General features: G+C 45.8%; 1 protein-coding gene and 1 pseudogene across 1 annotated transcript; one reads left to right on the forward strand and one right to left on the reverse strand.

Annotated features, from left to right (window-relative positions):
- Positions 1-26,177: 26,177 nt before the first annotated feature.
- On the reverse strand, positions 26,178-58,885 carry Zc3hc1 (zinc finger C3HC-type containing 1). The gene is made up of 10 exons (XM_052720749.1): positions 58,712-58,885; positions 56,022-56,133; positions 49,276-49,426; positions 48,668-48,751; positions 38,189-38,316; positions 36,711-36,865; positions 34,622-34,862; positions 33,944-34,156; positions 31,823-32,029; positions 26,178-26,583 (listed from the first exon to the last, which is right to left on the reverse strand). The coding sequence occupies exons 1-10, from the start codon at positions 58,855-58,857 to the stop codon at positions 26,515-26,517; spliced, it is 1,506 nt and encodes a 501-aa protein (XP_052576709.1). The 5' UTR covers positions 58,858-58,885; the 3' UTR covers positions 26,178-26,514.
- LOC128099086 (40S ribosomal protein S27-like) lies at positions 52,840-56,011 on the forward strand (annotated as a pseudogene).
- Positions 58,886-60,948: the final 2,063 nt, after the last annotated feature.

Here is a 60,948-nt window from a genome sequence, read left to right on the forward strand (position 1 = left end):
GAGTGTGTAGTGTGTATATCATATGTACCTGTCCCAGTGGGTGTGTGTGCATGTGAGTGTACACACGTGGAAGCCAGCAACAGATGCGTGTCTTCCTCTGCTGTCCTCCATCTCGTTTTTAGAGACAGGATGGTTTTCTATTCTGCTGGGTTGGCAGGCCAAGAAGCTCCAGGGATCCACCTGCCTCTGTCCTTCCCCTCCCCCACACCCTGGGATTACAGTCTGTGCAGTCATGTCTGGTTTTTCATTTTCTTTTTTTATGTCTGCAGGTGTTTGGCCTGAATGTATGTCTAGGCATTGGATCACCTGGTACTTGAGTTAAAGATGGTTCTGAGCCACCATGGGATGCTAGGGATTGAATCCGGGTCCTCTGGAGGAGCAGCCAGTGCTTTTAACTGCTGAGCCACCTCTCCAGGCCCTGTTTTGTGTGTTTGTTTGTTTTGTGGTTGTTGGGGGTTTTTTTGAGACAGGGTTTCTCTGTGTAATCCTGACTGTCCTGGAACTTCTCTGTAGACCAGGCTGGCCTCCAACTCGAAGAGATCTGCCTGCCCCTGCTTCCCAAGTGCTGGGGTTAAAGGTGTGTGCCACCACTGCCCAGCTTCCCCTAGGTTTTTTTTTTTAATATATTTGTTTGTTTATATTTATTTATTTGTTCATATTTATTTATATTTTATTTATTCTTTGTGTCTTTCACATCATGCCTTCCAATCCCTCCCATTCTACCCCTTCCCCAAATAAAACAAAATAAAATTTAAGAGAAAGAAAAGGCCAGGCGGTGGTGGCACACACCTTTAATCCCAGCACTTGGGAGGCAGAGCCAGGCGGATCTCTATGAGTTCGAGGCCAGCCTGGGCTACCAAGTGAGTTCCAGGAAAGGCACAAAGCTACACAGAGAAACCCTGTCTCAAAAAATCAAAAAAAAAAAAAAAAAGAGAGAGAGAGAGAGAGAGAGAGAGAGAGAGAGAGAGAGAAGAGAGAGAGAAAGAAAAGAAAAAAGGAAGAAGGGGACAATTTTTGTCATGGAGGCTGCAGTGTGACACAGTGATCACCCATCACCCAGTAAACCCCTTTATCCGTACATCTTTATATGCTGGCATTGAGCTCGAAAAATCATTGGAGGTCCCTGGCCTCTACAGCACCATCGACACTGGGCCCTCACTGGGACTCTTCCTGGACAGCCCATTGTTGCCTCGTGTCACGGAAATCTACAACCTGGGCTCCACAGGACTGACACACACACATTCTCCCCACCCCCACCCTACCACCCCAGCCCCGTGTTCCAGCAGATCACAGATGGCATGGATGTTGGGGCAAGCTAACACATAACCCTGGTTCTGGTCCTGGGTCGTTGCAGGGTTGGTCAGCCCGCCAGTTCTCCCCTGTCTTGGTCACCAGGGTGGACTCTCCAGCACTGCCCTGGCTAGTTCACCCCTTGTAGCCATGAGCAAGGGAGGGGGGCAGTTCTCCACCTCAGGGTCGGTTCTCCCACACCTACACCTTCAGGGCCAGCTCTCCTGTGTTGCCCAGACGGGGTGCAGCGGCCACAGTCCCAAATGCTGCAGCTGATGAGGGACAGTGACAGCTCTCCCGCTCTTAGGACCCCAGGGCCAGCTCTTCCACTTGCCTCAGGCATTAATGGGTGTGCAGGGTGTGTGTGTGTGTGTGTGTGTGTGTGTGTGTGTGTGTGTGTGTTGTGCGTGAGTGCATCTCTCCCCCGCCCATGCCGCCACATGCAGATGAGTAATGTTCCCCTGGCTTTTATGTAGATGCTAGAGAGCAGAACTCAAGCCCTCCTCTCACTCAGCAGGTACTTTGCCAACCGAGCTGTCTGCCCGAGTCAAGCTCTGCTCCTTTGAGAAGCAGCTTGGCCTGGGCCCCTAACCTTTCTTGTGGCTTGTTTTCTGCTCTTCCAGCAGTCCTGAGGAGGAAACAGATATGGCTGTAAAGTCTTGAAAGTCTTGCCGGCAACTTGGGAGTATATTGAGAACAGAAACAACTCAACCTACCGCAGGGCCTAAAAATAGGCCGAGCCAGCAAAAAAGCTAGCAGCCCAGGGTGTTGAGGTTCTCTTCAGTGATGGAGAGACTTCTGAGGAACTGCCCCATTCAGGGAACCACAGTCCTTCTGAACACCACCCCTGGAGCTCCTACACTCAGGCAGCCCTACTGGTGACCCCCACAACAAGGCCACTCAGGGCTGGGCGTCCGGGGCCCCATTGGGTTTGTTAGCTTGCCCTGGTCACCAGAAGGGATCCATCTATTTTAAATGCCTAGAGTACAGTTTTAAAAGAACAGCTGAAGCCAGTGCTTAAAATAGAGAGCCCTCTGTTCCCTCCACTCACCCCACCCCTCACTTACCCCCACTGCCCACACCCCCTGCTGCCTGCCTGCCAGGGAGCAGAGAACTGAGTCCCTGAGCTGTGAAGAGCTAAGGCACTACAGGGAGTGTACCCACAGGAAGAACTGGTGTGTGTGTGTGTGTGTGTGTGTGTGTGTGTGTGTGTGTATGTAGTGTGACTCCCAACACATGTGCTTTATTCACACATTGTGTGTTTTTAAGAGACAGTCTTGCTATGTAGCCCAGACTGGCCTTGAACTCACTAGGTAGTCCCCTGCCTCAGCCAGGAATATGGCTCAGTGGGTAAAGGTGCTTGTCATACAAGCCTGACACATGTGCCCCCACACACAAATAACACACACACACACACACACACACACACACACACACACACACACACAAAATAATAAAAACAATAATATTAACAATAATTATAAAACGAGATAGATAGTACCAGAAGAACAGCACCCAAGACTGACTTCTGGTCTTCAGACATAGGCGAACCCCACACACCTGCACGCACAGAAACTAAGTCACTTGTGTTTGGTTGACTATTGAGGGACAGAACTTGGATCTGGGTCCAGACACGGGCACCCAAAGATGGACTGACTGATACCTTGGCACTACACCATCCTTAAATGTGGTTTGAATATGCAGCCAGGAATTCACAGCCAAGGGCTCTTTTCTCCTCCTGGGAGTTCCTAGCTCTGAAGGATGAGACTGTTTTGTAGACAAAAATAGGATGATACGCTCTCAGGTTTAAAGAGGTCCCTGGCTGTGGACAGTGACCGAGCGGCTAGGCCTCACATGCCCTCGACACTTCTGTTTGCAACTCTGGATGCTGGTGTGCCTCCAAGTTCTTGGCTCTCCAGAGCTGCAGTTGCCCCCAGAAACAGTTTTGCGCAAGACAATAATCCATCCCCAGAGAGGAGCGCTTATGTATTATTCATTTGTCCACAGTGTTACTGTCGAGCTTTATCACACGCATTGTCTACCGGACTTTAACGGGGAACGCCTTTCGGCTGTTTCTGCAAGCCAGAGCCGAAGACAGTCCCTCAGCTCTGCCACCTCTCAGGGTACTCAGAAGACTGCGCCAGAGGCTCTTGAAGAGATTTCAGGAGCTTGGGGAGGGCTAGAGAAACAAAACCTTCTGGGCACAGGGAGTCTTGTTAGGGGGTGGGACGGGTTTTATCTCACGTCACTTTTTGTATATGTGAATGTATATGTATGTGTTCTGTGGGGAGGAACAAGTATGCCTGCAGGTGCATGTCTGTGTAGGAGTATGAAGGTCAAAGGTCAACCCAGGTGTTATTCCTCAGGATTTATCCATCTTGTTTTCTGAGACAGAATCTCTTTTCTGGCCTGGAGCTCGGCCAGTAGGCGAGGCTGGCCAGCCAGTGAGCTGCAGAGATCCTCCTGCCTCCACCTCCCCAGGGGTGGGACTGTCAACGTGTGCCACTATGCCCAGCATTTTTACGTAGGTTCTAAAGATCCAACTCAGGTCTTAAGCATTTTGCTGACTATCTTCCAGGCCTCCTCTGATATCAGGAGGCAAGTACTCCCTTGTAAGCTCCACTTCTTTTCTTTTAAAGACAGATTCTCACATGGCCAAGACTGGCCTCAAACTTGCTCTGTAGCTGAGAAGGAAGCTTCTGAGCCTCCTGACTCCACCTTTCAGTTGCTGGGATTACAGGCCTGTGCCACACCTGTTCGTGCTGCCCGGGGCTCTGGGCTCAGGGCTTTGTGCATACTGAATGAAAAAAAAAGAAAGAAATAGGGCTGGAGGGATGGCTCAGGGGTTAGGAACACTGGCTGCTCTTCCAGAGGACCTGGGTTCGATTCCCAGCACCTACATGGCAGCTCACAACTGTCTAGCTCCAGTTCCAAGAGATCTGACACCTTCACACCAATGCACATAAAATAAAGTTAAATAAATTATTTTTTTTTTAAGAAATAAAAAGGAAAGGACTTGACTGCTCCTAGGTACTGTGGAGGAGAAAGTTTATTATAGATATGTGGGAGAGTCCAGAGTGGACGTGATCAGACTGAGCTGTGCTGAGAGGGAGGGGGAGAAAAGTGATGGGAGGAGTAGGAGTGTGATGGGGGCGGGGAGGAAGAGGTGACGGGGGGGGGGGGGGGGGGGGGGGGGGGGGGCGGGGGACCAAGGGCAGCAACCAGGAGGCCCAAGGAGAGTAGATGAAAACACCAGGTGACTAAAATGGTTTGATTTATACAGGGAAGGGCAGCTGGGGGAAGGACAGCTTAGCCCCTGGGCTGGAGAAGTTTAGGGTAGGGATCAGAGTGTGCCAGCCAGAAGGACCCTCTAACAAGTAGGGGCTGAGGGGTGAGGAGAGCCTGGCAGCCAGATGGGCTTTGTTACGTGAAGTAGGCACCTCAGCTGTTTGTCCGGGCTTGGAAACCTAGCACACACTAGGCAAGCCGGGACAGCTGCAACCCCGCGGCGTTTCGGTTCCCTCCAGTCAGCCTTGTCCACGCAGTCACACGCTACACTCTGAAGACAGAACATCTGTTCCGTTCTCTGCTGTACTCTCAACGCATGACTAACCCAGAGTGGCTGCTGAAATAACGTTTGTTGAGTGAGTGAAGGACGGGACACAATAAGCGGTAATAGTGTCTGTCAGCAGTCACGGGACGCTGTAGCCAGCACTGAGCTATAGGCTGTCCTCACAACTTGGACATGTTGCCTTCCTAGAGAAAGAAAGTAAAAGCCTGTGGGCACAGATTTCCGCCCTGAAATCAGCTGATCACTGTGCTGCCGAAGAAGACTTGGAAAATCTTGAGTTCCAAGGAGGAGAGCTGGATCTCTAGATCTAGAGAGGGTTTAGAAGTGAATAGCAGTTTTAGGATTTGGCTAAGTAATGTCCTAGCAAAGCATGTTGGTGCATGTCTGTAATCCTAGCACTTGGGAAGCTGAGGCAGGAAGATTCTGAGTGCTTGGCTAGCCTGGGCTACAAAATGAGACCCTGTCTCAAAAACAAAACAACAAAAATTCAGAACAAATGCATGAATGTCTTACAAGGATAAAGGCATATGGGGGTTGGAGACCGGGACTATGACTCAGTGGCAGAGCACTTGACTAGCATATAGAAGTCCCAGGGTTTGATTCCTAGGACTGGAAAATTTTAAATAAATGGATAAGGGGTTGGGAAGATCTACCTGCCACGTGGAAAGCCAATGCTAGTCAGCATGGATTCCAGAGTTAGATCTTCCGGGGGTGGGGCCCTGAACAGTACATACTCCTGCAAAAGCCATTCTTACAGAGGGCAAGGGAAGCTGGAGTTACAGCCCAGGGCTACCCGTGGTCAGAGCTCCCTCCCTCCTGCCCTCTGCCACTCCAGGCCATCTTTAGACCACAGTTGTTTTCCACGAAGCTTTCCAAGAACGCACATCTGGAGAACTGACTGACCACCGTGAGGGAACTGGACAGCCACTGTCAATTTTGAAGTATGAGTCACTTCCCCTGGAGCTGGTCCCCCAAAGCTGCTCACACAGGAGCATGCCTCTGGATCTTGAGGTCCAGGCCCTGGATCAAGGTGACTCCATGTGTCATCAGCTGAGCTTGGGCCACAGCAGCAGCGTGAGAGAGGACGTGGTCCACACTGACTTGTCACCTCTCACGGTACTGAGCCAGTTCTTCCTCGGGGAAGGGACTGTTAAATTGTGGTAGAATATACATACATAAATCTCGCCACTTTAACCGTTTTACTTGTAAAAGTAAGTAGTAGTAAATGTACACACGGTGTTGTTCAACCGCTGTCGTCATCGTCATCCGATTTCTAGAAGTTTCATATCACCAACAGAAACTCCTTATTCATTTTCCTTACTTCCTCTTCCCTACATCCCAGGAGTTTCTATTCTCTCTCTCTCTCCCCGCTTCTCTTTCGGCCTATTTCAAATCAATGGAGTCATAGTCCTACATATTAATATTTGTTGGGGCCTGCCCATGGTGTCACACATATATACATACATACATACATATATATATATATATATATATATATATATATATATATATATATTCACACACACGGCTTATTTTGCATGGTATGTTTTCCAGGTCTGCATCAGACTTTCATTTTGTTTCATTTCTTTCTGGGTGGTTTCCAGCAGGTTCTCTCATCACACAGAATAGCCTCCTACTTGCTGTATAGCTGAGGGTGATCTTGAACTGATCCTTCTGCTTCCACCTCCTGAGTCTGAGAGTTGGTGAGGTGTGCCACCACACTTGGGGTGTTCCTAAGAGACAAGGTCTCTCTCCCTCTCTGGTCCAGGCTGGCCTGGAACTCTCCATGTAAGTCAGGCTGTCCTCAAATGTCCTGCAATCGTTCTGACTCAGCCTCCTAAGAACTAGAATCACAGGCATATGCCACCACACCCAGTCCTGCATTCAATTCTTTTGGGCACATACTTGGAAACAGAATTTCTGGGTCATGTGGTAGTGTATGCTTATAAGTACCTTGGTTTTAAAATCATTTAATCTTCACATCAAACTCCAAAAGATGAACAATATTAATCCTCATCTTATGGATGAAGTACAGAGAATTTTAGTAATTCCCTGAAGGTCACAAAGTAACAAATAGCAAAGCCAAAATTTGATGTCAGGGACTCTGACATCAGAGCCCACTTTTTTATTTTTTTAAAGGAAAGGTCTTGGCTAGCCTGATACTTACTATGTATCTCAGGCTGGCCCTGAGCTCATGGCAATCCTCTTGACCCAGCCTCCCGAGCACTGGTATCACAGACTTACACTATAACGCCCAGCCACAGAGCCCACACTTCTTGACCACTGTGGTAGAACTGAATTGTCTGATGATTATGAGAGCGAAAAAACAATTGTGCATGAATCATTGACAGTAAACCCTACAGAGTTCACAGCAGTGAGCTGGTTTGAAGTTGGTAGTGGAGCTGAGTCCCGAAGGGAGCCTCACGAGTGAGGTAGAGAGCGGGGACACAAGGGAGCATTTAAAAGGCACTAGGTGAGGCTCTACTGAATGTGGCTGGTTGGGGAAGAACAGATGTAGCTCTGCAGATCCGTCATCTCACAAAAGCCGCTCAAACCAGACAGGCAATCCCAGTACTAGGGAACGCTGAGGCAGGAGGATTGAGATCTGGCCAGCCACCCCCACACGGTGAGATCCTGCTGGGAAAATGGAAAGAGCGCTGGAGAGAAGGCTCAGTGGTTCTAACAAGGCTGTCCCTGAGGCTTCCGGCCTTTGGGGCTGGGCTAACTATGACACACTGACAGAAAATGGGACGTGACTTCTACTAAGTTTAAGGTGACAACAGGATGTCCAGGTGGACACATCCAGGAATCTGTGAGAAAGGGTAGTGAGCTGGGCAAGTCTGGACTAGAAAAGGGAAAATGGACAGACGTCTTAGGAAGAAAACAAAGAACAGCTTGTCAGAGGGTGGCAGGGTCCCCAGAATCCCCACCCACACTGGGAAGATCCAGTGTGCTCTGGTCCTGTCTGCCAGCAGGTCCTGGGCCCTCGGCCACCAAGAAACCAACAGCTAGTGCTCCCATCCAGGTGGAGGGCCAAGGTCTACCAAGACAGACTTGAGACGCAAAAACTTCCTTTTAGTTCTGCTTTCAAAGGACCAGGCTACATATTTTTCATACCAAACACTTCATAAGGTATGTTGGTGTGAAAGCTTTGGAAACAGGTAAGAGTGGCAACAAAGAACCAACTCAGTACAAACTGATCCAGGCCAGGGATGCTGTCTCAGGGATGGGGCATCGGTGAGAGATGGCACACTCGTGTGCTCTCAATCTATCCTGCCACAAATGATTCATTAATCACAAAAGGGAGAAGAGATTAGGCATCTTTTTTTGTTATTGTTGTTTTGGGGACAGGGTCTCTCTGTGTAGACCTGGCTGTCCTGGAACTCACTCTGTAGACCTCTCTGGCCTCAAACTCAGAGATCCGTCTGCCTCTGCCTCACTTGTGCTGGGATTAAAGGTGTGCACCACTACTGCCTGGCCATTTTGTTATTTTTTTTTTTTTTTCAGATAGAGTCTTGCTGTGTTATCCAGACTGGCCTCAAACTCCACTTCCAGCTGAGGATACTCCTGTTTTGGGAAGTAAGTACATTTGAATAAAAATAGAAAAATACATGAAAAATTGAGGAGAGTACAAAGTATAAAGAGGCATGAGATATTGAAGCTCACTTGTAAAATGGTTCCAAAAAGTGTGTGTTTTTGTAAGTTTCTGGAGGTAAAATTGTTTCCCTTTTGATATGATTTCCTCATAATAAAGTTCCATAAAAGCCGGGCGGTGGTGGCGCACGCCTTTAATCCCAGCACTCAGGAGGCAGAGGCCAGCGGATCTCTGTGAGTTCGAGGCCAGCCTGGGCTACCAAGTGAGTTCCAGGAAAGGCGCAAAGCTACACAGAGAAACCCTGTCTCGAAAAACAAAACAAAACAAAAAAATAAATAAAAATAAAGTTCCATAAAGGGGGCCGCAAAGATGCTTGTTGGTTAAGAGTGCTTGCTGGGCAAGCATGAAAACCCGAGTTCTGATCCCAGCACCCAGAGTGGACGGAGATAGGAGAACCCTGGGGCTTGCTGGCTACCAGATGAACCAAAATACGTGAACTCTAGGTTCAGGGAGAGCTCCCGTCTCAAAGAAACAAAGCAGAAATGAGGGAGGGAACATCTGATCCCTCCTCTGCCCTGGGTCCATGCACTGCATCTGATCATGCATACCTACACATATGCACACCCTTCCATTCTCCCCACACACACTCACAAAACTCCATCAAGTTTAGCTACCCTTAAAAAGAAGCCAAAGTATTTGCTTGTAGCTCTCTCCTTTTCCTACCCATGCTGAGAATATCAAGTGAGGTGGAGAGGAGGTACAGAAATTCATGTAAAATATTTTCTGTTAATGGCTGGGCTGGAGAGACAGTCTTGTTGCTTTTACAGAGGACCTGGATTCGATTCCCAGCACCCACATGGTGACTCGCAACCATCCATAATGCCAGTTCCAGGGGATCCAGTGCCCTCTTCTGGTCTCTGCAGGCGTCAGGCAGGCATGTGGTGCACAGACATATATGCAGGCAAAAAATTTACACATAAAATAAAATTAGTAAGTCTAAAAGAAAAAAACCATCCTGTTAGTAAAGTTGGGCCACACACTTGCTGGGCACACAGCCTTCAGCTTTCATCAGTTCTCTGCCTAAAGTTAGCTCCAGATTGTCCCTTTCCAATCTCATGCTTCCCACTTGGCTTAGATACTTCTTATCTACAGAGGAACAGTCTTCCAGATTACTCCCCCCTTTTTTCATCTCCTCTTTTCTTTCTGTTTTTCCCCCACCAAATGATCTTGAGTTTATAATCCTCCTGCCTCAAACCTTGCAAGTACTGAGGTTACAGGTGAGAGACATTTACCACCATCCCTGGCATCCAGGCCCCTTTCACAGTTTACTGTTGTTTTGGTTGGGTTTGTGTGTGTGTGTGGGGGGGGGTCTGGGGGATCAAACCCAGTACCTCGCACCTTGCACATGGTCAGTACTCAGTGTTCCTCCAGTCCCTCAAAGTAGTTCCTTCAAAAGAGCAGAATGGAGCCTCTCACCCCATGTCAGGGTTGTATCACAAACTCAGCCTTGCAGGTAACTATAAACATATATTTGTTCACATGATCAGCACACACTTTCTGAGGTCCCTCGCTGGGCCAGGCACGTGCTGAGTGCTGGGTACCATCATGGGTAAGAGATGAAGAGGACAGCCTCCAGGCAGCTGAGTTCTGAGAGGTCAAAGGTTATCATGCTCAAGCATTCACCTCTTTCCTCGCTCGATTTGTCTTATTATTCCTTGTACCCTGATGGGACATTGTACCCTAAAGAAACTCTGGGGTCTGGAGAGATGTCTCTGTGGTTAAAGAACATTGACTGCTCTTCTAGAGGACCTGGGTTCAAATCCCAGCACCCACATGGTAGCTCACACCTATCAGTAATTCCAAGATCTGATATCCTCACACAGACATGCAGGCAAAACACCAATGCACATAAAATAATAAAAATTAAAATTAAAAAAAAGAAAGAAAGAAACTCTGTCCTCAGATTCTCAATGTGCCCTGAAGAAGTCGAACAAAAAGAAATCATCAGAATCCTGTTCCAGTACAAACTGTCTTTTACCTCTAGGACCAAGTTCCTTTGTTTCAAGGGAAAAACACTACAATCGATGTTGCTGAGAAGCGAATATGAAGGAACAGTTTATAGGAATAGAGGAGGCAGCAGATATGCCTGTCCTGGCTCCACAGAAGAAAAACTGCCTTCAGGTGTGGTGACATATTGTTTGTAATAAAGCTTTCCTGAAGATCAGAGGACAGAGCCAGCCACAGAGGTCAGGCAGTGGTGGCACACACCTTTAATCCCAGCACTCCGGAGGCAGAGGCAGAGATCCGTCTGGATGTCTGTGAATTCAAGGGCACACTGGGCTACATGAGATTAATCCAGTCTAAAAGAAACAGCCAGGCAGTGGTGGCACACACCTTTAATTCCAGCACTTGGGATCACACACCTTTAATCCCAGCACTAGGAAGGTTGAAACAGGAAGGGATATGGCTGGGCAGAGAAAGGAATATAAGGCAGGAGGAGACAGGAAATTACTCTCTTGCAGAGGCTCTCTCTGTCAGGCTGAGGAGTTGGTGAGTTGAGGTTGACTGTGTGGCTTGTTCTGTTTCTCTGATCTTTCAGCTTTCACCCTGATATGTGGCTCCAGGTTTTTATTATGAGACCGTTTAGGATTTGTGCAACGTTCAGGTGCCAAAGGAAAGAGGCGGAAGGACTTGGGCAGAAAGAAGGAAAGCTGACCGGGTAGGTGCCCCCTCCTCTCCAGATTCTTGGTCTCAGTTCAGTGGACAGGCATCCCAGTGTTTTGACATTGTGACATGACATTGCCATCTACAGAGTTCATGTTCATGAATCAGAAAATTGAGTTGCCAATTTTTAAAAAAAAAATCTCTTATAATGTTTTAAGTAATTTTACGACTCTGTGTTGGGTCTCATTTATAGCTATCCTGCAGTACATGAGACCCTTGCCTGTAGGTTGGACGCACCTTGTAGGGTAAGGATCAGAAGGTAGCCCAACTGCTCATAGTGGCTTTGAGCCAATGGATAAGCTTGGCACTAAATTGAGGAGGGAGTTATCCCCATATAGACAGGGAGCACTGCTTCTTGGATCCTCTGGAAACACAACCAAGTGGCTTAGGGGTGTGCAAGGTCAGCCAGTAGGAGCTAAAATAAGAACTAGGGAGGCTGATGTAAGCTCTCCCACCATGACCAGCCCTGACAGATGGATCTGTTCAAGAACACGTGGAAAACATTCGGTGTTCCTCACAATGTCCAACAGCCGGGGCTAGGTCAGCACAGTGGCTCTTCTCAGCACCTTCTAATGCTGAGGAGGAGGATCAGGAGTGTGAAACCAACCTGGGCTACGTAGTGAGACCCCGTCTCAGCAAACGATTGTAGGCCATCCCCGCCCTCATCTCTAATGGCAGTTTCGGAGGGGCACCACTCAGATTTTTCAAAGGCTTGTCTTTCTTGCTAGAATTGATGACCTGTTTAGCAGAGTTAATGACAGTTCTGGCATTTGTGACAATCTGCAGTCTCTCCTGGTTGCTGCTGGCTCAGTGGTCCAAAGATGGGGCACAGTCCCAAGAGCCTGGAGTTCCTGATCCCAGTGAAAAGGACATCTGCCTGCATCACCTCCTGGTCCATGGCTTGCTTCTCAGCCAGATTTCTGGGGGCTTTTTCTTTTCTTTCTTTTTCTTTTTCTTTCTTTCTTTCTTTCTTTCTTTCTTTCTTTCTTTCTTTCTTTCTTTCTTTCTTTCTTTCTTTCTTTCTTTCTCTTTCTTCCTTTCTTTTTCTTTCTTTCTCTTTTTTTCAAGACAGGGCTTCTCTGGAACTCACTCTGGAGACCAGGCTGGCCTCGAACTCACAGAGATCTACCTGCCTCTGCCTCCCGAGTGCTGGGATTAAAGACGTCTCAGGGCTTTCTTCCCGGGGTTGTTTTCCATGCTCCCCGTCTTCTGCCCTTGACCTAGTCTTTCATTTAGTTTTTTTTTTTTTTTTTTTTTTTTTTTTGGTTTTTCAAGACAGGGTTTCTCTGTGTAGCTTTGCGCCTTTTCCTGGAACTCACTTGGTAGCCCAGGCTGGCCTCGAACTCACAGAGATCCGCCTGGCTCTGCCTCCCGAGTGCTGGGATTAAAGGCGTGCGCCACCACCGCCCGGCTCATTTAGCTTTTGGTTTTGTTGCGACAGTGTGGTGGCTAATCTTGCTTGTCCACTTGACACAGCTGAACTCTCAACTGAGGAAGTGACTCCATCAGACTGGCCTGTGGGCATAGCTGCGGAGCTATTTTCTTGATTGCTAATTGATGGAGGAGGGCCCAGGCCACTGTGAATGGTGCCATCCCTGGGCAGGTGGGCTTAGGTTGTACAATAAAAACAGCTGAGCAAGTCAGTCAGTGGTGTTCGTCCACAGTCTCCTTTGCTTCAGTTCCTGCCTCAAGTTCCTGCCTGACTTCCCTCAGCGATGGAGCTGTAAGATGAAATAAACCCTTTCTTCCCCAAGTTTCTTTCATCAGAATGGCTTATCACAGAAACATCAAAAGGAACTAGACAAAAAAAAAAAAAAAAAAAAAAGGAACTAGACTAAGGTAGAGTGCTCTATGATCCTTATTGTGTTTCTGGGATTAAACTCAGGTCTCCAGGCTTGCAAAGAACTCGAGATCATGCTGCCCCTGAGTGCTGGGATTACTAGTGTGGACCACCACAACCTCCCTGCCAGTCCCATTTTTTTTTGTTGTTGTTGTTTTTTGTTTGTTTTTTGCTTTGTTTTTCGAGACAGGGTTTCTCTGTGTAGCTTTGGTGCCTGTCCTGGCTCTCACTCTGTAGACCAGGCTGGCCTCGAACTCACAGAGATCCGCCTGGCTCTGCCTCCTGAGTGCTGGGATTAGAGGTGTGCGCCCCCACCGCCCAGCACCAGTCCCATTTTTAAATTGTCATATTGTCTTCATGTACACAGTCGAACTTGGACCCAGTGACCTGATTTTTCCCCTCAGATTGTATAGTGATAAAGTCTTCTTGAGTCACAGGTTCCAAGTTCTGTCCTGGGGAGTTCCACTGGGACGGAGCCCTGTTTAATGGAGTACCACTGAGGCTGGCACTTCTCCTGACAGACACCTGCTACGGGAGCCTAACGTCTCTCTGCCAACCAACACAACATCCTGTGTGAAGCCATCTTAAAGGCCAGGGCTGGGAGGCACCCAGGTTGGCAGCTTAGCCAGAAAGCCAGTCATTATGACTCTGAGGTCATCTTTTTAGTCAGCAAGACCAGAAGTAGGTCTTCCTCCACCCTCCTGCCTCTCCCTCCCCGCAGGGGACGGTCTGTGGTCAGGCTCACTTCACCACGAAGTGGAAAGCAGGGGGGTCTGTGGGTGGCAACAGGCCTGCTGGGGCCTGGATGGCAGGGGTGTCACCACCCCTTCTGATGACGTGGGAGCTGCAGGGGGAGGGGCATCAGGGAAGGCAGTGCTCACTGGGGTGCTGGCCCCCGGCACTCCACTCTCCTGGAGAGCAGAGAGCTTCATTCCTAGGCCTGTAGGATGGCTCCCTTCCATCACTGCCTCGGACAGGCATGATGGCACACACCTGTAGTCCCAGTGCTTGCAAGGCAGAGGCAGGAGGATCAAGAGTTTAAAGCTAACCTGGGCTACAAGAGAACTTGTCTCAAAAATCAAAACACAAAGCAGGGTGTGGTGGCACAGGCCTTTAACCCCAGCAGTCAGGAGGTAGAGCAGGCAGAATCTCTGTGAGTTTGAGTCTAGCCTGGTCTACACAGCAAATTGCAGGCCAGCCAGGGTTACCCTGCCCCCCCCAAAAAAAAGTCCAAAAAACAGGGTTAATGAGATGGCTCTCCTCTCGCCATGAAAGCCTGCCAGCCTGATTTGATTCCTGGGACCCACCTAAAGGTGGAAGGGCAGAGTCAACTCCAAAGTTGTCCTCTGTCTCCACACCTGTACCACGATAGACCCCTCTAATCACAATAATAGGACATAAAAGTTTTTTTTTTAATTAATAATCAGGGGCTGGAAAGATGTCTTAGCAGTTAAGAACAAGTATAACTCTTCCAGAGGACCTGAGTTCAATTCCCAGCACCCATGTCAGACAACTCACTGCCTATGACTTCTGCTCCAGGAGACCCATGGCATCTGGCCTCCTCAGATGTGCGTGTGTGTGTGTGTGTGTGTGCATGTGCATGTTTATTTTAAAATAAAAACAGGCGGTGGCGTGGGGTGGGTGCATGCCTTTAATCGCAGCACTTGGGAGGCAGAGGCAGGTGGATCTCTGTGAGTGCGAGGCCAGCCTGGGCTACAGAGTGAGTTCCAGGACAACCTGGACTGTTTCACAGAAAAACCCTGTCTCGAAAAACAAAGATTAAATAAATAAAATAAAAACAGAAGCCAAACAAAACAGCATCCACGTTGTCGCCTGTTTCTTGTCCTACTGCACTCATGGACTCCCTTTGACTTATTTTTTTAGCAGGATCTCATGCCGCCCAGGCTGGCCTTAAACTCACCATTTAGCCAAAGCTGACCTTGAACTCCTGATCTCCCTGCCCCTGCCACTGAAGTCTGAGGTTACAGCTTCCCATTTTGGCTTTCTGAGGTTCCCCCTTGCCAGCAGCGTATAGACGAGTCCTGCCTGCCATGGACATCCCCTCGGGGTGCGTTCTCCTTGCAGACTCAGAGGGTGCCCCATCTCTTCTCCTGTCACAGCCTTGCTTCCTGACTGCACCAAGTCAGAAGGAGCTGAGGACTTGTTATTCAGTCTCTTTTTTTTTTTTTTGGTTTTTCGAGACAGGGTTTCTCTGTGTAGCTTTGCGCCTTTCCTGGGACTCACTTGGTAGCCCAGGCTGGCCTCGAACTCACAGAGATCCGCCTGGCTCTGCCTCCCGAGTGCTGGGATTAAAGGCGTGCGCCACCACTGCCTGGCATCAGTCTCATTTTTAATGCCTTTTGAAAAACTATTTTCTAACCCTCTTGTGATTTTAAGACTGACTTTTGAAACACAGCACCCGTATTTGTCCTCCTTTTACTTTGGAAAGCCCCTGGGCTAAGCTTATGGGAACTGAGCCCAGATCACAGCTGACCATACAGGGTTTGGCAAGAGAGCCTGGGCCCCTTGAGGGCCAGTGAGCTTCAGGGAGTGGATGGGTAGTGTGGCGGCTGTGGGAGAGGAAGGAGTATCGCCTTGTTCACTATCCGCCTTTCAGTCTGATCTGTGACGTGATCTTCCAGAGACTCTAGGCCCTCGGCTCTGGGGTTCACCTCGCGGTGGGCCCTGGGTCTCTCGTCAGGCCCCAGCCAGGCTCCTTGCTCAGTTGGAAGCTCCAGCTGCAGTGCTAATCTTCCTCAGCTGACGTTCTGAGGGGAAAACAGGCAGGAAGTGCTTGCTGCCACCAACCAGGCTGAGCACACCACAGAAGATGCTCCCGACTCCCTGCGGCCTGCTAGCCCAGCTCGAGGCTCAGGTGGCCACAGGATAAGATGACTCAGGTAAGCTGTGCTGGCCAAACAAGCAGTATCCACAGCTCTGTGGGGCGAGCCTATAATTAGGCCTCTTGTCATCCTACCATCTCCTAAGGGTGGCCTTGCTGGGCCCCGAGCCAGCGCTGGCGGAGGCTGGCAAGAATGTGGTTATCTCAGTCTGCGTTTTGTTGCCCAAGGTGCTTCCTGATGCGTCTAAAGCTGGGCATGGCGCTGAAGGCCCGGCACCTCTGCGGATGGCAGAGAGCTGCCGGGCTGAAAGAACTCTACCCAGAGCAAGAGTGGACAAGGAGGAAATCCCGGGGTGTTTTTCCTGAGTCCAACACCCGTTCCTTTCCTCAGCAGAACCAAAAGCCTAGACAGACTGGAGACACTGGACTGGAGAGATGACTGTCCTCAGGCAACAGCGTGGCCAGGAGTAGCTAAGGAGTGCTTAGCTACCCATACCACACATGAGCGCCTCTCATTCTCCAGCACCTCTGTGACGTAGCCACTAACCACTATCGTCCTTTTATATATAAAGAAAGCGGCTCCTCGGAGCCGGGGCAGAAGCACAGACTGATGACGAGTACGTCCAGCATGTGAGTCCAGATGGCCAGATCTAGGATGACTCCAGGCTGCCTGGCCACAACCTCTGTGTGATCTGGGCTGTCACTTCCCACTCTGGCCTTCAGATTCCTCAGTGTGGAATGTAGGAAACTAGGCCACGGTCTCTGCAGCTCTCTCTCTAGTTCTGTGGCTTTACAGGTATGGGAATGGCGCTGAACGGAGGGCCTCCCCTTCTGCCCCCGGACAGCCCTGTTTACTTCTGATTGTCAAGGGCAGTTTAATAGGCATCTGACAGGGTGTTAATGAACTCACGACCTGCTACCACTGACTAATGGGGCAAAGCCGCTTCCCCACTCCATCCCTCAGTTTCCCCACTCAATCAAGGGGGCAATAACAACCTCTTTGTGTTCAGTGCAGCTGTGAATCAGAGTTAATGAGCATTAGTCACGTGTTTGGGAATTCTCACAAGCAAAGGGTCATCTGCCGGGCCTGAGATGCACTGGGGTGGTGATGACGCACTGCTCAGGATTGTGCCCTTGTGGACGTGTCCTCCAGGTTTTGTTACTGGCTTAACTTTGAGGGTTGGCCTTGGGGTGACTCAGCCCAAGGGTTGGTGACACCTTGGGAGGACTGGCCTCAGTGCTGCCCTGTGTACCAAGGTGGCTGCCAATGGCTTATTTCCTCTTGGGTTTTCTTCTTCAGGCTTCCCAGTCCAACTGGTTTTTATCCTTCTCTTCATGGCCTAATGCAGGATACAAGGGATTAACCCTGAATTTAAATTAAGGATCCTCCCCTTCTCTGGCTCTTCATTAAGTTAATTCTCTCTCTGACTACCCACATCAATGCTTTCCATTTTTCTATCAGCTTCCAGCAGTAAACACTGAACTAGAAAAGCAAAGCCAGAAAGATGCCAAGAGGCTAGTATGGTGGTGCCTGCCTTTAATGCTGGCACTGGGGAGGCATATGGAGTGGATCCCTGTGAGTCTGAGGCCAACCTCGTCTACATGGAGTAGTAGTTCTCAACCTGTGGGGTAGAGACCCCTTTGGGGGGAGGAATGACCCTTTCACAGGGGGTCACCTAAAACCATCAGAAAACACAAATATTTACATTACAATTCAAAATTAGAGTTATGAAGTAGCAACAACATAATTTTTTGGTTGGGGGGGGGGTGTCACCAGAACATGGGGAACTATATTAAAGGGTCACAGCATTAGGAAGGTTAAAAACCACTGACAGAGTTTCAGACCAGTCAAGATTACAGAGTAAGACTCTGTCTCAAAACAAAAACCAACAAAAGAATGATACAGAAATGAGGGTGAGCCATTTGGAAAAGGGAGTGTGGCCCAGGACCTGTCTGCCAGTAACTGGGAAGAAGGGGTGTGTGTGTGTGTGTGTGTGTGTGTGTGTGTGTGTGTGTGTGTGTGTGTGTGTGTGGTTTGAAAGTCACGCTGAGGGAGTCCAATGTGAAGCATTGGTGGCACCTAGTGTGTGTGTGTGTGTGTGTGTGTGTGTGTGTGTGTGTGTGTGTGGTTTGAAAGTCACGCTGAGGGCGTCCAATGTGAAGCATTGGTGGCACCTAGTGGCCCTAGTAGGTACTGCTAGCATTACTGCCTGACGCTAAGGCCACAGACGTGACCTTGAATCTGCATTAGGTTACTTACCTAAATTCTTGGAAACTAGGCAGATGCCATGGCCCCCAAGAAGGGCAGTTTTTTTCCCTAGCCGCTTAATGTCTCATAAGTCACATTTTCATGATGTCTAAGTCACCTGGACCCACAGAAGACATATCTCACTCTAGGTTCTCATCTGTTTTCTTCCCATATTGGAACACTGATTAGAAAAGGAATATTTTAAACATGGAGGGCATGGCACAGAGGATCTCAGAGCAAAGGCACAACCAGACATTTCAACAGAAGGGACAGATATGATGAAAGTCTCAACCGGAAGGATGAGGGGACAGAACTCAAGTGGAGACTGTCTAAATTTTTATTTATTTATTTTATTTAAAAAAAAATTTTGGAGGGGGCATTGAGACAGGGTTTCTCTGTGTGGTTTTGGTGCCTGTCCTGGAACTCACTCTGTAGCCCAGGCTGGCCTGGAACTCACAGAGATCCGCCTGGCTCTGCCTCCCCAGTGCTGGGATTAAAGGTGTGTACCACCATTGCCTGACTCTTTTTCTTATTGTAATTAAAAAACTGGCACAGACAACAAAATTGGCCATCTTAGTCACTTTTATGTGTTCAGTTCAATAGGGTTACCATACACATATAATTGTGTAACAGATCTCTAGAACTTTCCAAAGGTCATCTTTCAAAATTAAACTCCAGCCAGATGGCGGTGCCACATGCCTTTATCCCAGTGCTCAGGAGGCAGAGCCAGGTGAATCTCTGTGAGTTCGAGGCCAGCCTGGTTTACAGAACGAGATCCAGGACAGGCATCAAAACTACACGGAGAAACCCTGTCTCGAAAAACCAAAAAATAAAATAAAATAAAAAACCAAACCAAAACTAAACTTCACACACAGGAACTATCTTCTCTTTCCTCCCTTTCCACTTTATGTCCACGATGTATCATTTCATTGGAATCACTCAGGTTATGATTGACTGGCTTATCCCACTAAGCAGCAAATCCTCAAGACTCATCTGTGTTATAGGCTATAACCAGATTTCCCTCGAAGGACAAATATCATTCCTCCATATGAATATAACACATTACAATAATCCTTTTGTTTTGAGATGGTCTCATGTAGCCATGGCCAGCCTGGAACTCACTATGTAGACCAGACTGGCCTCAACACATGCAGACCCACCTGACTCTGCCTACTAAATGTTGAGATTAAATTCATGTGTCATTATAGGTGACTACAATATTTTTTATATTTATTTTCTGTGTATGAGTGTCTCGCCTGCATGTACGTTTATGTTCTATGTGCATGCCTGGTGTGACAGGAGGTCAGAAGAGGGTGTCAGATCCTCTAGAACTGGGTTTATGGACCATGCGGGTGCTGGAAACTGAACCTGGGTCCTCTTTGAGATCAGAAAGTACTCTTAGCCGCTGAACCATTTCCCCAGGCCACACAATAATCATTTTAACAGTTTAAATGATAGTCTTCCAAGTTATACTCTGCAATCAGTTACTAGATTATTTTCAATTTATTAAAAAAAAAAGAAACATTATCATGCATATGTCTTTTCTTCTGTTGAAACTTGGTTGTTAGGCTTTGGAAACAGACAGTCCAAACTTTAATGCCATCCCTTACTCACTACTAGCTGGTGACCTTGAGCAAAGTATGAACTTAGGTTTCAGTATCCTCATATGTAAGAAAGGGACAGTGCTTGTACTCACAGGATTGTAGTGGGGCTCAAATAATGAAAATAGGAAGCTGGGCGGTGGTGGCGCACGTCTTTAATCTCAGCACTCCAGAGGCAGAGGCAGGCAGATCTCTGTGAGTTCGAGGCCAGCCTGGGCTACAGAGTGAGTTCCAGGACAGGCTCCAAAGCTGCACAGAGAAACCCTGTCTTGAAAAAACAAAAACAAAAACAAAAAAAAAAAAAAGAAAATATGATTAGTGTGTAGGTCAGTGCCTGAAAAAGTGTAGGAACATCAGTTTTCAGAGTTCTGCCCATTTCCCTCACACTGCACGAGAGAGCAGACTCCAGCCACAGCCTGTGCGTCGTCATCACTCAACATGGCTCTCCACATGCCTTGAAGGTGGGGCTACAATGCATTCTTCCTTTCTATTGGCTTTCACTGGGCTGGACAGGACTGGCCTGGAAGTGGACACAGACTGAAAAAGATGATTTTGTCTCATGTCTTCGCTTCTTCCTGAGGGCAGGGAAGACCTTCCTTGGAGGTAAAGTTTTTGTTGTTGTTGTTTTTGTTTTGAGACAAGATTTCTCTGTGTAACAGCTCTGGCTGTCTTGGAACTCACTTTGTAGACCAGGCTGCCTCAAACTCACAGAGATCCACCTGCCTCTGCCTCCTGAGTGTTGGGATTAAAGGAGTGCGCTACCACCGCCTGGCGAGATAAATCTTGAGCCCTTCCTAGGCATTCCATTTTGGGGTCCCACTTATTCCCTAGTTAGTGCTGACCCACCACAGGGGACAGTCCACTTTCTTCTATATTTTTTTTTATTTTAATTTTTTTTTTTTTTTTTTTTTGGTTTTTCGAGACAGGGTTTCTCTGTGTAGCTTTGCACCTCTCTGGAACTCACTTGGTAGCCCAGGCTGGCCTCGAACTCACAGAGATCCGCCTGGCTCTGCCTCCCGAGTGCTGGGATTAAAGGCGTGCGCCACCACCGCCCGGCAACTTTCTTCTATATTTACCCAGGGAAACGCTGGCTAGATGGCGCATAGCAGTGAGTACAGGGAAGGCATTAAAGATGCTAGAATGCTCGGACTCTTCAGCTAAACCACCCACCTCTTTGACCTAGCTGCCCTCCCGGCGACATTCTCCCGTCCCTCTATTGACTTCGGCCACATGAATCAATTCAGCCAGGCAGGCACTGAAAAGAGAGCACGGGCTAAAGATGGAAAGGAGTCTCCGTGAAGGGCTCAAGTGTGGCATTCTCTTCTGAGGGCATGGGTCGGCCAACCCAGATGACAGCTATATAAAGCCAAAGAAAACCCAGAATAGGAACAGAACTAAAATTAGGCAGGAAAACTTGAGGAGGAGGTGGAGGAAGTGCCTGGTTTTGTTGCCAAGATGGAACTGGATGGGAAAGATTCAAGAGTTGGTTCAGAAGTGGTCACAACTGTCTATGGGAGCAATGAGCAATGCACGGCCCCCCCAAAAACAATGTCCCACCTGGTAAGTCTATCAAAGCAGGCTAAAATCTACAAAAGGCTAGGAAAATAGTATTTTATGAACGGTTGCAACATGATCTTCCTGTCAAAGCTCCGTTCAGGGCTTGGGAGAGGAAAATTACAGAATCACGAGGCCCGAAAGCTATTCCCAGCTGCACTGAATGGAAAGAACAGAAGGCTGGGGGCTGGACTGAAGTGTCACTCTGCCACGCTCCAGCAATGACAGAGCTAGGTATTCAATGTCTTCGAGCTTCGGTCTTCCTCCTGTAAAAGCAAGTCGACTCCCCTGAGAAATCCCGCCTCTGTCAGAGAACCCTAGAGGTCCTGGTGACAAGTCATGAAAGGACAAGGGACAGGCTGGGAGGACTGAGCAAATGACAGGGTCTGGAGAACCCTGACCGCTAGGACTGTGGACTCGGGGGAAGGTGTACACCCGGGAGGCCAAGAGGAGGGTGCCGAGGGCTGTTTCCACGGAGAAAACAAGACAGAGGTTCAACAGCATCCCATGAAATTACCCAGTATAATTAAATTAAAGTGGGAAATCTTATAGTGCTCTTTTTATTTATTTCTATTTTTGGTTTTTCAAGACAGGGTTTCTCTGTGTAGCCCTGGCTGTTCTGGAACTCACTCTGTAGACCTCAAACTGCCTCTGCCTCCCGAGAGCTGGGATTAAAGGCGTGTGCCACCACTGCCCGGCTCACAATGCTATTTTGTGGGTGACAAATGTCTTAGTCTGCTTTGTGTTGCTGTGACAAAGCACCCAAGACTGGGTACTTAATAAAGAGAGAGACTTTTTAGCTCATGGTTCTGGAGGTTCAAGAGCAGACTCAGCATCGGCTTCTGGTGGAGGTAACAGCATGTGATGTGAGAGGCAGCAAGAGCAAGCCCAAAACATTTTTTGTTTTGCTTTTCTTCGTTAAAAATAATTTTATTTTGTGTACATGTATGGGGGTGTGCACATACCTCAGTGCATGTGTGGAAGACAGAACACCTTGAAGAAGTCAGTTCTCTCCTTCTACCGTGTGGGGTCTGAGGACTGATCACAGGTCATCAGATTTGATAGGCATTTTTACTCTATAAGTCATCTCTCCAGCCTTTGGAGCCTGTCCTGGAACTCGCTCTGTAGACCAGGTTGACCTCAAACTCAGAGATCCACCTGCCTCTGCCTCTCGAGTGCTGGGATTGAAGGTGTGCACCCCCCACCACTGCCTGGTTTTGTTTTGTTTTTTTGAGACAGGGTTTCATGTAGCCCAGGCTTGTGTGGAATTCTCTATGTAGCTGAGGATGGCCTTAAAACCCGGACCCTCCTGCCGCCACTCTTGAGTGCTGGACTGGAGTACCAAACTCAGGGCTTCATAACTACTAAGCACTCTTCAACTGAGCTACATCACCAGCCTCCCAAACTAACTTCTAAACCATGTACTTGTATGGTGACCAGGCCAGTCCCAGAAAAGCTAGAATTCACTCCTATAAGGAAAGCATTAGTTTCTGTTATAGGCCCCAACATCCATCAGTGGACTGTCTCCTAGTCTCAACATGTTTGGATGGGGGAAAAACATATTCAAACCACGGCAGTAAATTAATAAAAATGTTTATTTAATTAACTATCCCTCTCTCTCTCTTTTTTCAAGACAAGGTTTCTGGTAGCCCTGGCTGTCCTGAAACCAGCTCTGTAGTCCAGGCTGGCCTCGAACTCACAGAGATCCCCCTGCCTCTGCCTCCCGAGTGCTGGGATTAAAGGCGTGCGCCACCACCGCCTGGCTGCAACTATCTTCTTTAAATGGGACATTTAAAAAATTATTCAAGCCAGGTATGGTGGTTTATGTCTGTAATCCCGGCACTCAGAGGCAGAAAGATCTAGAAGTTAAGGTTAGTCTTAACTAACCAGGTGTGGTGGCACATGCCTATAATCCTAGCACTTGGGAAGCTGAACTAAAAGGATCAGAAGTTCAAGGTCATCCTCGGTTACATAGTGAAACAGGCTGGGCTACATGAGACCTAATTTCAGACAGACAGACAGATGGACAGAGGGACAGAGGACCTGAAGGGATGGCTCAGTGGTTCCTAGCACTCAGATGGCAGCTCACAGTTGGCAGCTCCAGGGGCTCAGGCGCCTTCTTCTGACTTCCACAGGTACTGCATGCATGTGGTACCTAGACACACATGCAGACAAAACACCCATTCAATTGGTGAAAACCTAGAAAAAGCAAGCGAGCAAACAAAACAAACAAACAAACAAACAAACCAGGGCCAGTGAGATAGATGGCCCAGGAGGTAAAGGGGCTGTAAACCTGAGGTTGATTCCTAGAAGTCACCTAAAAGTTGGAGGAGACGCCTGACTTCCCCGGGTGGACTGCACAGGGGCATGTGTTTCGCTTAGCACAGCTTCTCAGATCTGAGTGTGCAGACCCAGGACCCGGTTCTTCACCAGCACTGCATCCTCCATCCCACACTCCAGAACGCCAGAGGACAGAAGTCACTAAGTGCAACACAAGGTAGCACTGTTAGGGGCTCAGGTCTGTCATTCCAACTCGTGAGAGGTGCTAGTAGAATTCAAATTTGCAGCTGACCTGGGATACGGGGGCTCTCAAAACCAATCAGTGATTGCCATTCCTCACCACCTGAGGTATCCTGGTTAGGTCGTATCCTCAAGGTCATTTCCCTCTCTCTCTGTCTCGCCAGGGTTTCTCTGTGTAGTTTTGGTGCCTGTCCTGGATCTTGCTCTGTAGACCAGGCTGGCCTCGAACTCACAGAGATTCACCTGCCTCTGCCTCCTGGCACTCAAGGTCATTTTTGATTTATGACAGACTCAGACTCTTTGTCTGTGTGCACTTTGTGTGTGTCCCATGTGAAGGTCAGAAGCCTTCCATTTTATTTTTCTGAAACAAGGTCTCTCACTGAACTCGGAGATCAATGATGCAACTTCAGTCAGCCCACCCCTGGGACCTTATCTCCACACCCCCAGCACCAAGGCCCACACTTTTATGTCACTGTTGGGAATCCTAACTCAGGTCCTTATGTTTTTGTGACAAGTTCTTTAATGACATTGCCATCTCCCCAGTTTCTCACCACCCCCCTTTTCACATCCAAATTGATCATGTGACATTTCTATCAAATCATGTCCCACAGCCGTGGCCTGTCCTTACCTTCCCTGACTCTGCAGTGTTTGAAGGCCTCGACGTTCACTTCCTGGGCACGAAGGGCATCCCTCTGCTCAAAACTTCTCCCACACTCTTTCTTTCCCCACAGAACCAAGCCCCAACTCTCCCCTAAGGCACAGAAGACTCCAATCTGGCCCAATGTTCAGTCTCCTTCCTATCTCGATGCAAGGCTAGCCCAGGACACCTACCCTTTCTGGAATGTGCCCAACACTGAGGTCATTTGCTCAGTGTTCCTTGGCTCCCAAATGTCCTCTGTTGGTTTTGTTGAGGTACTGGGACTGAACCTTATGACATCAAGTGTACTAGGCGAGCACTCCACCACTGAGCCACACCCCAGCTGATGGGTGTTCTCAGCTACTGCTACAGCCCTTTTCCTTTCCGCCTCCTCCCCATCCTCTCCCCCACAGACCCCCTTTCTCCTACCTTTGCCTCTGGAGTAGCTATAGGTGTGTGCCATTACACTTGGTTCAAAGATCCCCCTCCCCTCCCCAAGATAGGGTCTCTCTACATAGCCCTGGCTGTCCTGGAACTCACCCTGTAGACCAGGCTAGCTCTGAACTCAGAGATCTCCTGCCTCTGCCTTCCAAGTGCTGGGATTAAAGGCGTGTGCCACCACCACCTGGCTCAAATATCATTTTTAAGAATTGAGTACCCATCATGTGCTATAGATTTCACTGTGTGGGGCTAAAATCAAGAAAGGCAAGCTCTCCTTTCTGTTCTGGAGTCCCAGCTCCTGCCCCAGTCTGTCCTGTGGGGAATGGAGGAAGCCTTGAGTGAAGATGTGAAGTCCTGAGTGATGCGGCCATGTCAACGAATCCCCCAATGCCTCAGACTCATGCGAGTGGCAACGGCCTCCTCTGGTCTGAGTGCGAATGTTGGCAGTATGTGCAAACCCAGCCCCCGAAGCTTCCTTCTCCCGCTGACTCTAAGCTGAGACCACTCTGTACAGAGTCCTTCCGGGCTGGCCGCTCTTCCTGCGCTGTCCACGATAAACACGCTGGGCTTTCAAGCTGCGCTGCCCCATCAGAGCAGAGCAGCGCCCTGGGCCCCAGCTTTTCTGTGCACATGTCTGTGTTTTCTGTGTTTACTTTTTCTTCATTCTCTCACTGACCCAGGCAAGTTTCCAGGACCAAGCCATGTAGGACACAGCACTGTACTTCCCTTGAAATTCTCTCCAATTCCATCTGTAAGCACTAACCTTTCCCCCTTCTTCATTCAGGATTTCACACTGTAGTCCAGGCTAGCTTTAATCTCCCAATAATCCTCCTGCCTCTGCCTCCAAGTAACTGGAGAACAGGTGTGAGTCACTATGTTGGCTTACCTTACTACTGTGTTTCCTAGAGTCTTGAGAGTAGACAATCATATACAAAAAAACATGTTTGGAACAATTAGAAATCTGGGGTCAGGGCATGCTGGGAATTATACCCAGAACTTTTGTCCAGAGACATGTTTAACCATCAAGTCATACCTCCATTACTCCTAATTACAAATTTCAATACAGACTAGTAAGTGATATTCAGGGGTTAGTTTATGCTGGACATAATCTACAATAAAGAAGTCCTATTTTTTTAGAAATATCAATAAAGCAAAGCATGGATGGAATATTATTATTGCAAGAGTTTTCTCCTTGGGGTGCAACTAAGCAATATCTACATTGGTTCTTTCTAAGGTCCCAATGATAAACCAAAGTTGAATTCTATGAAAGCTCCCCCTGGGGAGCCAGGGAGGGAGAAAAGAATTTTCTAGTAGTGAGAATCTTAGCAAACACTTTATTAACACACACTGTTACATTCCTGGACTACACTCTCAGACACCGTGCCCGCAGCCAAGCTACGGGATGGGTATTCTGATCCCTGGTCTTGTGGCTGGTTTCAAAACTCCACAGTCCTCTGACAGAACCGGGCATGCTGTGTCTTGCCCCGTCCTCATCCCCACATGGCAATGGGTCTCCTCTTCATCATGCAGATGGCAAGTCTTTGCACTTGCAATTAAACCAGAACAAAGAAAAGCGGCATCAGCTGACCAAAAAGAGAATTGAGACTTATTTTTTTAAACGTCACCCTCATCAGTTCTGTCTGGAGCATTTTCAGGATGAGCATAAAGACTCCCACTGCCGGAATATTCGGAACACTTTCCTTGATTTTTCAGAGAGACTCTGTAGATAGACAAAAAGCTTATTATCAGAATTACATCCCTTCACAGAGAAAAAGACAGGGTTAGTGTTAGGGCTCCCTTGGTAAATTTCTTCTTAGATATGATCAGCGCATATCTAAGATTGACTAAAACCCTCATTTTAGGTTACATGAGATACGTAATGCACAGCTAAAGTCAAACAGAATCAAGGAGTCTGTGCCCCACTTCCTGACCACTGCTAACGCTCTGAGTTCCCGACACCTAGTCTGTATTGTCCCTCTACGGATCTCCATCTGTCCTCATCTCTGTTCGTGACAACAGCACTCCTGTGCCACCCTGAGTGCGGCACACGGTCTGCACTGGCCTTTACTCAGGATGTTTAATCGGACCTAGTTATTTCCTACGAACAATGATTTATGTGGCACCAAGCTGGGGTTAACTGTATCATCAAAGTTTGAAAAATAAAACTGAATGACCTGCTGCAGGCCGCAGGACTAGATCATAAGAGCTCAGCTTGTTATGGCAAAGTCACTACCTGGAGGGATCAGGGAATTCCTCCAGAGGAAGCCAAATTCCAAGGAGTTTTTGGCGTTACTTGGCTTGTTATATATCAGCTGTCTTCTGTTATGAAAATCATGTGTGCCTTCATAGTTTTCCCAATTGACTTTTCCCTCAGAAGGGCTAACAGTGTGGACATACACATTCCAGGTATTTGGAGAACAGTCTCAGGAAAGGCTTTCTCTGGAATCAGATATCTCCCTTGGCCACTCTCAAGGACTAACAGTAATAACAAGTCTCCTGATTTAAGATAAATTCCACAAGGAGACACCGCCTAGGTCAGGTAGACGTTAAGTAATAGCTTTACACAACTTAGCTCAGACCCTCCTTTTCTTACATCCTTACTAACTTTATAGACCTTTAACTCCTTTCCTAACCACGTCTAGGAATATTTAGATAACTTTCTGTGCTGACAGCTATGCTCAGCCAGAAACCCAGTTCAAGCCTCCCTGTAATTATCACCATTGGCAGTATCTGGCCAGGTCCATCCCCAGATGGAGGAAAGTACCTTATCAGAGATACTTCCGTACTCTCTAAGAACAGACTTAAGCATCCAGGCTGCCTGTTTCGAGAAGGCCTGGCGGATGTGCCAATTAAGCTTTACTTCCTGCTTTCTCAAACCATACCTCTGGTTCCAGATCTCCCTTTAACTATCACCAAAGGCATCTATCTGTACACAGGTTGCCTAGCGACTGAGCACACTCTCCCCTACCCTGCAGAAAAACGGCAGATAGCTTGGACAGATAGGAGCCATAGGAAAAAAGAAGGCAGTTTTATTTTCTCCCATTTACCTAGCAACTTATAGATTCTTAACATTTTCTACTAATCATGTTTAAGATTATAGTTGAGTACATAAGAGCCCTCTTCTTAGATATTACCTAAATCTAGCCTTTAGTTAATTCATTTCCCCATTAGTCACTTCCCTTTGGGGTTGCAAATGATAATTAATGGTTATTGGCTCCCTATGTGATTCTTATCATCCCTCTGTTTGACCCTGGAAGCCTGGCTTTACATACCAGGAATTCCAGGGCACGAGGACGGAGAAGAGAATAGAAAATGGAAGAACTAGACGGGTAAGAACTTGAGAGGAACAAACTGAGATGGGGAAGAACTAGATTGAAGGGCTAGAAGAGAGGACTAGAGGAACGAGATGGAAGATGAGGAAGAGCCAGATGGGGGAAATACTAGCTGGGTAAGAACAAGCTGAAAAGGACCTAGATGAGGCAAAATTAAGACGAGAGAATTAAGATAGAACTTAGATAAGTATAGAGAGAAATCAGGCAAGAAAGGAGCTAGGCATGAGAACAGAACTGAAGTTGTGTATAAAGGATGTTATGCCAGAGAAATTAAAGCAAGTGGACTATAGAGCTCGGTGTGCTGAGATTCTATTTCCCGAAAATAGTCCTCGCCGTTAGTGGTTCTCTCTCCTGAGCCCCTGGGATGTATGATATTAAGGCTGGTCCCGATAATATTATACAAAAATGACCCCTAAAGAGTTTAAACATGGACTTGGCTTTCTCAGCTTCATGTTTTAGTTAACAGAACTAAAAACAGAAAGGCTCTCATTGCTTTTTTTTTTAAATAAAAATTTTTTTTAAAGATTTATTTATTATGTACACAGTGTTCTGCCTGCATGTGTGCCTGCATGCCAGAAGAGGGCACCACAGTTTTCATTACAGACAGTAGTGAGTCACCATGTGGTCATGGGAACTGAACTCAGGACCTTTGGAAGAGCAACCAGTGCTCCTACCTCTGAGCCATCTCTCCAGACCTCTCATTGCCTCTTGATCATACTTACGAGATGTTCGGAGATTTTCTGAGAATCGGTTACAGGGAGACAATAAAAGTTCTCAGCCTTTGACAGTAAGAGCAGACACTCTATCCGGCAAGCGTCTCAGAGACACTACAAAGGATATGTAGCAAGATATCCCTCAATTTATGAAATGTGCCATTTCCACTGTCTCCTTATCCTCCTTAAATGTATTTATTTAGTGTCCCCCTACCCCACAAGAAAGGGCCTCAGTATGTAGCTTTGGCTGTCCTGGAATTTACTATGTAGACCAGGCTGGCCTTGAACTCATGGAGTTTCAACAGTCTTAAAAAGGTGTGCCCCCATGCGTGGCTCCTCTTTACATTTTTTAAAAATTACATTTACTTATTTTTGTGTGTAAGCATGTACAAGCCACGACATGTGTGGAGGTCAGAGGACAACCTGCAGAAGTTGGTTCTCTCCTTCTACCCTGTGGGTACTGGGACCAAACTCTGGTCATCAGGTTTGGTGGTAGGTGCCTTTACCAGCCTTAAAAAACAAAGAAACTTTTTCCTTACCTTTTCTAAAAAAAGTAAAACAAAACAGAGGCTGGAGAGATGACTCAGTAGTTATGAGCACTTAACTGCTCTTCCAGGACCCAAGGGTGCTTCCCAGCCCACACAGATACCAGGTGATGTGACAACTTCAGCTCCAGGACTTATGTGCACATACCCACATGCACAACACACACAGAGAGAGAGAGAGAGAGAGAGAGAGAGAGAGAGAGAGAGAGAGAGAGAGAGAGAGAGAGCGCCAGCCCTATGTGTAGTTAAAAATAAACCTTTAAAACAAAACAAGAAATGGGGTTGGAGAACTAGCTCAGTGGTTAGAGCACTGGTTGCTCTTGCAAGGACCTGAGTTCAATTCCCAGCACCCAACCACTGTAATTCCCAGGCATACGGTACACATCCATACACACAAATTTTTTTTTTGGGGGGGGGGGGGCAGGATTTCTCTGTGTATCCCTATCTGTCTGGAAATTACTCCATAGACCTGACTGGCCTTGAATTCAGAGATCGGCTTGCCTCTGCCTCCAAGTTCTAGAATTACAGGTGTGCTCATGTCCAGCTAAAATAAATCTTAAACAACAAAACCCCCACAAAAAAAGTGTCTTTTTTTTTTTTTTTTTGACATTTCAATAAAGTGAAGTTCCAGAAAAGAAGCTCATACTGGGACTCAGAGGACTGAGGAATTTACTTACTTTACTGGCAAAGCTGAAACTAAGCTGGAAAAACAGTGTCAGCTCTTTGTTCTTTCTATGGCCCCATTACGGCCCTTCCAGTCAGAGCAGCGAGGCTAAAAGACAGACTGCCTAAGAGGAACTTAAACGGCCCAAACCCAGGGCCGATTATGAGTTAGCTCTATATCCTGCACCCCACATGACAAAACTCGTGGTTTCTTTTTAGTATTTAACAGGACAGTGACAGGTGGGAATCTTTTGTTGTTTTCCGAGACAGTTCTCACTACGTCACCCTAGTTTGGAACTCCCTCTGTAGACCAGGCTGGCCTCTGACTCACAGAGATCCGCCTGCCTCTGCCTTCTGAGTGCTGGGATTAAAGGTGTGCGCTACCATGGCTGGCAATAGAGAAGCATCTCTAAAACAAAACAAAAACCAGCTAAAACATTGTTTCCTGGATTTGTGGACAGAAACAGGTTAACATTTCCAGTTTGAGTGGTGGGTCTAGCGGCTGTCTACCTATACTTTATATTCCCAATCCCTGCTCTGTTGTAGTTTTTTGGAGATTAGGCCTCCTATATAGGTCAGGCTGGCCTCCAACTTACGATCTTTCTGCCTAAGCCTACTGAGTGCTGGCATTACTGGTGTGTACTGCCATGTCTGACCGAAACATTAACAATTTTCACTCCATTTATGTATTTATGCATTTATTTATTTAGTGTGTGTACGTGCATGCATACCAAGGTAGGCCACGTGGAGGACTTCCTGGAGTCAGTTCTCTCCTACTACAAGGTTTGTGAGTATTGAACTCAGGCCTTCAGGCTTAGCAGCAAGCTCCCTTACTGAGCCATCTTGCTAGGCCCCTGACCTAAATATTTTTAAATTCAAAAAAAGATAGACAGACAGATTTTGGAAACCCTTCCTCTAGTTACTTATTGTGGGCACTAATGATAGACTTTGTTGGGCTTTTAGTATAATTCTAGCTCCCTCTGGTGGAAACCCTATGACCTGACCACCATGAATCTGGGAACCATGGCAGGCAAGTATTTTTTCACTTGATCCATGGAAGGCACAGACATCAGAAATGGTTACATTTACGCCAGGCTATGAGGCAAATGTGGAACTGAGCCTGGAAAGAACACAAAACCAGTCCCCTGGATTTCTTTATGTCCACCCTGTCACTTTCATTCTGGTTTTCCAGATATCTCTGATGGCTTTGCGTTTACTCAGGTCTGTAATGGCAGCAGTCCTGATTGTGAGAGCCAGCGCTGGTCCAGAGCACGTGCCTGGGCTGTGTAAGAGCAAAGTAACATGATGACATGGGACATAAAACTATGGTTTGGCATCAGGGTCCAGAGCTCCAAACAGTTAACTGGCCAGACTCCAAATGCAAGTGATGGAGACTGACAGAAAGCAGCTGTGCCGAGCACGAGGCTGAGGCAGCTGCCCATCGTCTATTTCTGTGGCTGTATTCCTTTCGTACTTGGAGTCATTTCAGCTGGAGGAACAAAGAATTTACCAGAAAGTCATGGAATGCCATACGCTAAGCAGTTCAGAAGGACTGAACCACCTCTGTGCTCCTGAAAGCAGAATGAGCTGAAGCTGACTTAGGAGAGCAGAAGCAGGCAGGCACTAACAACAGGGCCAGCCTCTGCTGCTATCACGCACGCACGCACGCACGCACGCACGCACGCGTTGGGCAGCGGCCATCTCACCATGGAGTCCATCTCAGCTGGCTGGTTAGAACGCTTGTGGGCCAGCAGGATGGTCAGCACTGCCTTCCAGCCTGGCTCTGCTGGGGCACTGGTTTCCTCCTCCGTTGTCTCATGCTCCCTGGTTTCTTTGGCAAGTGTGAGATTCACCCAAGGGCACCAATCTCTATGCTGAGAGGTGGGATCAAAGAAGCTTCGGGAAGAGGTGTCCTGAGGGACAAAGAAGAGGCACAGTCTTACTAGACAGATGCTGGGCCTGGTCAGGGAGGCACTGCAGCCACTCAAGGTCAGAGTCACACAACTGCCTGCATTTCTAGCTCGGCTTTATTATTACCTTACCTCTGTTGGTTTGAGATAAAAGTCATGCTATGTAGCCCAGGCTGGTCACCGTACTGCCTCAGCCTCCCAAGTATTCCCTTTAAACTCTCCTTTCATTTCCCTCTCATTCTTTAGATATCTAACCCTGGCCCCTTTCTGTTGAGATAGGGTCGGCGCCAGGGTGCAGCTCAGGATGGCCTTGAACTCGCCCCTATCCTCAGCCTCTGGAGCGCTGGGATTACAGGTGTGACGACACTAGGCTACTCAACCTTATTTTGTTTTTGTTTTGTTTTTGAGACAGGGTTTCTCTGTATAACAGCCCTGGCTGTCCTCAAACTCACAGAGATCCACCTGCCTCTGCCTCCCGAGTGCTGGGCTTAAAGGCGTGCGCCACCACCACCCGGCTTATTGAACCTTCTTAAGCTTGGGTAACAATGTTCTGAAAAGCACTGTGATAGCCCAGGAAATAATTCAGAGAACTGATAGATGGAACTGTATCGAATCAAAAGCTTCTGCAGAACAAAGTAAAATATCAGAGTGAAGAGAGCCTAAGAACGGGAGAAAGTCTGTCTCAGCTACACTTCAGACAGTGAGTATATACCTAGAATATACCTAGAATATATAAGGACTTCAGACAGGGTATACCTAGAATACATAAAGACTTCACACAGAGGGTATACTAGAATACATAAAGACTTCACACAGAGGGTATACTAGAATACATAAAGACTTCACACAGAGGATATACTAGAATACATAAAGACTTCACACAGAGGGTATACTAGAATACATAAAGACTTCAGACAGAGGGTATACTAGAATACATAAGGACTTCAGACAGAGGGTATACTAGAATATATAAAGAACTGTAAAAAAGCTGGGTGGCGGTGGCACACGCTTTTAATCCCAGCACTCGGGAGACAGAGGCAGATGGATCTCTGTGAGTTTGAGGCCAGCCTGGTCTAGACAGAGACCCTGTCTCAAAAAATAAAAACAAGGGCTGGAGAGATGGCTCAGAGATTAAGAGCACTGTCTGGTCTCCCAGAGGTCCTGAGTTCAATTCCTAGCACCACATGGTGGCTCACAACCATCTACAATAAGATCTGGTGCCCTCTTCTGGCCTGCAGTCAGAACACTGTACACATAATAAATAAAAGAAATCTTAAGAAACAAAAAACAAAACAAAAAAACCCCAGCAAAACAAACTACCTGCCAGGTGTGATGGGTCAGGCTTATGATCTCAGCACTGAGACAAGAGGAATGATCTAAGTCCAAGGCCAGCCTAGGTACACAGTGAGTTCCAGGGCAGCCTGAGTTACAGTATGAGACTGGGTAGGGACGGGGGAGAATCCAAAGTCTCCTTCATCAGACCTGTTGCCCTACTGCACTGCTGTCCTGTTAGTCTAAGTAGTTACGATCTCTCTTGATCAACCAACTGTCCCCCCCCCCTCCTCCTCCTCTTTTTAAACATCGTTTTGTGTGTGCCTGTGTGTAAGAAGGCACATCAGGCCTGGCAGCAAGCACCTTTACCCACTGAGCTCTCTCCAGCCTATTTTTGTTTGAGACAAGGTCTCATGTAGCACACACTGGTCTTGAACTCAGAAGTAGTGGAGGATGGCCTCTGCACTTGTGATCCTGTCTCCACCTCTCAAGTGCTGGGATTACAAGTTATGAACTGTCCCATCTTTACACTCACGAAAATTACTTTTGGACAGAATCCAGGGAGGGCTGTGCCTGCTTCTCCCCATGCACAGAGGCACCTTCTGCTATTTATGCGATCATGGCTACCTACAAAGACAGACTCACCGAGCTGCCAGAAGAGCAGAGGCGAGCTCGCTTGGCTTTCCGGAGAGGGCTGGAGGGAACTTCCAAGCCAGCAGAATCTCCAGTTCCCATGCTCCGGGTCACTGGTCGGCTCCTGGTGGTGGGGCTGGCTGCCTCTGCCTCAGGCCGGTCAACGGGACTGGAAGAGTCCCAGCTCCGGGTTCGGGAGACAATGAGACCTGGACTTTTTTCAGACTGTAGAAAAAGAAAGGCAATGGAAGAATATGAATGATGTTAATAGTTTTAGCCTGAGTACTCCTAGAAGCATGTGAAACCCAGTATTTTAGAATTTACTATATAAATTTAGTATTTCAACTGCCTACATAACTAAATTCTTCAAAGAATATTGTATTTCTATACTTAGCTTCTATAACAAACTTAGCTTCTCCATCTGTGAAGGGAAACATGATAGGACAGTCTTACTGATAGGGTTCTTTTTTTTCCTGAGATAAGGTTTCTCTGTGTAGCTCTGGCTGTCCTGTATCTCACTCTGTAGCCCAGGCTGGCCTCCAACTCACTGAGATCCGCCTTCTTTGCCTCCCGAGTGCTGGGATTAAAGGTGTGCACCACCACCACCACCCAGCTCTGATAGGGTTTAAAGTGAAGCTTCCCATCAATTTCCAACCTGCTGTTACGACAGCACACTAAAGAAGCTGATACCTGCTCGGAGCCGGGAGAAACTGTGGCATCTTGGCTTCGGGTCATCATCCGCCTAGGAGATTCAGGCACCAGAGGGAAGTGCTCAGGTCGACCCTCCACTCCTGGAATGGGAGAGCTAGTCAAGCCACGAGAAGCCTCCAGATCCGTCAGGGAAGATTCAATCTGCTGAAAGCCCCAGAGACCGACCTTCCTCATACACTGGGAACATGATATCAGGGGAAGCTGTGTAGGTTCCAAAGAACTAGGAAGGAACGGAAAAGAAAGTGGGTATTTCTAAAGATGACATTTCCATGTGACTAAGTGTAATGATTGCTGTTTTTTTTTTTTTTGGTTTTTCGAGACAGGGTTTCTCTGTGTAGCTTTGCGCCTTTCCTGGAACTCACTTGGTAGTCCAGGCTGGCCTCGAACTCACAGAGATCCGCCTGGCTCTGCCTCCCGAGTGCTGGGATTAAAGGCGTGCGCCACCACCGCCCGGCATGATTGCTGTTTTATCTCAGCAAACAGTCTCTACAGTGGGCCAGTGGACTGAGAGCCATGAACTCTTAGAGCTCTGATCTTAGGACCTGACATTCACCAACTCCCACATTACCTTCTCAAAGAGATCTTAGGGTCTTGGTATGTTTAAAGACATTGTGAAGTATGTTTTATAAACTCCTGTTCCTCTTAAAACCCTTTCCTTAATCTACCCAAAAAAGCACATTTATTTACTTATTTTGTTTGTTTGAGATAAAGTCTCACTCTGTAGCCCAGGCTGGCCTCAAATTCATGATAAATCCTCCCAAGCGCTGTGATGACAGGCATACCCCCGTCCCACTCAGTGATAAGAAAGCTCATTAAAGTAAACAGCTGTAGCAGCGGTGGCAGCAGAAGGCCTGGAGAGACGAAGGTTAAAATCACTTGATGCTCTTTCAAAGGACACATGTTTGGGTCCCAGCAGCCGCACAGGGCGGCTAGCACCCCCTGTAACACTGAAGCCCTCCTCTGGTCTTTGAGGCACTTGCACACGTGGCATACACTTCACACAGACACAGACGCATAGACATAAATAAAAACATTTTTTTTTTCTTTTTGGTTTTTTGAGACAGGGTTTCTCTGGGTAGCCCTGGCTGTCCTGGAACTAGCTCTGTAGACCAGGCTGGCCTCGAACTCAGAGATCCGCCTGCCCCTGACTTTCAAGTGCTGGGATTAAAAGCGAGTGCCACCACTGCCTGGTCCTCTTTTTTTTTTTTTTTTTTTTTTTTTTAGTAAATCAAAGGCCAGCAAGATGGCTCAGCAAGTAAAGCAGCTTACCACCAAGCCTGACAACTTGAGTTCAATCTCCAGAACCCACATGGCAAAAATAGAGAACTGACTTCTCAAAGACTTCCTCTGACCTTCCACTCACGCCATGGCACATGCACAGTGTGGCCATTCCATACATGCACAAAAGAAACCTAAAAAGCAAATGTTTAAAGTAAAGCAGACTGGTCCTGGCAGTCTTCTTCCTGGGAGAGTCAGTGCCAAACTAAGCTGGAACGGGAATGCCAGCGGGGGGGGAGGGGGAGGCTAGGGGCTCCAGATGGTGTATCCTCTGGCAATTTGTCAATTAAACTTAATTTTCTTCCTTTCTAAAAATAGGACACTATGTTCCTTTGCTTTTAGAAAGAGCTGCACTGTTTATGGGAACATAGGTTCCTAGCTAGGAGGAGGCTGCCCAAGGAAAAAACTCAGGTATGAACACCATGAATACCTTAGCATTGATTCAGTTTTTGCTGCTGATTCTTATCCACTTCTCTATCCCTCCCCAACTCCAAATTCACTCTCTTTCTCTTCTAGGATTTGTTTACTCAAGTATTTATGTATATGAGTGCCCTGTCTTCATGCACATCAGAAGAGGGAATCAAATCCCACTAGAGATGGTTGTGAGTCACCTGAAGTTGCTGGGAATTGAACTCAGGACCTCTGGAAGAGCACTGCAGTGCTCTTATCTGCTGAGCCTTCTCTCCAGCCTCCCAATTTCTCTTTTTGTTCTCTCATAGGAAACACATGGTTTCTAAATAGTGACAGTGACCGCTGTCATGATTCATGTTCCCAGGCAACATTCACTAACCTACATGCCCAGCCACACAGAGAGAGAACACAGGCAGTGACATGGACTTGCATGTCCGAGTCCAATTTGCTTGTAGTTTTCTTGTCCTCAGTTTGGTGATCAAGCTCATCCTCCAGCAGGTGCAGCAGAACACTGATCTTGTCTTCTGTCAAGCACTACAAAGGAACCAAGGTTAAAAAGCAACTCCACAGAAAGAAAACGTACTCACAATAACGCACCTGGACTGGGGAACGCCATGACTTGGAGATAGCGTCTTCACAGGAGACATGCTCTAGGGCAGGTCTAAGGTGTCACACAGAATTTAGCTACCTAAATTGCCGACTGCAAAAGGTAGCAGCTTTCATTCTAAGTATTAAATGGCTCTCAACTTATCAATCGTAAATTTTACCTAAATAATAGCCAAATAATAAAAACATTACTATTAATGTCTTGACCTACCACTGAATTTACCTTTGACAGAACAAACTTGACAGCCTTGATTTTTGGCCTGTGGATAATAAGGTACTATGATAGGGGGTTGTGGTGGGGTGGGGCTGCCTTGGTGAAGGTCAGGCTGACTTTTCTAAGAACAAACAGAGGTCAACTGCTTGGTGATAGAAGCCCTAACAGAGAGTCAACTTGAAGCAAATGATCAGTTTTTACTGCCTACAATACAGGGTGTCTTCACAGAAGACAAGGGCTGGTGAAATGCAACAGAGAAGAGAGTGTACTACATTTCTAGTCACCAGAAGAGAATTTCTTGTCCTGTCGTGCTGTGGGATATCCTTTGTACGTTATGAATGTGTGTTGCTCTCATTGTTAATAGTAAAGCTGACTGGCTGGTAGTCAGACAGGAAGTATGGGCAGGACAACTAAACTAAGGAGGAGAAGAGAGCTGTGGAGTCAGGCAGACACCAGGTAGCCGCCGAGGAAGCAAAATGTATAGAAAATGAGGTAACAAGTAGCAAAGCACAGATAAGAAATACGGGTTAATTTAAATGTAAGAGCTAGCTAGTAATAAGCCTGAGCCATTGGCCAAACATTTATAATTAATATAAGCCTCTGAGTGATCATTTGGAGATGGATGCTGGTTGGGGCAGTACAGAGAAAAGCCTCCAATTACACTGTAGCACTGGGAAACGATATGCAATAAGCAGTTTAAGTAACAAATCAAGACAAAACTGAATTTGTAGGGCTGGATGTGGGGGCACAGGCTTTAATCCCAGCACTTACGAAGTAGAGTTGAGGTAGATGAATCTTTGTGAGTCTAGAGCACCCTGGTTTATATAAGTTCCAGGCCCACTAGAGCTACATAGTGAGATTCTGTCTCCAGGGGAGGAAAAGCCATTTAAAGATCCCTATCTAACTGTTTAAACAGAAATCACTTACTACTGCCTTTCTTTCCAACACTCTGCATCCTCTTGTCAATCAAATGACAACTTACAGATAAAAGCTGCTGGCAACAGGAGGCCACTGCAAACTAGCCAAGAAAAACTCACCATAGTTTTCAAGTCCTCTGGCCTCAGGGAAGGCAGCTGGAGGTCTAAATGACAAAGGCTCTGAAACCGGTCCAGGAACTCACTGACAAGGACAGCGGGCTCACCCAGTGGCAACATCCCAAATCTATCTGTGGGAAAAATAAACGGAGAGATTAGATGGGAGTGAAAAATAACGACCATGAATGGAGCAATTAGAGAAATGTAAATGAATAGTTGATGATATTAAACTATTGTTTTACATATGAGCTCACAGAGATCTGCACAGGTTCAAGCCAGACAAAATCCCAGGACCAAGAAGCAGACACAAAGTGGCACCCTAACCAAAAAGCTATCTGCAATTGATACCTGCCTGAAAAGGAAATTGGGGAGGGGAGAAAGAAATATTCAAAGTCCTGTAAGTAGGACTGAGCTCCTTTAAAAAAATTTTTTTTTTAAATTTATTTTTATGTATATGAGTGTACAACTTTATGCCAAAAGAGGGTATCAGATTCCACTAAAGGTGGCTGGGAACTGAACTCAGAATCTCTGGAAGATCAGCTAGTGCTCTTAACCACTGAGCCATCTCTCCAGCCCCCAGGACTGAACTTCTAAACAATGCAGAGTGTTGAGGTTGTGAGGAACACTGAAAAAACAAGACTGGGGTTCAGAGTGTAGCTCAGTGGCAGAGCACTGGCCTTGTATAAGCAAGGTCTTGGGTTCCATTCCCAGCACTACGGGGAGTGGGGGGGGAGATGGGCTAAAAATTTTTAATTAATGAAGATGGTGACAGGTGGGAAGCATTTAATTATGAACTACTCTTTGTACTTCTCTTTACGTATAAAATTGTTACTTTTAGAAAAATCAGGGAAGAATCAAAACAATCCCTGAGGCAGAAGATTGGAATCACCAGACAGAAATTAAAAAACAATATTTTATAACAATTATCAAATTGCAGATAACTCACCGTGAGTTGAAGTAGAAGGTAAATTCCTATTGCTGAAGACACCAGGCACTTCAGACACAGGACCCAGAGACCCAAGCTGGAGCTGACCTGAAAGCCTCCACACTGAGGACTAGCTTTCATGGTTCCAGAAAGAGCCATACAAATTCCAAAGGAGGGAAGAAACCAACAGTCCTACTTAGCTATGATGCCTATGAACCACAACAATGACCAGTATGGCACCATAACCCCAAGGGTACAGCAGTAGCACCCATACGTTGTCGATGGTCAACAGCTCTCTAATTGTACTTAAGGCCTGCTCAACAAAAAGGAAATCATGCCCAGAACAGGAAACCTAGCCAAGTACCCAGGACTAGTGCACAGATCTTGGAGGGGAACCTACAACCATCACTTTACAAAGCCACCACAATCCCTAACTATATTCTAACTATTTGTTCTAATACCTACAGATAAGTGGAGTTCTCTCTGCAACAGAGACCAAATCAGAAAACCATAATCCATCAAAACGCAGGATGTGGAGCCCAGTCCCTACTGATATATCTACAACACCACGCCTAAGGCTCAGGGATTTCTCCTAAAGAGGGACTAGAAAGACTGCAAGAAACAGAAGAACAGACATTTGCTGTGGGGTTGTGTCTCTTAGAAATATCAGAGAAGGGGGCTGGAGAGATGGCTCAACAGTTAAGAGCACTGGCTGCTCTTCCAGAGGTCCTGAGTTCAATTCCCAGCAACCACATGGTGGCTCACAACCACCTGTAATGAGATCTGGTGCCCTCTTCTGGCCTGCAGGCATATACGCAGGCAGAACACTGTATATATACATAATAAATAATAAGTTAAAAAAAAATCAGAGAAGATACCCCCATAAGTCTCACCAACATGGCTGCCTAGACAAGACCTCAACAAAGATGACCCAATAGATATGCTAACAAGGAAGGGGAAGATCAGGAGGCCTCAACTCTACACAAAGGAGTACAGGCAACCAAGCTAAGAGCAGGAGAAATCATCTTCCCCAGGGAATTGGTTACCCAATTCCAAATGGCCAGACCTGAAAACACACATAAAAGTAACATTACAGGGCTGGAGAGAGGGCCCAGCAGTTAAGGGCACTGGCTGCTCTTCCAGAGGACTGGGTTCAATCCCCAGCACCCACAAGGCAGCTCACAACTGTCTGCAACTCCAAAATCTGACATCCTCACACAGACAGACATGCAGCCAAAACATCAATGCACATAAATTACGTAATTTTTTTTTTTTAAAAAGTAACATTATACAGACTGAGCAGGTTTTATTTATATTTTTAGGAATACATACACACACGCACATACCAACAATTAGAGAAAGAGGTCATAAATTTGAGAGACACCAAGAAGTGTACACGGGAGGGGTTGGAGGGAGAACGGGAAAGAGCAAATGTTATATGATCTCCAAAAATTATCATAAAAGCCTGTGGACTAAGCAGACGGCTCAAGCAGCAGTAAAGTCCTGCTGTGACAGCTGAGGGCCTGACTTGGATGTCTGGTGCCCAGGCACGGGGCCGGAGAGATGGCTCTGGAGTTACGTGCACTTGTTCTTGCAGGGGACCTGGGTTTGGTTCCCAGCACCCACATGATGACTCATAACTGTCTGTAACTCCAGTTCCAGAGGATCCACTGCCCTCTTTTTGCCTCTTCAGGCACCAGGCACACACATGATACAGACATGCATGCAGGCAAAACACCCATACACATACAATTTCAAAACTTCATTAATAAAAAAATTTAAAAAGAAAAGAACGAAAATACAAGCCAGGCAGAGTGGTGCACACTTGTACTCTGAGTGCTCAAGAGACTGAGGCAGGAGGACTGGCTCACATCTAAAGACAGTCGGAGCTACACAAGACTTTCTTTCTCTCAAAAAAAGAAGGAAAGCCGGGCGGTGGTGGCGCGTGCCTTTAATCCCAGCACTCGGGAGGCAGAGCCAGGCGGATCTCTGTGAGTTCGAGGCCAGCCTGGGCTACCAAGTGAGTTCCAGGAAAGGCGCAAAGCTACACAGAGAAACCCTGTCTCGAAAAAAAAAAAAAAAGCAAGGTGTCAACAAGTTTTACAATAAGCTTAAATATGCTTTATAGTTAATGCATTTGTATACAGTTTAAAGAATGCACATATATAAAAAATATTAAGTTCTAGTAAATTTGTAACTCATTTACAATATTTAAAGGGATTTAATTTATTATTATTAATGAATATTAGAAAAATTACCATAAAAACTGTAATTATTAGCCAGGTCCTGGTGGCACATGCCTACAGTCCCAGTACTCACAGACAGGAGGATCAGGAGTTCAAGGCCATCCTCAGCTGTGTGTTGAGTATAAGGCCTGCCTGGGTGATATGAGATCCTGATTCAAAAACTAAAACAAATCCCAACAAATTAAATGTATTAGGAATGCCCAGTAAATTAGGCATTGGCATATAAGTAAGTATGGATAGTCTTTTCTCCACATAAAAGTTACCTAAATATTAAGAAGCCAAACTAACAGATGATATTATTGAAAGCTGTATCTGAGATCTTTGGAGGAAGAGTAAGGACAAGGTTGGTAATAAGGAAAAACATCTAAAGCTATGTATGGTGGCTCATTCCTGTAATCCCAGCACTTGGGAGGCTGTAGAAGAGATTACCAAGAAGTCAAGGTCATCCTGACTACATAGTAAATTCTAGGCAGCCTACATAGTGAGTCCTAGGACAACCTGAACTACAAACCAAAAAACCCAGCCAGGCTTAGAGGTGCACACCTTTAATCCCAGCACTTGGGAGGCAGAAGGATCTCCGTGAGTTTAAGACCAGCCTGGTCTACATAGTGAGTTCCAGAATAGCCAGAGCTACATAATAAGACCTTATCTCAAAAACACCCCCCAAAACAAAACAAAATAAAAAACCACAAACAAACAAATAAAGAATGGGTATGCTGGAGAGATGGCAAGTAGTTAAGAATGCTGACTGATCTTGCAGATGATCAGGGTTCAGTTCCCAGCACCCACATGATGGTAAAGTTGTCTGTAACTTCAGTTTCAGGGATCTGGTGCCTGTGGTGCCTTCCCAGGACTCCTGCACACTTTTATGTATGCACACATACACATAAAATAAATCTTTAGAGAACAAACAAAATAAACAACAACCAAAAGGCCAGAAAGGAAAGGAAGGAAGAAAAACAATGGCCAGGCGTGGTGATACATCTTTTTTAAAAAGTATGTTTTTAGTTTTATTTTTATGTATGTGAGAATTCTGCCTGCATGTCTGTTATGTTCTCCACATGCATGGCTGGTGCTTGTGGAAGTCAGAGAGGATGAAAGATCTCCTGGAACTGGAGTTCAGATGGTTGTGAGCCACCATGTGGGTGCTAGGAGTCAAACCCAGGTCCTCCTTAAGAATACCCAGTGCTCTTAACCACTGAGCCATCTCTCCAGCCCTGGCCTGGCACACACCGTTAATTACAGCTCTTGGGAGGCAGAGGGAGAGGCAGTTGTAGGTAGATTACTGAGTTCAAGGCCAGCTTGGTCTATATATCAAGTTTCAGCCCAGCTAGGGTGACACCATGAGACCCGGTCTGAGGTAAAACAAACAAAAAAGGGGCTAGAGAGATGGCTCAGTGGTTAGGAGCAATGGCTGCTTGATGTGGGATGTCCTTCTGTACACTATGAATATGTGTTACTCCCATTGGTTAATAAATAAAGCTGCTTTGGCCTATGGCAAGGCAGGATAAGAGTCAGGCGAGAAATCCAAGCAGAGATAGAGGGAGAAGAAGGGTGGAGTCAGGGACAGACACCATCTAGCTGCCCAAGGAGCAAGATGCCAGCAGACCGGTAACACCATGGCCACATGGCAACACACAGATTAATAGAATTGGGTTACTCTAAGTTGTAGGAGCTAGTTAGTAATAAGCCTGAGCAATAGGCCAAACGGTTTGTAATTAATATCAAGCCTCTAAATGATTATTTACAAGCATCCGCAGGACAGGCGGGACAGAAAAAAGCCTCTGTTTACAGCTGCTCTTCCAGAGGACCCAAGTTTGATTGCTAGAACCCATATGGAACTGAACAACTGTTTATAACTCCAGTCCCAGGGGATCCAACACCCTCCTATGGCCTCTGAGGACACTAGTAGAAAGTGTATAAATATACATGTAGGCAAAATACCCATACGTGTAAATAATTAAGTAATTTTTTTTTAAAAAGAAAAACATAAAGATAATAAAATAGACTTCCAAATTTCTTGTAAAAATAACTGGATGGGAAGGTTAGGGCAAACTTTTAGGTATTGGATAGAGTTCAGCTTTGTACTGTTGAGTGCCAGGTACCTATAATATTAGCAGAAATGTTAAGGAGGTAGTTGAAATGAGTCATGATCAAAGAGCTCTAGATAGGAATTAGAAGTTCAAGGAGAGTCAAGTTGTGAGTGGATCTAGAAAACAGCATATAGTAACAGGAGCTAGGAACCACCAACAGATGTCCAGGCACACCCTACAGAGGGCCTCGGTGGCTGACCAGAGATAACCTCACATCTGCACCGGACTGAGCTGGGCCACACGACACAGGAGAAAAGAAAATAGGCCAGAGACAGAAAATCCCTGTGCTAAGTCACTTTCACTTTAACGACGTCCTCAGGAGAGAGAAATCTAGTCATTTCTGACTGGCTTTTCTGTTGGTGGTCATGGAATATTCCTAGCCACAGTGACCTTGGAATCAGCTTGAACCCTCCCTTCTGAAAACAGAACAATATACCTAGATGTCGCAGACCAGTAACCACAACACAGATGAATGATCAGCACTGAGGAAGCTTGTACCTGGACTTGGAGAGATCTTCCACCAGAGGGCTCTGCTGTTGAATCTGTTTACTTAGCAGAGATGTGTCAGCTGAACAAGAGAATACTTAAAAAATCTCAGCTGAGGGCCAGTAAGAGTGTTCAGTGGGTAAAAGCACATACGACCAAGTCAAACTTGGGTTAAATCCCTGGGCTTCATATGGGGGAAGGAGAAAAAAGTCTTCCATAAGTTATCCTCTGATCTCAATATGTGAATACACACATATACCATCAAATAATGTTTTATTAAAACTCCCAGTTGATAGTACATTTTGGGCTCTCTTATTCAGCAGTATTCTGTATACATATCAGTAGTCTGATATAACAAAGACTGTCCTGCATGGTCCTTATTATAGGGAGGACACGGGACCTGGTTTCTCTTGACTCTTGCTGAGGCAGGCTTCAGTTTACTCTTACTTCAGGGTTGTTACACACTGCTATACTGTAATAAAGCTTTAGGTTGTATCACCTTCATTTGGTGTATGGTCAGTTGGAAGTGCTGGAGTTCTGTGGTTACCAAACCCTGTTAACCGCCACTGCTAGTGCTACTTATATACCTGCTGTGGAATATTCCTTTACACTGTGTGAATATATGTCACTGTGATTGATTTAATAAAGAAGCTGACTGGCCTACAGCTAGGCAGGATAAGGTTAGGCAGGAGAACCAGATTAAGAGAATGCTGGGAAGAAGAAGGAGGAAGAATCTTAGAATTTCAAGGAGACACGGGAGAGACAGATGAACTTCCCGTACTGAGAAAAGGTACCGAGCCATGTGGCAGAGCATAGACAAGAAATATGGGTTAATTTAAAATGTAAGAGTTAGCTAGTAACAAGCTGAGCTATTGGCCGAACATTTATAATTTAGAATAAGTTGCTGTGTGGTTATTTGGGAACTGGCTGGGGGGAAAGAAAAGTCCACCTACATATGGCGTTCCAACATGGGGTCAGAATTTCCACATAAGATCTAACAAAGCTTAAAAAAAGATTCTAAGTACACAAAAAACGGAGCCAAATGCAGCTTCCTGATAACCACCTTTTCTTGCATAGGCCCAATACTAGCAACAAACAGCAGCATGGCTCCTTTAAGAGGAGGCTTCCTTGGCTCAGTGCTATTGACAAACACAGGCATGGCTCTTTTAAAAGACCCTGCTACGGAACACTTAAATGGGGTTTATGAGCAGCAAGTAGTACACTACTCGGTGACAATGTGTACCCAACAACTTCCCAGAGCTGGGGCAGTAAACATGGCTCCCACCAGCACCTCCACAGCTAAGCTCTCAGGGAACCACGGGAAGGAGCCAGCTGTCATACACTACGTTGAGCAGTGCCTGCAGCTGACAGCAGTTTAAGATTCATCTCATGTGATCAAAGAACAATACAGATGCTCAGTAAAGACAGATCCAGATGTAAATAGGTAACAGTGTGTTTAAAAATATACATAGGCTTGGGAGACAAAAGAAAAAAGATATATATAGTCATAGATTAAAAAATAGTTTAAAAATAATAAAGTCAAGACCTTAAAAAAGGAGTAAAGTAAAATAAACAGTAATAATAAGCCATATAAAGATGGGAAACACAAAGAGAGCCTGGATTATGTATGTTATTTTGTTGTCTTTAGATTTTCTGATTGTTAATGAAGGAATAACAGCTGCTAAGACACACTGGATTAAACCAATCTACATATTTTAAAAATGTCTTGACTTCAAAATGGAAGTCAAACAATAAGTTACTTTGGGGAAGAGGTTATGCTTTTATTTCCACAGGAAATGAGAGGCTGTGGATTCATTCCAGGTTGACATGGATCAGGTTTGATTGAGGAAGACCCCTTGAAAATTCTGACTACATTCATAAAGAAATAAAACTAGAAGAACTCCAAGACACATGATGTATACTTTACCTGCTCAAACATAAAACAAAAAATCATCTTTGGCTGACTTGTGTACAATGCACAGTCTGTACTTGTATTAATGCAGATATGTATGTTACCTTTAAAAGTTTATATATTTTCAGAGTAAGGGGACCAGATACCAATAAAAATGGATGGCCCAGGTGATCCAGCATCTAAAACAGCTTCAAGGCTGTTGGCTGAGATGATCCAGCCTCAGAGAATACTCCAGTCAAGTCTTAACAATTACCCTGATTTTCTCAAGGTTCCCCCAAAGATACCAGAGCCCACAAACAACAGGAAGTAGTCTAGATAATGATGACCACATTCCCAAGAGATGGGACATGGATAAGTTTTGGTTATTCAATGGACTATGAATGTTTATCATTGTTTGGGAGGGGTGGTTACAAGTTGCTAATGGTCATAGTTAAAAAAAAAAAAAAGAGCTAGACAGAGGAGTTAAATTCAAAGTTCTTTCTAAAAGAAAAAAGGGGGGTATGATATAGGAATGATAGGAAAAAGGGTAGATTATTGAATCTACTTTAATCCAAAGAACAATCTCAAAATATTTTACACTGGTATGGATTTTGATTTATTGATACAAATTTAAAGTTATTTTTGCTATACTATATGTATGTTTCTACTCTTGTTTGGGGTATTGTGCTTATGCATCTCATTTAAAATGTAATATATAATTGGAAATTACAAGTTTGTAGTTAGTCATCTATAATTATGGTGATATTTTATTTGTACTAAAATGTGATTTGTATGTTAATTAATAAAGTTGCCTGGGGGTCAGAGCTAATAGCAAGCCTTAGCAGAAGCTGGGCAGTGGTGGTGCACGCCTTTAATCTCAGCTCTTGGGAGGCAGAGCTAAGCGGATCTCTGTGTGTTCAAGGATACAGCCAGCATGGAGACACACGCCTTTAATCTCAATACCAACCACAGAAGACCTGGAGGTCTGTACAGACAGGCAGTGATTAGGAGGTCATGTGGTTAGGTTTACAACCAATGAGAAGGCAGAACAGAAACACTATAAAAAGACAGACACACAGGAAGTAGGTCTCTTTCGGAGAGGTAGGGCAACAGCGACAGTGAAGGGTAAGGTTTTTAGCTCTTAGCTATTGCTCTGACCTCTTGGCTTTCATCTCTGTATTGGCTCTGTGTTTCTTATTTAATAAGACGGTTGGTTACATCTACATATAATAGTCATGTTAGGCATGTTTTCAAGGTCATATAGAGATATATTTAGATAGACAGATGGTCTTCAAACATTTCAAAGACATACAGAATATGGCATTTAATATGTTTAATAACCTAAGGCTTTTCATGACAGTGAGACATGTCTGCTCCTGACAGCACCAATTTGCTTCAAAAGAGGATAATGGGCAATGAATAAACTCTATAGAGTTTGCTTTCTTCATGGCAAAAGCTAGCCATTTGGGCAAAAAAACTGCCCTTGCCTCAACTGCTGACAGTTTACTGTCCAGACTGAACCAGCAGGACACAAAAGAAAGCGACAGCCAAACTTTGACAAGACAAGATAGGACAGTCCTTCAAAATCCCCTGCTTCTCAAAAATGTCTGTCAGATATCCTAGGCCTATAGACCAAAGATGTATGCCCCAACATTACAGAAGAACTTTGGGTAACTTTCCAGGAAGCCAGATGTCCCTGTCATTAGGTAACATTATACCCTTCTGGGGTCTTTGATGGAGTTACAGACTAAATAATTAGACTTAAAGTTTTCCTTAGTTATGATAAAAAGGTAAATTAAGTATAAAACTTTAGACTCACAAAGATAAGATAAATAATAGAATGTATTATCTAAATTTGCCAAATACAAATGGACTGGATATTGTAACTGTAATTCTTATTTGAATTTGTTTTTGTTATATGTTATTTTACTATGTTAAAGTTAAAACCTTCCTTTTTATTTAGACAGAAAAGAGGGAAAGGCTGTGGAATAACCCTTCTGCACACTGTGAAAATATGTTGCTCTCATTGTTAATAAAAAGCTGACAGGCCAACAGCTAGGCAGAATTTTCTGGGCAGAGAGAACACTGGGAAGAAGAAGGGCAGAGTCTGGGGAGTTGTGAGCCAGATGCAGAAGAAGCAACTTGAGAAGTTCATAGATGAGGTCAACAAGCCTCAAGACAGCACACAGATGAATAGGAATGGGTTAATTTAAGTTACAAGAGCTAGCTAAAAATGAGCCTAAGCTATTGGCCAAGTATTTATAATTAATAATAAGTCTCTGTGTGGTTACATGGGAGCGACTGCTGGTACACAGAGAAACTCCACCTAAGTATACCTTCCAAAGGAAGCCAAGGCAGAACATGGGGCTGTTTAATACAGTGGAAAAGCAGAGTTTAGAATCAGGTAAATCATAGTTATGGCTTCTCTCTAATTCAGGTTATGACCTCTGGAACACACTGTGTAGACCAGGCTGGTCTCCAACTCACAGAAATCCACCTGCCTCTGTCTCCTGATCTAATTCTTAATTTCCTTGTCTAAAACAACTGAGTTTATATTACCTACCTTGAATGGCCCTTGTGAAGATTCAAAAGATCACCTACAACTTACACACACACACACACACACACACACACACACACACACACACACACACACACACACACGCGCGCGCGCACAGCTGGTAGGACAAACCTGGGAAAGTTTAGTGATAAATAAATGCAAGGTCTTGAAAAGCATCAACAGAAGAACAAAAGCAACTTCAAAGACTAGGTTTTCACGAGAAAACGGCACTACTAGAAATGTGATGACCCAGGAGAAATGGAAATCCTTAGAATGCGTACCTGGAGAAGGGCTGTCTGGCCAAAAACAGAACTTCTCATGGGCACTGCATAAAGACTTCTTGAGCTCAGCACATCGTTCCTTATCTGAAAGCCACAAGAGGTAGCAATTATTATACACTATACAGATTCAAAATCTGAGGAGCCGAGAATCTTTGAAACAACAAAGCTAACCACACATACATTTAAATAATTAAGATACCTTTAAAAAGATGGTAAGAAGGGCAATTCCATCATCTTAATACTTATCACAAAAAAGTTTCAAATTAAGATCCTTTGTTGGTGCAAAGGAAGTATGTTGTGCAACCTGGAAGCTGGGCTTTCCAAAGCATAGGCCTTTAGAGTATCCTCTCTTTGCTCTGAAAGTCCAGATTTGTGATTAAAAGGTAAACATACTGCTGTCTATCTAGAAAGCACAATATCGAGGCCACTCCATAGCAGAACAACTGAGGCTGATAGGGGGAAGGCTATGACAACTTCACCTAGTCATACGTAATATGGCACATTCTTCACTCAGACAGATGGCCTAAGCTAGTACTCTACCACTGGCTATGTTACCAGTTCGTGTGTCTTTGAACGTGGAGAAAAATGTGATCTGTAACTATACTTACATCTGCCAAAGTCAAAAGCTGGTTGTAAGCTGGCACAGAGGAAAGCCTGGCAGCTGGAGCACTTGAGCATATCACATTCAACTGTGACCCAGCCATACTTTGCGCAGATAAGCGGAGACAGCTCTGGGGGCTTCCCTGCCCATTTCAACGAGTATTAATGTCAAGAAAAACCATGTATATGAAGACCAAGCACAATTAAAACTTGAACACATTTTAAACAAATCTACTTTTAATGAATACACTCATTAGAAGTAGACAGTAAAGACAATGGCCTATACAATTCCCAGCACTCGGGAGGCAGAAGCGGGTGGATCTCTGAGTTCGAGGCCAGCCTGGGCTACAGAGCTAGTTTCAGGACAGCCAGGGCTACACAGAGAAACCCTGTCTCAAAAACCAAAAAAGAAAATGGCAAAGCCTTTTAATCTTGTGTGTGTGAATGTGTTGTGTGCATGCATATGTGGACTTGTTTGCATGTGCAGGGGCACACATGTCCACTTTATATACAGAGGCAGAAGGCTCTCTGAGCCCGTAGCTTGCCATTTCAGCTAGTCTGGCAGGGCTAGAGAGACGGCTCAGCAGTTAGGAGCACTTGCTGCTTTTGCAGAGGACTTGGGTTCAGTTTCCAATACTCAGAGTGGGTCAAAAACCATCTGTAACTCCAGTTCCAAGGGATCTTACATCCTCTGACCTCTGTGGACAGCAGCCACATATTGATACATATGGTGCATAAACATTCATGTTGGCAGTCAGCTAGCTCCAGGGATCCTGTTTCTGCTTCCCACATGCTGGGATTACCATGTAGGCTGCCCTGTCCACTCAGCTTTTATGTGGGTTCTGGGATCCTAACTCTGGTCCTCGTGCTTATGCAGAAACTATTCTGTCCACTGAGTCTTCTCACCAGCCTCTCTGTTTTTAGGGTAGAGTTCACTCTGTAGCCTAGGCTGGCCTCAAACTCCTGAAAATCCTTCTGCTTTACCCTTCCAATGCTAAGATTACAGGTGTGAGCCATCACTCCAGCCACTAAAGATCACTCTTATTTTTATTTAAAAAATTTTAGGGATTCATTTATTTTACATGTTTTGCCTCCATGTGTCTGTGCATCGTGTGCATGCAGTGTCTACACAGGCCAGAAGAGGGTGATTATGCCCTGTAACTGGTGTTAGAGACAGTTGTGAACTGCACGTGGGTCCTGGGAATCAAAAGCAGATCCTCTGCAAGAGTGGTGAGGGCTCTTTACCGCTGACCATCTCTACAGCCTCGCGACCATTTTTAAAGCACAAACATATGCTTTTCAGGACACTGGGCACAAATAATAAGCACAGGGGAAAATTATGAACTTTTTCTCTAGAAAGACAAAATGTTTACTTTATAGCATGCCTATTGTTCTAGCTACTAAAAAGGTTGGAGAGAAGGACAATCTGGGCCCATGAGGACAGGACCATTCTGCACAACACAGTAAGAGCCTATCTTGAAAAAATTATATATATTTAGGCTGGGCAGTGGTGGCGCACGCCTTTAATCCCAGCACTCAGGAGGCAGAGGCAGGCGGATCTTTGAGTTCGAGGACAGAGGGAGTTCCAGGACAGCCAGGGCTACACAGAGAAACCCTGTCTCAAAAGATGTTTAAAAAAAAAAAAAAAAAAGTGTGTGTGTGTGCACGTGTCTTGTCTGTGTGTCTGTTAAAGCTAAGCATGGTGGTGCACACCCTTAATACCAGCATCTGGAAGGTAGAGGCAGGGAGGTCTCTGTGAGTCTGAGGCCAGTCTGGTCTACAAAAGGAGTTCCAGGCCGGGTGGCGGTGCGCACGCCTTTAATCTCAGCACTTGGGAGGCAGAGGCAGGTGGATCTCTGTGCGTTCGAGGCCAGCCTCGTCTACAGAGTGAGATCCAGGACAGGCACCAAAACTACAAAGAGAAACCCTGTCTCAACCCCCCCCCCCCAAAAAAAAGGAGTTCCAGGACAGACAGGGATACCTAACAAAGAGAGACCCTATCTCAAACAAACAAGAAGATTCATTTTGTTATTTTTAATTATGTTTGTGTGTGGGTTAGTACATGGGTGTGCACACATGTGAGTGGTAGTGCCTCAGAGGCCAGAGGAACTGGGTTGGATCCCTAGAACTGGAGTTATAAGCAACTGTGAGCTGTCTGAGCAGCAAGTACTCTGCCACTGAGAGCCAATTATTCTCTCTGTATCTGTTCAGCCACTGAGAATCCATCTTTAAAACACACAACACAAAGCTTCTTTTATTACTGGGGGGGGGGGGCGCGGGGGGGGTGTAGCGGCGGAGGGGGGCAGAATACAGACGCCACCTGCTTTCATTTAACCTGAAATACGAGGGCCTGAGAGTGCCCGTGAAAGCTCTAGCTCTGATGGACCTAAGACAAGGGACCATAAAGGCCCAAACGGCCCTTGTCTATGTCCCTAATGTACCCGTCCACCTTCCTTTCTAATACAGTGGGAAACAGGAAAGAATCTTAGCTATTTTCTACCCCAAGTTTAATTATGATGGACAACATGTATAAATTAGTACTATAAATACATTATTTTTATGTAGGTGCCCACAGAGTTCAGAAAAGGGCACTGGATTCCCTGGAGCTGGAGTTGTGGGCAGTTGTGCGCCTCCAGTGTGGGTGCTGGGAACTGAACTTGGGTCTTCCGAAAGAGCAGTAAGCACTCTTGACCACTGAGTCACCTCTCCAGCCCCACTTTTAATTTTCTTTTTTGACAGGGTCTTACTATATATCCCAGAATGGTCTCAAATGTGTGGTTTTCCTTCTCCAGTCTCCAAGTGCTGGGATTACAGGTGTACACCACCACACCCCATTTAGTACACGCGGTTTAAATAGCAGACAGCCTGCCTCCCCCCGCCCCCGCCCCCTCTCTCTCGTTTTTTTGAGACAGGTTTTCTCTTTGTTGCCCTGGCTGTCTTGGAACTTGATGTATAGACCAGGCTGGCCTCAAATACAGAGATCTGCCTGCCTCTGCCTCCTGAGTGCTGGGATTAAAGGCATGCACCACCACCACCACCGCTACCACCACCACCACCACCACCACCACCACCACCACCACCATCACACAGCAGCAGATAACATCTTTAATTATGTATCTAGGAAAGTGTCCTTAAACATGTATTGATCCTGAATAGCAAAAATCTCATTGCTTATGTTTTACCTTAAGAGATTTTATTTTGCTGGGCATAGTGGTGCATACCACCACTCTGGAGACAGAGGCAGGTGAGTCTCTGAGTTTGAAGCTAGCTTGGTCTACAGAGCAAGTTCCAGGACAGCCAGGGTTACACAGAGAAATGTTGTATTGAAAAACCAGAAAAAGGGGCTGGAGAGATGGCTCAGAGGTTAAGAGCACTGACTGCTTTTCCAGAGGTCCCAAGTTCAATTTCCAGCAACCATATGGTAGCTCACAACCATCTATAATGAGATCTGGTGCCCTCTTCTGGTGTGCAGACATACATACAAACAGAACACTGTATACATAATAAATAAATAAATCTTTAAAAAAAAAAAAAGAAAGAAAGAAAAACCAGAAAAAAAAAAAAAAAAAAAGAGGGGGAGGTTTATTTTAGGGGCCAGAGAGAGAGCTCAGCAGTTAAGAGAGTGCTCCTCTTACAGAGGACTAGAGTTTGATTCCCAACAATCACATGGCAGCTGACCACAGCCTATAACTCCAGCTCCAGGGGATCTGATGTCATCTTCCAGCCCCTGTGAACACCCACATTCACATGCACATACCCAGACACATAGACACACACAGAGACACGCAAAATTTAAAAAAAAAAAAAAAAAAGAAGAAGAAGAAGCTAGAGATAATGAAAACTTCTGCAAGAGCAGAGTGGGCAACTTGAGGGCAGCGCTAGTCTCTGCTTTCTGGAACTCATACCTTTGGGTAATCCTGTCCTGAACATGAGCTGCTCTGGGACCTTGTCTTAATAATCAGAATATGGCCTTTCCGGCAGTGACGACCTCCCTGAGAGAACATGCCTCTTGTAAAGGATCTCCTTTATCCCTCTCCAGAAGAGGAGAAGAGGAAACACAAGAAAAAGCGCCTGGTGCAGAGCCCCAATTCCTACTTTATGGATGTGAAATGCCCAGGATGCTGTAAGGTCTTTTGCCATGCACAAACGGTGTGTTAGCTGCTCTACTGTCCTCTGTCAGCCTACGTGTGGAAAAGCAAGTCTGACAGAGGATGCTCCTTCAGGAGGAAGCAGCACAGAAGAGCACCTGATTCAAGATGAGTGGGAACCATCCCAATAAACACATTTGGGATATTAAAAAAAAAAATCAGAATATGGTAAAAGGGATGGGCTGTCTTCTGAGACGAAGTCACAAAAATGAGTGCGGGGCCAGTGAGAGGGCTCAGTGGGAAAAGTGCTTGCTGCTAACCCTAATCACCTGAGCTTTCTCTCTGGGACTCACAGGATGGGGGAGAAGGTACTTCCACAAGCTGTCCTCTAACCTCCAAATGTACACCACGGCACACAGACGTTTACATACACATGTCTCTACACACTAAATAAGTACACATAATACAAAGTTAATTTTAAAAAGAACATTTAATGCCAGGCCTGATGGCCCACACCTTTAATCCTAGTACTTGGGAGGCAGAGCCAGGAAGATCTCTGTGAGTTCAAGCCAGCCTGGTCTATAAAGTAAGTTCTAGGACAGCCAGAGCCACATAGTGAGACCCTATCTCAGAAACAAAACAAAACATTTAATAAGAAAATAATCTGGCTTTCATCTTGTTTCACTTGTTCACTGTGATGGAAGCCAGCTACTAAGTCGTGAACTGTTTCAATAGAGTCCCACGTAATAAGGCACCAAGGGAGGTTTCTTCCCATTGGACAGCACAGGCCTGCAGCCCCCAGTGGGACAGTAACAAGAAAGTGAACCTGCTAATCATAAGAGAACTTGGACCCAGGGCCTCCCCTATCTCTCTTGCATTGGATGCCCTTCATTGACGCCTCTAAGGAAACCTGAACCTCTGCTACACTGCCGAGCACAGTGGTACACATTTGTAATTCCCACATCAGAGAGGCAAAGGCAGGAAGGTCATGAGTTCAAAGCCAGCCAGGGCTATGTAACGAGTTCCATGTCTACCTGGGTCATATAGGAAAAAACCTGCCTGGAAAAATCAAATTGGGCTAAGGAGCTAACTCAGTAGCTAAGAATACCTGCAGCTGCTCTTCCAGGGACCCAAGTTCGGTTCTAGCACATACAGCAGGTGCTCACAACTGCCTGTAACTCCTACTCTAGATCTGATACCTTCTTCTGGCCTCCTTGGGATTCTCCCTGCCCACAGCATACACACAAGTAGATACATAAATTCAAAAACAAAACAAAAAAAGAAAAACTAAATAAAACTAGTCTGTGTCTGGATTCATTGTCCACAGAGTTTATGTGATAATAGTTGTTTAAAGCCACTAAATGTTAGAGCAATTTGTCATGCAACAGTGACTAATATATACCAGGGACCTAGAAATTGTCAAGACAGTAGTGCGCTTTCCAGCTTTTCAGCTCACAGTCCTGGCTCCTCCACTTGCTAGCAGGATGATGGGCTGTTCATGTAACCACTCTCATGACTACTCTTCTGGCTTTGTTGTGTTTGTTTGTTCTTTTCTGTCATCTATAAATTGAGTATAACAAGGCTGGGACTACAGCTCAGTGGAGAGTTTGCCTGGCATACACGAGGCCCTAGGTTCGATTCCGAGCACTGCCGTCCACTCAAAACCAGTTTGGCAGTAAAAGTACTTAAGTCTACAGGACCGAGTTAAAGATCATGGGTGAGAACACACGTGAAAACATACTATACAGACGCGTCAGTAGCTATCCTTCTCTCAGGATTTTGTTTTGTTTTGTTCTTCTGTAAAGAGCAAAGGTCAGCTGGGCACAGTGGCTCCCATTTATCATCCCAGCATTTGAGACCAGACAGAAGAACTATGAAGCTGATCTTGGGAGGCAAGTTCCAGACCCTGTCTCAAAAACAAAACAAACAAACCAAAAGATTTGATTTATCCCTCAACTGATCATTTAAGCAATAACATATTGCTGTGGAATATCTTTCTGTATGCTATGAATATGTGTTGCTCTGATTGGCTGTTTGGCCAATGGCGAGGCAGCTTAGAGGCAGGCGGGAAATCCAAACATATATGGAGAGGAGAAAGGAGAGGGGAGAGACTCGAGCCAGCCGCCCAAAAAGCAACATGTAATGGGATACAGGTAAAGCCAGGGAACATGTGGCCATACATAGATTAATAGTTATGGGTTAATTTAAGATATAAGAGCTAGCGAGCAAGAGGCCTGCCATAGACCATACAGTTCGTAATTAATATAAGCCTCTGTGTGTTTACCTGGGTCTGAGCAGCTGCAGGACTGGGCAGGACACAGGAAAACTTCCAGCTACTTTCATAGAAAAGTTCTTACCAACACTGATTCTTTGGTTTAAAAGATCAGAATAAGGACTGGAGAGATGGCTCAGCAGTTAAGAGCACTGGCTGCTCTTCTAGAGGGTTCCAGTTCAATTCCCAGCATGTGGTGGGTAACAATCATCTGTAACTCCATTCCAGGGGATCTGATGCCCTCTTCTGGACTCTGTGGGCACTGCACACACGTGATTCACTTACAGGCAAAACACTCAAACACATAAAGAACAAAAGATCAGAGTATGCAGAATAGGACTCCAGAGTAACAGTTCTGCAGCAGGTTTCCCCTTACATAAACTGAAAAGGATATAGAAAAGGTTTCCACTCTGTGAAAAAAGGCCTCCTTGCTTGTAGATTCCAATGGGGGCTGTTCTGCTTGAGGTGACCCATTGACTGACTGGAATGTGGCAGATGTGTCCTTTCTGAAACCAAGTAGTAGGAGTGTTAGTGACCTTCCCTGTATTACTCTGCTTAAATCTACACATATCACAGATCAAACCCAACTAGATTTTAAGTTTCTAAAAATCATTTCAACTGTCTATCACCCTTTCAGTCAGTCCATTCCTCTGCTTAATATACCCTGTTTCTCCATAATACTTATTAAACAGACTCTAAAGTCTTCAATCTGGCAGTCCTAGCTCATTCACAGTTCTCAAATAATATTTTGAATAACCCTAGTAAATATAAAATAAGGCTTTCAAGGATTCAGGTATTGAATAATAATACAATTTAAACCACCTCAGAGAAATATTTCTTTTTCTTTCTTTCTTTTTTTCTTTTTTTTTCTTTTTTTTTTTTTTTGCGACATGGTTTCTCTGCGTAACAGGCCTAGCTGTCCTGGAACTCACTTTGTAGACCAGACTGGCCTGAACTCACAGAGATCCACCTGCCTCTGCCTCCTGAGTGCTGGAATTAAAGACAAGCGCCACCACACCCGGCTCTTTTTCTTTTTTTGAGACAGAGTTCACTCTATAACCCAGGCTGGCCTGGAATTCATAGCAATCCTCCCGCTTCAGCCTCTCAAGTGTTGGAATTAATACTGTGTATACACATACGTGTGTGTATGTATGATATATACGTGAATGAATGTTCCCAGGTACATGTATGGGAGTCAAAGAACAACTTTGTGGAGTCAGATCTTTTCGTCCACTTTTATGTGGGTTCAGGGCTTGAATTCAGGTCACCAGGCTTATATGGCAAGCACCTTTACCTGATGAGCCACTCTGCTGGCCCAGAAATTTAACTCTCCATATGAGAAAGAATAACTTAGATACTGCTATCTATATGGACCCTTGTTCTCCCTATCTCAATTAGGATATTCAAGTCAAAGACAAGATCTATTTTAAGAAAAAAAACTTCAGAAAAATACAATTTAAATAAAACCAAACAGACCAGGCAGTGGTGGCGCATGCCTTTGATCCCAGTGCTCAGGAGGCAGAGATAGGGAGATCTCTGTGAGTTCAAGGCTAGCCTGGTGTACAGAAGGTCAGGGCTATACAAAGAAATCCTGCCTTGAAAAGCCAAAAAAACCCAAACATTTTCAGTGAAGGCATGCCAACAGCCTCCAGTGTCCTTCCTGGGGTTAGCAGGGAGGTAGAACTGCTAAGACAAGAACCATTTGTTTGTTTGCTTATTTGTTTTATTTTTTATGCATGCATGGGGTGTGTGTGAGAGACTCTGGGGAATCAGTTCTTTCCTTCCACCTTTAAGGGGGTTCTAGGAGAGGTTTTCACAGCAAGGACTTTATCTACTGAGCCATCTTGACTAGCTCTGGTTTTGTTTTTTAGAGACAGGGTCTCGTTTTGTAACAGGCTGGCCCTGGAACTCACTATATAACAAGCTGACCCAGAATTGACAGCCACCTTCTTGCTTCAGGCTTTCAAGAGCTGGTATTACAAGAGTAAGCCACCATGCTTAGTTAAAAACCTCTTTCTCGAAGATAACGCCAATAACTGTGACTTGAAAGAAATAAAATTATTCCATGAATCTTCCTCGGAGATTTACAAAGAGCCTCAAGAAGATGGGGTTCTGGGGGGACGGGGGAATCAGAAGATCCCTAAACCTGGATGGGAATTAAATAACATTTATTTCATAGATCTCTGAGAAATATCGCATGGCTTCAAGTTCAAGGTTACGAAAAGCCAAATCCCCTGTAGTCTAAGCAGTATCTGTGACTTTGTCACCAAGAGAAAAACTTTACTCACTTTAACTCTCTCTTTCCCTCTCCTTCCTTCCCACACCTTTCTCTGACAGGGCCTCAAGTTGGCCTGAAACTTCAGAACCACTTCCCACAGGCTCAGAGCTGTGTGCCACCACTACCTGTTTAATGTGGTGCTAGGGATCAAACCCTGGGCTTAGTGCACCCCAGGCTAGCTATATTCCCGGCCCAGCATTAACTATTTGATTAAGGAAGGAAGACGGGAGGAGGGAAATGGCATGTCACCACATAATTTCCCTTTGCTATCTTGATAACTACTTTAACCGTGTAATTGGTTTCATTTTTGATTCTGTGTAAATTTGCTCTATGCACTTAAGAGTTTTCTTCGGCTCGGGAGGCAGAGCCAGGCGGATCTCTGTGAGTTCGAGGCCAGCCTGGGCTACCAAGTGAGTTCCAGGAGAGGCGCAAAGCTACACAGAGAAACCCTGTCTCGAAAAACCAAAAAAAAAAGAGTTTTCTTCGGAAAAGGGGTTCCGAAGCTTCCCCCAGACTCTGAGAATCCACCGCATGAACCCTAATTAGTATTCAGGTTTGTTTATTCAGCTAACAGTCTTCTCCCTCAAAAAAGACTTCTAACAAAATTTCGCTAGTGATGCGGCATCAGGTACATCCGGAGGCTATCAAAGCCAAGAAATCAGAGAAGCCCAACCTCTTTCAGATTCCATGAAGAATTCAACCCCAGCCACCAAGCCACGGCTTGAAGTTACCGTACGCTGCGCCCCCGCCCCTGCTCCAGGCCCCCGCCACTCCTCCAGCGCCCAACCACAGCTGGGGGAACTCACGCTTCTGTGCCTCCCTCTTCCGGGACAATTCCCTCATCTATGAGCTGCCGAACTTTCTGGGGTGTCCCTTCAGGGGAACGAACAACTGCACCCCAAGTCTTTTCAATACCGGCGGCAAACAGCTGCCCCTCACTGGGAGTCGCCATCTTGGTCCGTTCCTGAGTTGTGTCCCCACGCGTCGGGAGGCTCAGGAACTTCCGTTCTGGGTTAAGACCCGCCCCTCTGGCCTCTCAAAAGTACTGACCTCAGGTCCCACCCCTTCCTGGTTATCTAAAATGATTTAAGAGTGACTATAATGTTCAAGACTGAACGTAGGTTGTTTCTCTGATGAGTTAGCATATTTAGGTTAATAAATTTTTTTGTGTGTTTTGTTTTTTGTTTTCGAGGCAGGGTCTCTCTGTGCAGCCTTGGCTGGCCTGGAACTCGCTTCTGTAGATCAGGCCAGCCTCGAACTTACAGAACTCCACCTCCCGAATTTACACCGATCCTGCCTCCCGAGTGCTGGGATTAAAGGTGTATGCCACCACAATAAAGAATTTTGAAAGCGATGTCTCTTCAGGTTTAGCAGGGATGAAGGACTCGATTGCAGCCTGCAAATAAAAGTCATACCAACTCTCCTAAATTTCATTGTTTTCTAGGTAAAGAAACAGCAATCCTTAGCTGAGAACAAATAACTTGAAAACCTTCTTTTTTTCTTTTTCTTTTTCTGGTTTTTCGAGACAGGGCTTCTCTGTGTAGTTTTGTTCCTTTCCTGGAACTCACTCTGTAGCCCAGGTTGGCCTCGAACTCACAGAGATCCACCTGCCTCTGCTGGGATTAAAAGCGTGCGCCACCACGGCTGGGCTCTTGAAACCTTTCTTAGGATTGTTATGATTGGAAGAAGCTTGTGGTTTTGACACCTCTTTTGTTCAGCAAACATTTATTAACTATTGCCTTGATATACTAGGAACCATCGATAAAATAGTGAACAAAAAGAGATTTACACAGTTTTTGCTTCTGTTAGCAGTGATGGAGGATCAAGCCCACAGCTTCACACAAGCTAGGTGAGCACTCTTTCACTGAACTACACCCCCAGCTAAAGTGGTTGTGAATAGAGTTTGACATCAAGCAAGTTGTTTTCCTCTCTTATCTTTGTTCATTTTCCTCTGCCACTTAGCAAACTAAACCAAGTCCTTGACTCCATTACTCTACCACTGAGCTTAAGCCCCAGGCCCTTCCTGTAGTTTTGTTTTGTTTTGTTTTTGGAGATAGGGTCTCTCTGTGTGGTTTTGGAGCCTGTTCTGGATCTCACTCTATAGACCTGGCTGGCCTCGAATTCACAGAGATCCACCTGGCTCTGCCTCCTGAGTGCTGGGATTAAAGGCATGCACCACCACTGCCTGCCAAATTTTAAAATTATGATTAAAATTATGCATGCTCCAAAGAAGGCCCACTGAGGACCTAATTCGGTTGCAGAGTCTTTAGAAAACCAGCTCTTTGATGCCTCTGCCATTTAGGAGGTAGAGGCAGGCGTATTAGAAACTCCAGGTCATCGGCTGGAGTGATGACTCAGCTGTTAGGAGCACTGGCTACTCTTCCAGAGGACCTGGGTTCAACTCCTGACACCTGAATGGCAGCTCACAACTGCCTGTAACTCCAGTTCTAGGGGATCTGAACCTTCACACCAATGCACATAAAATAAATAAATTAAAACAAAAACAAACAAACAAAAAACCTCCAGGCCAGTCATACCTACAAAGTGCAGGGCCAGTTTAGGCTACATTTTAAAGGGAATGGGCTTGGAGAGAAGATTCAGTAGTTAAGAGCATTTGCTGTTCTGGTAGAGGACCTAGATTCTGTTCCCAGCATCTATATGGTGGTTCATAACCTCCCTTCTCCAGTTCCAGGAGATCCGGGGTTTTCTTTCAATCTCCAAGGGCACATGGTGCACACACATACAGGCAGGCAAAACACTCGGACACATTAAATAAATAAACCTAAAAAAAAAGTTTCTTTCAAAGGGAAGGTGGGGATCTGGGGAGGTGGCTCAGTGGTTAAGAGCACTGTCTGCTTGTCCACTCTTGCAGAGGACCTAGGTTTGGTTCCTGGCACCCATATTGGGAGGCTCACAACCTGTAATTCTAGTACCAGGGAATCTGATGGCCACTTTTGGCTTCCCTACACACCTGCATGACCATGGTGTACATACATATGCCCAGGTACACATATATACATATCTGCAACATAAACAAATCTTT

The sequence above is a fragment of the Peromyscus californicus genome, unplaced genomic scaffold, assembly GCF_007827085.1.
Source record: "Peromyscus californicus insignis strain IS unplaced genomic scaffold, ASM782708v3 Scaffold_6__1_contigs__length_162567912, whole genome shotgun sequence".
NCBI classification, from domain to species: domain Eukaryota; kingdom Metazoa; phylum Chordata; class Mammalia; order Rodentia; family Cricetidae; genus Peromyscus; species Peromyscus californicus.

Excerpts from the sequence above, each read along its gene's own strand:
- Zc3hc1 (XM_052720749.1), bottom strand. The coding sequence starts at position 58,857 with ATGGCGACTCCCAGTGAGGGGCAGCTGTTTGCCGCCGGTATTGAAAAG. Across the intron at positions 36,866-38,188 it reads CAGAGGACTTGAAAACTATG|TGCTTGACAGAAGACAAGAT; the intron begins GTGAGTTTTTCT and ends GTTCCTTTGTAG. Across the intron at positions 26,584-31,822 it reads CAGCTGAGATGGACTCCATG|AGTCTCTCTGAAAAATCAAG; the intron begins GTGAGATGGCCG and ends GTCTATCTACAG.